This window comes from Hyperolius riggenbachi, chromosome 11, assembly GCF_040937935.1.
Source record: "Hyperolius riggenbachi isolate aHypRig1 chromosome 11, aHypRig1.pri, whole genome shotgun sequence".
Lineage (NCBI taxonomy): Eukaryota > Metazoa > Chordata > Amphibia > Anura > Hyperoliidae > Hyperolius > Hyperolius riggenbachi.
In genome coordinates, this window is record NC_090656.1 from 74,849,526 (window position 1) to 74,921,614 (window position 72,089).

Sequence of the window (72,089 nt, forward strand, 5' to 3'; positions counted from 1 at the left end):
GGGAACACACTTGTCTTTCAGTTTTCTGCGTGCTTTTTTCTGCATATTTTTTCTGCACACCAAGTGTGTTCCTATGCAGGAAAACGCACGCGTTTTTTCACAGCAGTTGATGTAATTGATAGAGAAAACTGAGAAAATGTGAAGAATCATGATGCAGAATGTCAGTGTTTTTTCTGCGCACAAACAACATATTAAGTGTGAACTAGCCCATTGATTAACATGAGTTCTCAGTTTTTCTGTGCAGAAAACGTGCACGAAAACAGTCAAGTGTGTTCCCTGCCTGACAGTTTCCTGTCTGTGAGCCTTGCTGCATTGTGTGAAATAGCTGTTTACAACTGTTTCCAATTGTCAAAAACCATGCAGCAGCTACTTCACCTGCCAACAGTAAAATGTTCACTGGAGTTCCTCTTTAAGTGGCACTGACATGATAGTATACAAACCATAATTAATAAAAACACAGACAACCAGATTGGAGAAATTTGGCCGTAGACTCTATTTATTGCAGTTTAAGAAATTGTTTAATTATTTATTAATTTCTTTTCAAGTAATCCATTGCAACATAAATGGTACATTAACAAACCCAAACAAATGTATCAATCGATATATAATCAAAATACTGTACAGTGTTTAGACTGGTATTAAAAGTCCTCAAAGTCCAAAACAGCTAGTCAACCCACAATCGTGGGCGACTTTAACCGCCAATAAAGTCAATCCGCCTACGACAACGAAATCCTTGAACAAAAAGGGACGGGTGGGTGGGTGCTTCCAGCTTTCCTGACTAGAAACAGAGGCAACGTGGCCAGAGCATCACAGGTTTGAGGCGATCCCTTCTGTGATTGGCTAGCTGATACTTGGCTCCAAATGACAGCTGCCAATCAACTGAGAGAAGCCTCTCACCTCTGCTCAGCAACCAAATCTCCTCACAGAAACCTCGGGACCGCCCCATAAATGTATAAAATACAAATAGAAAGGCCATTCATAAATAACCCCACCCCAAACTGTCTGGCCACCAAATTACCAAGAGGCCTGCGTTCCATGCTCTCACTATGGCCTTACAGTGTCCTCTTTCCCCGGCAATCTGCAGCACAGTCCTGCTTCCTCTGCAGTGGCGTACCTAGGGCATTTGGCACCCGGTGCTGGGTATTAAAAGACCCCCCCCCCCCTAAAAAATTGGGCGTGGCCACAACCTGCGGCTTGCTCCGTGGCAAAAATGTGCGTGGTCATGACCGGATGAGGGCGGAGCTAACTGTGATTTAAAGTATTAGCTAGTATAGTTGCCCCAGTATAGCTAGTAGTTTCCCCCAGTATAGCTGCCCCCAGTGAAGCTAGTATAGTTGCCCCCAGTATAGCTAGTTTAGTTGCCCCCAGTATAGCTAGTATAGTTGCCCCAGTATAGCTAGTATAGTTGCCCCCAGTATAGCTAGTATAGTTGCCCCCAGTATAGCTGGTATAGTTGCCCCCAGTATAGCTGGTATAGTTGCCCCCAGTATAGCTGCCCCCAGTATAGCTAGTATAGCTGCCCCCAGTATAGCTGCCCCCAGTATAGCTAGTATAGTTGCCCCCAGTATAGCTGGTATAGTTGCCCCCAGTATAGCTAGTATAGCTGCCCCCAGTATAGCTAGTTTAGTTGCCCCCAGTATAGCTAGTACAGTTGCCCCCAGTATAGCTGGTACAGTTGCCCCCAGTATAGCTGGTACAGTTGCCCCCAGTATAGCTGGTACAGTTGCCCCCAGTATAGCTGGTATAGTTGCCCCCAGTATAGCTGGTATAGTTGCCCCCAGTATAGCTAGTATGGCTGCCCCCAGTATAGCTAGTATAGTTGCCCCCAGTATAGCTAGTATGGCTGCCCCCAGTATAGCTGGTATAGTTGCCCCCAGTATAGCTGGTATAGCTGCCCCCAGTATAATTGCCCCCAGTATAGCTGGTATAGCTGCCCCCAGTATAGCTGGTATAGCTGCCCCCAGTATAGCTGCCCCCAGTATAGCTAGTATAGCTGCCCCCAGTATAGCTAGTATAGCTGCCCCCAGTATAGCTAGTTTAGTTGCCCCCAGTATAGCTAGTTTAGTTGCCCCCAGTATAGCTAGTACAGTTGCCCCCCCCCCCCCCGTATAGATGTCCCTGGAGGGGGGAAGCAGCGCTAGAAGGAGGGACAGCGGTGGGAAGGGGGGAAATACCCCCCCTCCTCCCTCACCTGGGACCCCTCCTTCTGCCTCTCTATCCCTACATTCAGCAGTGGCAAGTGCGGGCTCGGCGGCGGGGAGACATGCGCAGAATTACTCACCACTTCCACGTTCCAAGCGCTGGCAGCGTCATGTCGTCACAGATCTCCGCCTTCAATGAAGAGATCTGTGACGACATGACGCTGCCGGCGCTTGGAACGCGGAAGTGGTGAGTAATTCTCTGCATGTCTCCTCGCCGCCGAGCCCGCACTTGCCACCGCTGAATGGAGGGGGAGAGAGGCAGAAGGAGGGGTCCCAGGTGAGGGAGGGGGGGGGAATATTTCCCCCCTCCCCATCGCTGCCCCTACTGCCCCTCCTTCTAGCGCTGCTTCCCCCTCCTGCTCTGCTGCTGTGGGGGGGTCGTGGCGACACCCCCCTGGGTGTCTGTCACCCGGTGCGCCACGCCCCCTGCGCTCTACAATAGGAACGCCACTGTTCCTCTGTGTTATTGCTGTGAAAGTGACCATCAGCAGGACAGCCATAACAGCATTGGATGAGGCCAGTAAGTGATAAAAGTGTCATGAGAGTGACACTGACATTATGTTGTACACATATGTTCCAAATCCACTTTTTGCTGCAGTCTCTGCAGTTTCACACAAATTTCATTTTTCATGGTGGGCAGGAAAATATTTTGAATTGCTGAATGGTGAAAAAAAAACAAAATCTCATGGCAGCATGATTGCTATGCAGTTTTCTTGATATGAGCTCAAGGAAAAAAATGCAGCAGGCAAGGCGATTGCAATTAGGGAGAATTGCGCTGCAGACGCATTGCACTAATGGAAACATCCCAAGCGTTTTTTAGTAGTTAAAGGAAACCAGAGATCAATAATAATAAAAGTTGTATACATACCTGAAGCTTTCTCCAGCCCCATCCGCATGGATCGCTCCCACGCCGCCATCCTCTGCTGCCTGCAGCTCCAGTATCGGGTCCCGTTTCTTCCTCCAGTCATGGCCAGTCTGCGCAAGTGAAGTGCGCTCTCTACATATCACTCCAGTGGCCGCTAGAGAGATACGTAGAGAGTGCACTTCCTCTTGCGCAGACTGGCGGCGACTGGCAGAAGTTACGGGCCCGATACCGGAGCTGCAGGCAGCAGAGGACGGCGGCATGGGAGCGATCCGTGCGGATGGGGCTGAAGGAAACCCCAGGTATTTGTTGTCCAATACCATTTGAAATCACATTACAAACTGCTGCTCGTGGAAGAAAGTCAGTTATCACCTCCTGATATGCCAATCTGATCAATCCCTATCCAATCGGAAAATCGGAATTTCATTGGATAGTGATTGCTGCCCGCCCCACCCAGCATTCTCAAGGTGCGTACACACATGCGACTATAGTCGTTTGAAACGATCGTTTAAAAAAAGCAACCAACGATCATTAAGTCTAACGACGGACGAGCTAGATCGTTAAAAACGAACGATCTAGCTTGGCGGATTTTTACCAACGACGATCGTTTGCAAAAGTAGCACATCGTTGGAAACGGTCCTTCGTACTAGGCTTGACATGCACATTTCGCTATTTCTCCATGAAACTTCTCATTTTTATGCGCAAGCACAATATCTGCTTTATGTGATGTAACGTTCGTTCGAACGATCAGATCGTTACACACATTTAAAAACTAACTTTACTTAGGTCGTTCTTTCATCAATTAAAAGTTCGTTCGTCGTTCTCAACGAACGATCGTTGTCGCATGTGTGTACGTAGCATTAGTCAGCAGAAATCTATCAAACATTGATTTAAATGCAAGCATTGTACGTTCTTGATGCACTGTAAACTTGGCCATATTCTTATCGATTTTCCTGTTTGAAGCCCAGGAGATTTGATCACACTGTTTGAATCTGCCAGAAATCTTTTGCCCCAACATTTCTGCTTGGTCAATTTTGACCTGAAATAAATGTAAACCATGTATTGCAGAGGGGGCATGGGAATGCATTCAACATTATTAAACCCACAACACTAAGTATTAACCACTTATTTAAATAAAAAAGACACAAACCACCATTGGCGTTAAACAGGCCGCGGCCATTGTTTATTGGGGGGGGGGGGGAGCGGTAACAAACAACCAACTCTATTGTATAATTCACATAACCATGTAACTTTATTTCCATGTGAACACAGACATTACTTGACCAACACAACCACGATCGATGGTCTGTGGACCCCACACGATCGCCACCACCAGTTAGTTTCTTTCACCATACCCCCCAATAAGAGAAAGCCCGCGACGAATGAAAGCAATAAAATAGGGACAGGTGGGTGGGCAGCAGCACAAGTCTGTCTCGAGAGCTCTTATCAAGTGACACTGACTGCTCTGACAGAACTGGTTTTACTTCACCTCAGCCAACCCCCTGATTGGCTAAGGACTTCTGGAGGGAATGAAGCTCCGTCCAATCAGCTTCAAGCTGTGCCTGATTAGCACACAGCTCAGAACTTTGCTTAACAACAGCATCTCTTCTGAGGTAGAATTACCTCACAGCATCTGAAACACAGAAAAGACTGCCAGTACCAACCTTAACAATATACATGTATACATCTATATATACACTTGTTCAATAGTTTCAGCATACCCATGTTCGCTGCCTCCCTATTTGTAATGCAGCTCATTCAGGAGTTATGGTTGATCCATGCACCATAGTGTTTCAGTGTAACGGTGCTGCTTGAACGATTTTCAGTACATCCTTTCTTGAAATTTATGGAATATTAATGTGCACTGTGTGGTGTGAATCGATTACAATTAGCTTCTGATCAAAGTGTTTGCCTAATTAGGGGAAAATCTGTGAATGCAGCTCATTGCAATGGGACATCGATTACGCACTCCTCCTGCTTCATCCCCACTTGAATATTTATAAAAATGTCCAATGAGACCTTTGTTCAATGAACAGTTTAGAATGTTGGGATAATAATTGATTGGTAGATTTGACCAAAGTGATGAATCAGCCAGTTATTGAACAGAAAAAGGCTACTTTCACACTTGGTGCAATGCGATCGTCCTGTGGCAGAGGAGAGCCTGGGATCATGCAGCAACACTCTGCAGAGTTTGCTGCAGCCTAACATTGATTTAGATACTTGCCATGCATTGCGTTGCACAGTGGGTAGTGTGAATAATCTTATTGAGGTTGACTGTACTACTTGATACAGACCTCTCCTGTCTCACCCCCCTTGCACAGAAATGTTCCAATGTGTCCGATTAGACTTTTGAAAAAATAAAATAAAGGGAAGGAACCCAACTTTAACTCCCCAGTGTAAAAGTAGCCTAGTTTCCACAAGTCCCGAATCATGGGCGGTTTCCGCAGAACCTATCCGAATCCCCATAACCGTGTATGGCACGGCTATAGCAATAGGGACACCAATTCGCATCAGGACGGGTCCATTTTTGGACTTTGGACTTGGCACTCTTGTGGAAATAAAGTAGTGGATACCAAGACATAGGTGTCGTGTGTGTGGGGGGCAATTTCAGTGTTTGCCATGGGCGCTGTTTTCCCTAGATACGCCACTGTATCCATTTGCAGCTACGTCATTTGTTTATTTTAAATAATTTTACTTGCTTCAGGTTCCCTTTAGGCAGGGAACACATTTTCTGTCAGTTTTCTGCGCGCAAATTTCTGCTTGTGTTTTCTGCACATGTAGGTATGTATGCAAGAAGACACACATGTTTTTTAACAGCAGCTAATGTAATTGATAGAGAAAACTGGCAAAATGTGCAGAATTATCATGCAGAATGTCAATTGTTTTTTTCTGTGCGCGAAAAACACATTAAGTGTGAATTAGCCTCATGCAGACACACTGCACAAAAACAGTCAAGTTAGTTCCCTGCCTCACTGTTCCCCATGAAAGACTGAAAACAGGAAGTGAAAAATCTACAGACCACAACTACGAAAACACTAAGCTGCTCCAACTGGCCATGGCCAACTGTCACTAGGCTGATGCCCACTGATCCTGACACCAATATCAGATGAGATATTGACAGGTGGCCAGTGGGAGAGATCTGTGTAGAACTGCCCATACATCACTATATGTATGGGCACCTTTAGATCTGGTTGAACTGACTAGAGAGGCACCTTTAGATCTGGTTGAACTGACTAGACAAGGCCCGGATTTACATCACAGGAGCTTATAGACACAGATGTCCTGGCACCTTAGACCTCGCCCTATGAACCTACATACCCCCACCAAACTGCACCGCAAGTGTGCTGGCTGGCCCAGCGGTCACTTCTCTCTTACGTCCCTTGCGTGTCATAAGTAGCAACAGGTGCCCCTTAGTATTAGGTAGGCAGAGGTACCCTCAGTTAAGTAGCTAGATGTGCCCCTAAGTATACGGTAGCCAAAGGTGCCCCCAAGTATTAGGTAGCTAGAGGTACCCCCCGACTGAAGGGAGATCTCATCAGTGGAATGCCGAGACCTGGGTGAGTAACCTCTTATTTACACTCAACTTGGGACTCTGCATAGGGAAGGAAGGAGGGAGGGAGGGAGGGAGCCGCCTTTCCATCATCAGGTGCCTGTAGGCATGTGCCTACAATGGCTTATAGTAAATCCATCCCTGGAATAGACTTTCAAAGGATAGTTTTAAGCTTGATATTTTTTATTTAATAGTTTAAAGAAACTTCATCTAAAATGTAGCAGCCTTATAGCCTTCAGTTTGTTGAATAAGGCCTGCTATACTTTACTATCATCATTAAAAAAAGTGCTTACTTCATTAGATGTAAGCGAACAACAGGGTTTTAATTTGGAGAGCATAATACAAAACATGCAATCATAAAGCCAATCCACTGAAAATGAATACTGCAGTTTTCACTGAATCAAATCTAACTAGCTTCCATGTGAGAACGCTCACCTCGCATTTCACTTCGTAATGTCATTCACATAAATCAGCACTGGGTGGCAGTGTGCTCAATGCTTCCTTTCTGTCACTTTATTATTACTGCTTTTTTAATTGTAAAGTAATTGCAGCATGTACAACAGCCTTTTACTGCAGTCATTCAGCAGGAAACTCAGGCACAACTCATCTGGCAAATATGTTTTAAAGCAACAGTAGATTTTATTGAAACAAAAAATAAATCCCCGTATTCATTACAACACTTTTTTTGTTGCTGTAGTTTTTTGTTTGCTGACCCTCCGCTGCCACCACAAAAGCTCCAACCTAATCAGTGTCCTCAGCGACCCAAAAACCAATTAAGGTGCCCGTATTTACAAGTATGGGCAGATCAACCAAGATCAGATCCCTATGCGGGGGGGGTCGCCCAGAAGCAGCCTTATCAGTCCGCCGACAGACTGTACACACGCTGCACTGTCTGCTGAAAACCCGCCCAGCGAGAGGTGCCGATGGACCCGTCGTTGCCTTCCATCAGACGTGTGTACGAGCCTTAATGCTGGATCCACACGGTGCGTTCGCGCACTCGATTTCCCGCTCGATTCCCGTCGATTTGTTTATTTTCAACATGTCCGATTTGGATTTCGATGGATCGTTAGGTCGATTCGGCATACTTTGCATGCGAATCGACCTAATGATCCATCGAAATCCAAATCGGACATGTTGGAAATAAACGAATCGATGGGAATTGACGGGAATCGAGCGGGAAATCGAGTGCGCGAACGCACCGTGTGGATCCAGTCTTAGAGTACTTGGGGAGAACAAGGCACTTGGCAGGAGTGATCTGTCAGGATGGATCGATGGCCGAACAGTTGAGAGCGTCAGGGGCATCTGGATTCTCAGAGGTGGTCATTACTGGCCACAGCAGTCGGGTTTCCTCTAGAGTGTGTACCCTTTACGAGTCTTGACCTTGGGTCTGACACAAGGGCTTTGTCACTGGAGTCACAATCTGCAGGTCTGCCATTGAACGTATGAGACTGAGATTTGTCATTGGAGATTTTTGAGGACTCTGGACATCTGTTACTGGAGTCTACCATTGAGGAATATGTAACTGAGAATCTGTTGCTTGGACTCCGTCTCTGGCATCTATCACTTGGGATCAGTCAAAGGTGTGTCTGCCAGTAATGCAGGGCCGGGCCGAGGCATAGGCTGGAGAGGCTCCAGCCTCAGAACGCAGTGTAGGAGGCGGCGCACAATTCATTCAGCTGTCATTCTGATTGTGTTTGAAGCAGAAAGAAATAAGAAAAGGGGATACATAACAGTGACTGCAAGCCAGATAACTAGATATTAAGGTGTTGGGGAGGTTGTGGACCCTGTGGCCCTCTTAGTCTAATAGCAATCAGTGTGTGACGGCTGGGGTGGGAGGGATGGAGGGGCGCACTTTGGTGTCTCAGCCTTGGGTGCTGGAGGACCTTGTCCTGGCTCTGCAGTAATGGGTTTATCAGAGGGGTCTTTCATGGGGGGAAACGGTTCTGTCACCAGGGCCGCCTACAGAAATTTCTGGACCCCATATTGGGAAAGTCTATTGCCCCCTTCCCCCCTTCCCATGCCAAATCACAATCTGCAGAAAGAAAGGCCTGAACATATGAACACCTTTGTACCCGCTTTTCATCTTTCATCTGTAACATTGATGTTGTTGTACAATTGGCCAGCCAGTTTTGGTGCACTTCAATTCACTTGCATATAAAAACACATGAACTTGGGCGTCCGCAGGAAATTTTCCGGAGGGGGGGGGGGGCAAAAAAGGAGGGGAGAGGTGTGTGCCAAAAACGGGCATGGCCATGTACCAGGATGTGGTTACAGGTGGAGCCAAATTTACATGAACATAGCAATGGTGGGACATTAGACTAGGACTATAGTAAGAATTAGATTGCGAGCGCCTCTGACACAGGTGCCCCCCAGTTTAGTGGCAGGTGCCTCTCAGTTCAGGTAGTGACAGGGACCCCCAGTTCAGGTAGTGACAGGGACCCCCAGTTCAAGTAGTGACAGGGACCCCCAGTTCAGGTAGTGACAGGGACCCCCAGTTCAAGTAGTGACAGGATGCATTTTTACAGATGACATACTTAACACTGGTATTTCTCTGCTATTTACAACTAAAAAGGAGTTCCTTTTCAAGAGTACAAAGGCACTGGGAGAGTGACAAAACACCTGAGGGACAATGCATTTCCATGTGCATTATAAGTGTGCATGAGCCCTCAGATCCAAAAACAGCAGTCATCTGTACATACTATACAGAGCACACAACATGCAAACACACATACTCCATACATATGCATACATCACACACAGCAAGCATCCCTCACTCACTGTTAGCTCTCCCTGTCCTGCCGAATTTATCTCTGAACCCCATTATCAGCTTGGCTCAGAGCTGTAAACAAATACAGCAGAGAGAAGCCGACCAGGATTTCTGTGCTTTTTTTCAGCCTGGCCCTAAGTGTCAAAGTTTACATATTGTATCTCTACCAGCAGTCTCAGGATACCCGCAAGCATCCCCCTCAGAACTTGCAACTTTGGTCAGGTGTCTGATGCCTTCATGTGCTTTGCTTCATGGTTGGGCCCCCTTGGCCAGGCTCCAGAACCCCAGGGGCCCCATACACCTATCCCTCATTTGATACCCTATTGGCAGCTCTGTCTGTCACTTATGAGTCTGTGTAACTCAGTGTCTTTGAAAATAATCCTGTAAAAGCTGACAGATTTTAAGACTAGACCATTTCTCCATGGGAGATTCTCAGTATTACTTTTATTATTTAAAAAAGCACTCCCTGAAAAGCTTCCATACTCATTTGCACTCTATTTTGGCAGTTGGACTGGCCATCTGCAGTTCAGTAAGTCCTTTTGTAAATAAAGAAATAACTGAGGAGCCCCCATGAGGAGATGGACTAGTCCAAAACCTCTCAGATTTCCCTGGTTACTTAAAGAGGAACTGTAGTGAAAATAAATTAATGAATAAAATTGCTTATTTTTTATAATATACATTTATAGATTATTTTTTTACAATATACGTTTATAGATGTGTTTGCCCATTGTCAAATCTTTCCTATCTCAGATTTACCTTCTGAAATGTATCACTGGTGGTGACATCTTTAGTTCTGCCACTTGAGCTGTACGGAATTCTTGTAAGGGCCGGAGCCCACTAATGCAGTTGTGCGCAATTGTATGCAGTTCTGTCAACTGCGTTAGTGGGCTCAGGCCCTTACCGAGTGTTCTATACAAAGAGGGAAATATTGCTTGCTTGGCAGTTGGGAAAGCTGATCTTTCCCACAATGCAATGAGGTTCACAGACAGCAAATTGTGGGGACCATGGCCATGACATCACACTGTGGGAGGGGTTTCACCACAACATCAGCCATACAGACCCCCCTGATGATCAATTTGAGAAAAGGTAAATCATTCTTGTGGGAAAGGGGGTATCAGCTACTGACTAGAATGAAGTTCAATCCTTTCTTGGTTTAAGTTCCTCTTTAATTGTTGTATCTAGGGGAGCCATGGCTACTTGTATCTAGAGGAGCCATTGGAGCAATGGTAACACGGCCCTGTGGTCACTCTTTCACTGTAACATGGCCTTATGGTCACTCAGTCTGTGTAACATAACTCTATGGTCATTAAGTATCTGTTAGACCCCTAGAGTCATTCACGTAATGATACAAAATAAAATCCTTAGTAGACTGTGTTAAAGAAACTTTTCAATATCAGACTACTCATCTATCAGCAGACCTCCTGGTGGTGGCAATGATCCCCCTCTGCTCTTGGTCTCTTCAATTCAAAAAGATTTCTAACAGTCATAATTTCCCTGCACAGAGCTGCTGATTACCCCAGTAAAGTATTGACCTTTAGAAGTCTTGTGACGTGGAGGAGACCAAGTAAGGAGGCGTGTCCTTATTCTTGTCAGCTAACCTGCTTTGATGGGATCTCAGGTGTGAAAAGCAGTATTTCTGAGCATTTTTGACAAAAAGTATATTAAGGTTTATATTCCACTGCTATTACATGAATGACTACAGTATAGGTACAAATATTCACTATGGCGCTCCTTTAAATGTGTTTGGATGCCTGGTCATAATTTCCAGAATATGCTTTCATCTTTCCTCTGTGTCGCTAGCATAAGATGTGATGAATATTGTATGATTCTTCCACATCACAGCTCCTTGCTCTATTAAGTCATCAGACATCTTGCGTTTGGCTTTGAAGAAGGGAAGCCAGGTGATGGCCCTCATTGATAATAAATGCGGCGGATTCTTTGATCTGCGCACAGCCTATTGATTTCATCTGTAAAGATGTGTTTTACAGAGATCCGCTGTCTCAGCCCCCCTCCCCTCCTTGTCATTCCCAGCACATACGGCTCACAGCCAGTGGAAGTCGGTTGTCTCCCTGCGCGCTGCTCTCTCCTCACCTACACTACACGTCTGTGATGGCTTCCCTGTGATCCTGCACAAGGAGGCATTCATCCATATTTACAGCGAGCAGCTCTGGAGGGAGGGGAATTTAATCCCAGGTTCATCTCGGATTTTCACACAAGAATCAGGCCACCCTCTTCTGTCAGCTGCTGCCAGAGACTCCTATGGCAGATGAGGCACCTTCTATCCACATCCTCGGACTAATCTACATGGGGGCACCAGAGACTCTGCTGCAGATTAGTGGTAAGCCTGTGCTTTGTTTTCTCAGCTTTCACTCGCATGGTGCGGACTTCCAGGGCCTCGTGTGCATTGTGTGGTGATGTGATGGCTGCTAGGCCTACCGTTCCTGTATGCCATAAGTGACTTCATCATCCGCTTTAGTGGTGTCTGAGATGTCTGTAAGACTGCCTAGCTCTTCAGCTAATGCTACTTATATCAATAATCCCTGAAGACAGTCTATGCTTCTTTTCAGTCTCTGCTTTTATGCATAGACAGTTGTTAGATAAAGCATGGTGGAGTAGAGAGGGTTAATGTAATGTCATATGCTTGTTGCATTACACAGTCACAAACACACCCCTCTCATCACTTAGTCTGGTTTACCCTAAAGACGTCCGATTTACGAATGACAAGTCGCAAGTAAAAAATTCCATTGATCTGGAAACGGTTTCAGTCAACGGATAGTAAAAATATTGACCGTTAGTTACATTATTGCACATATGACATGACAAGCATAGAAAGACAGTCTATAAATTGAAGCCTTGCTGAAAAGTAAACAGAAGCATGATAGATTGTAAGCTTCTGGCAGGGTGTCCTCCCTAGTGTTTCCAGCATTATCTTGCACACCTCTCACAGACTATAATGGACTTGAGCTACTGTTACCAAAGGCATTCAACACTATTGTATGATTTTATTTCTTTGTAAAAGTGAGTAGATTTTAGTGCTACATCTTACCATTGGCGGGGTGCATAACTGGGTGCATAGCAACACCCAACATAATAGTCAAAGTCCTAAGTCAGTTAGCACAACATTCTTAAAAGCTGAAGTGTTTTTTTCATTCTTCGATGCATATGTCAACATCAAGAATTGCTGTTCTTGGTGTTGACACGTGTTGAAGAGTAAAAAAAAAAAACACTTTAGCTTGTTTCTTGTATCTTGTTTCGTGGTTGAGTGAGGCCCTGGTGTGGGCGCAACTTCTGTATCCCTTGCTACCCCACTGGCTGAGGGCACTCAAGAAAAGTCATAGTTGGCGCCATATCCTCTCCCTGTTTCTCTCTCACTCTCCTCACTGTAGAAAAATTAAATACTGCGACAAACCCCTTCCCTCCACCACTTAAAGACCTGTGCTGTCATCTACTGGGGTTGGCTGCTGGGATAAGGTATACTTTGTGTGAAGAGTTAGTGGCAGGGAGTTTACCATATTTTTCGGACTGTAAGATGCTCCGGGCCCCTAAGAAGTAACTAGCTTTAGAGGGCAAAAAACAGGGAGAAAAAATATTTACTAATCCTCAGGGCCGGTTCTAGACTTTTTGCTGTCTGAGGCAAACTTGTAAGGATGTGCCCCCTCCTCAGTCAGGACAACAGTGTCACCTCCTCTCTTCTGCTGTGAAAGTCAAATAAAACACTGCTGCTCTCCTGCCTCCTCCCTCCTCACTTGCTGCCAGACTCCTCACACAGTACAACAAGCTGCTTTTCCCCAATGATGACCTCTTCACCTCGCTCTCCTCTCACTTCTCCTCCTCCTCTGACTGCATGTTGTTACAAAAATGCTGCCCCTCTAATGTCTGTGCCTGATTCAAATGTTTCACCTTGCTTCATGAGAGAACTGGCCCTGCTAATCCTGGTCTGTCCATGTTCCAGGAACATCTTGTGGATCTCCGACCCCCCCCCCCCCATCCCCTCTAATTATTGTGTCTTCCTTGTACCTTTTGTGTTTTTGTGTTCGTTTGTGTCCCCCTTGTATATTTCGTGTCCTCCTCTATCCTTCCTGTGTCCTCCTCTGTCCTTCCTGCATCCCCTTCTGTCCTTCCCGTGTCCTCCCTTGTCCACCTCTGTTATTCCAATGTCCCCCTGTGTCCACCTCTGTCTATCCCATTTTTTCCTATGTTCACCTCTTTCCCCCTCTGTCCTTCCCATGTCCCACTGTGTCCACCTCTGTCCCCCTGTCCTTCTCATATCCCCCCATGTCCTTACTGTGTCCCACTCGGTGTGCTCGCCAGATCACTCACCCTCCATGGGAGTGGCAGCATATGTAGGCCAGCCAGGAGATGATTTGCGGCCAGTCAGGCTGGGAGCGCTGCTATGGAATCAGTCGCCCTCAATGGGAGCGGCAACACGTGGAGGTTGCCAACCGGGAGATTTTTTGCGGCCAATCAGGCTGGGGGTGCTGCCAATCACTGTGACTGCAGCCGAAGGTCTCCAGGGCGGGACCATGGCTCCATCATTGTGGCCAATTGATGCACTCACTGAAACCCATTGATTGGCAGCACCCACCGCCTGACTGGCCACAAACCATCTCCTGGCTGGCCACTTACACACACTGCCGTTCCCATGGAGGGTGAGTGATTCTGGAGCATCGCCCCCAGGCTGACTGGCCATAAATCATCTCCTAGCTGGTCACCTACACACGCTGCCACTTCCATGGAGGGTGAGTGATCCAGAGAGCAGACCGATGCAGCTGAAGGTGTTTGTGTATGTGTGTGTGGGGGGGGGGGGGGGACACCTGGAGTGGTCCCAAGGTATTATTCGGAATATAAGACATAGGGAATTTTTACTCCACTTTTGGGGGGAAAAAGGTGTGTCTTATATTCCGAAACATATGGTTCTTTGTTTCACGCAGGGGCGGACTGACAACTCATGGGCCCCCGGGCAATAGGCGATTATGGGGCTCTGTACCAGTTTTGGGCCACATTCCATGTTATTTTTTACAGATTAAGATATAATAATTTTACTGCCAACAGATATCTTACACTGATAAAAAACCCTGCGCCGAAAAATGGGTGTGGTCACGCAACAGAATGTGGGTGTGGTCATGGGTGGGGCAAAATATACATGACCTTAGCAGTAGTGTAAAAGGTCTGCAGGGGAAGTTTGAACTCTGCCATAGTGTTTCCCCCCAAAATACATGTAATCTGACAGCATTTCACCAAAAATCCATGCAATATGGCAGCCGTTCCTTCAAAATACAGATAATACGGCAGTCGTTCCCCCAAAATAGACGTAATCTGGCAGCAGCCGTTCCCCCAAATACACATAATTTGGCAGCGGTTCCCCAAAATATGCATAATCTGTCAGCGGATCACCCAAAATACATGTAATCTGGAAGCAGCGGTTACCCCAACATACACAATCTGGCAGCGGTTCCCCAAAAATACACTTAATATGGCAGCTGTTCCCCAAAAATAGTTAATCTGGCAGCAGTTCCCCCAAAATAGGTGCCCCCAGTATAGGTAACCAGGTCAAAAAGTATCCCCAGTGGAAGTAACCAGGCCTATACGTGTTGCCTGTCCAGGTATCCAGGTTTATAGGTGTCCCCAGAATAGGTAGCCAGGTCTATGGGTGTCCCCAGAATAGGTAGCCAGGTCTATGGTGTCTCCAGTATAGATAGCGAGGTCTATTGATCTCCCCAGTATATGTAGCCAGGTGTATAGGTGTTGCCAGTATTTGTAGCCAGGTCTATAGGTGTCCCCAGTATATGTAGCCAGGTGTATAGGTGTCCCCCTTCCCTCACCTTGGGGCCCCCCTTCCTGGCTCTCCCCTCTGGATTAATAATGTCTATTAGTCTCAGCGCAGCGGCTGACAGCGGGCAGGGACTTACCGCTGTTCTTCCAGCCGGCGGAGGGAGCGCTGATCTGTGCGCCGCGGTCTTGAGTAGACCAGACTAGCGGCACACAGATCAGCGCTCCCTCCAGTGGATGTAACAGCGGTAAGTCCCTGCCCGCTGTCAGCCACTGCACCTAGACTAATAAACATTATTAATCCAGAGGGGAGAGCCAGGAAGGGGGGCCCCAAGGTGAGGGAAGGGGGGGGGGAGATGTCCGCCCTTCTCCACCGCTTGCCCATCGCTCCCTTTCACTGGCTGCTTCCCCTCCTGCTCAGGGTGCTCTGGCGGGCCCCCCCCCCTGACCACAGGCCCTCGGTCCATGCCCGAATGGTCAGTCCGCCCCTGGTTTCACGCCCATTCTTTTCCCACTAGACCACCCTTGGACGTACTTATCCAACTTCCTTGTTTTTGCTTAAAGGCCAGGCACATGGGAAACTTCGGCGGGCTGTCAGCCAAGTTGATCCACCTGGCAAAATGCTTGTGGGGTGGCAGGGGTCAGGGGCAATTGTACACACACCTAATTATTGGCTGAGGTGGTCATTATTGGCCTCCTCAGCCAACTTTAATCAAGAGTGTGTATGGAACTTTAGACAGCAGTTCTTCTGTAACATATACCTAAAGTGACTTGTTAGATACACTTGTGTATACAAAATACTGATCCTACTTGTCTAATGCCTATGTTCTCTTTTTCACTGTAAGGGTTAAATAGTCCAGGACTATTAATCACAGTGTCTCTGTACTAGTAGATGAAGACTGCAAATAATGCTCCTTGATAAATTAAAGTCATAAAACTTGTGTGTTGCTGTGCAAACTCTGCTGACAGCAGGGAGCAGAAATTAAGTCTAAGTTACCATTAATCTCTCTGTGAGACAGTTAAATCTTCAAACCTAGAAGTTTAACCCTTGCAACCAAAATAAGTGTGGGACTCCAGGAAAAAATCTATAATTATAACCTCAACTGTTTATCTCTTAAAGGGGAACTTCAGCCTAAACAAACATACTGTCATCAAGTTACATTAGTTATGTTAATTAGAATAGATAGGTAATATAATCTATTACCCACCCTGTTTTAAAAGAACAGGCAAATGTTTGTGATTCATGGGGGCTGCCATCTTTGTCATGGGGGCAGCCATCTTTTTGGTTGAAAGGAGGTGACAAGGAGCAGGAGACACAGTTCCAACTATCCTGTGTCCTGATTACCCCTCCCAGCTGCACATGCTAGGCTTCAAATGTCAAATTCAAAATGTAAAAAAAAAAAATTGCACCAAAACAGCAGAACGAGAACCACATAATCAGAAATCCCATCATGCTTTGCACAGCATCAGGGGAAAAAAGCCCGGGCAGTTTTCTTCTGTCCAGCTAAAAATGAGGCTTGTATAAGAGAAACAAAGTTCTGCTGTTGTGAAACTGTTAAAGAAACACAAAGCCTTTTAAGTGCTGCTGAGTCGATTTTTAGTCCGGAGGTTCACTTTAAGCTTATGTTAGGTTCCCTTCAAGAGAAGCCTATAGGCATGAGCGTACCAGGGCAATATAGCGCTGATGGCAAACACTGAAATTGCTCCCACACAACCAATACTAATAGGTAACCAGATGTGCCCCCCAGCATTTTGTAGCCAGTGATGCCCCAGTATTAGGAGAGAGTCCTGTATAGGTATCCAAAGGTATCCTCCCAAGTGTACAGGTAGCCAGAGGTGCCCAGTATAAGTAGCAAACCCCCAGTGTAGGTAGTGAGAGGTGTCCTTAGTCCCCCCCCTTTACCCCTAAGCACCTCTAAGTATAGTTAGCACCACTCCCTCCATTAGGGCATTGGAATGGTGTCAGTGGGCTCTCCATTCCTCAAAGACCTCAGATCAGTAGCAACCAAAGTGTGTGTGTGTGTGTGTGTGTGTGTGTGTGTGTGTGTGTGTGTGTGTGTGTGTGTGTGTGTGTGTGTGTGTGTGTGTGTGTGTGTGTGTGTGTGTGTGTGAGAGAGAGAGAGAGAGAGAGTGCACAGTACCTGTGGGACGTCACTTCCGCATCTGAAGTGCTCCCAGTCCACGGTCACTGTGCGCCCTCTCTCGGGAAGGCACCAGGGTAGGTACGGTGGTGCAACACAAGAGCTGACTGTGGCACCCATGGCAAGGGCCATGCCTACACCCCTCTAGATACGCCACTGCCTATATACAGTTGTCCTGAGCCTAGCAGCACTGCACAACAGAAGTAACAGCACTCCTAATGCTGAATGCTGATAGGTAACATTAGATTCAGGTCCACTGTAGAGAAAAAGCTGACATTTCTGCTACCTTGTGATCTAGTTCTTCATCTAACAGCGGCAGGGTAAATCTACAGTATAAATCTACCACATCCGCACTAATCGCCTTTACAGATGCAGTGTTCCTACCCCCGCCAAACAGTAGGAAAGCACTCCTATCTCAGCAAGGCAGATTCCACTGACGCACATGGAAAGGTTTGCAAGAGATATCAGATAAACTACAGAGTAATTGTGGATACAGTACATCATGCAGCTCATTTCCAGGCATCAGTCTATAAATATCATCTACTAGTTTAGTAATTGACTACCCAGCAAGCTCATAGTAAACCAGAACTCCTAGCAGTGTATAAGGGACAATTGGTCCTCTGGATGTTACAAGTCCTACCCCATAGAGCCACATTAATTCATGCCATGCACTGATGAGGATCAACCAGTCTGAAACAGTCTGTATGCATGTTGGATTATTATGGCTCTGCACAATTAACAAGCTGACACATCATTGCATTCCAGCGGTTATGGAGGCGTGGCTAGCTTACAGGGCCAACATAGGATGATTTGCATATTCAGCAGTGATGCATTGTGGGAGACATAACATGCTCACTCCATCCTGAATTATTGCAAATACCTTCTGTTTTAAGAAGGCAAACTTTTGTTTTGTCTACTTTAGTAATCAAATTGGTCAAATGTTACCTTTTTACATGTAAAATGAGGCTTGTGCAGCTTCCGACAGGCTTGTGCAGCTTCCGACACCACTTCTTTTACTGCTTGGTTGTGGTCATGTGATCAAAATTTCAAGGCAAGAGCCTTGAAATTTTGATCACATGACCACAACCAAGCAGTAAAAGAAGTCAGGCTCTGTTTGAGTTTGTATTACGCAGGATGAAAAACACAGGCTAAATCTCTCTGAGAAGATTACAGCCTATAGCACTATCAGTCTGTGGTGTCGGAAGTGGTCAGTATCTGGGCTCCTGAGCAACTATTTTAAAAGCAATTTAGCTGACATAAGCTAATCAAGGAGTTTATACAAAGACAGGAACATGCTCTTCAACTGAGTGCCTAAACAGATCTATGAAAACATTTTTAATGGGGGTTTAAAATACTTGAAAAGCATGGGGCCATATGTAATGCCAGGTGATAAGAAGATTGCAGGAGGCAAATTCAATTGCCAGCTTCACCTGAGTGATGTCTGACCGAGAAGAGCGCCAAAATAGTAGCTATCGGCCAGAGCGTTTCTGGTGGCTGTGTGAAGATGGTGAGGGGGGTTTTGTGCTGTTGTTCAGCACCAAGGCATTGATAACTTGCTCTACCGGGAGATCTGCTACACCAGCACTCACTGCCATTTCATCCCCAGGCACCCCAACGTCTGTCTGTTTCATGCCATGCTACCCTGGCTTCATCGCTCCATGCGGCTTGAGCTGAACCGCCGACCTGTGTCCGCCACGCTACTCTGCTTCTGACCAGGCGAGTAGCAAAAGGGGTGCAGAGGTAGCAACCACATCGGGGCCCTGGGCCAGAGGGGCCCCGAAGGGCTCTCCCTCAACTACAGTATTAGCTCTCTATTAGTCCTGTGATCATAATAATCACTATAGATACTTTGAATTGTGGTAATCACTAACAAAGTTGTCCCCATCCCCTTCTTGCACCTCTGACACTGTAGTTGCCATTGGCAGGTTTTGTTGCGCCGTATCAATTGTTATGTATAGAGTGCTTGGGGGGCCCCATTGTAAAACTTGCATCTGAGCCCACAGCTCCTTAGCTACGCCACTGCTTCTGACATCTGATACAGAACACTGGAGCCCCGGCAAATCATCTTCATAGCTCCTTTTGGAGCTCCCTGGTCTTCTAGGTGGAGAGAATCCTCCTGGGATTTCAAGGGAGTCTGTACAGTTGTAGTACTAGTATGTTGAGAATCATTGTGTGTCACGTGGTTCGCAATCGTCCACTCGTCGGGAATCATTCATAAGCAATGACATTTATCTGACATATCGTTAGCTTCAGAGTTAACACAAATCAAATCAAATCAAAGATAGCTTTGTTGGCATGACCAAGATTCATTACAGGTATTGCCTTAGCAACGGGAAAAGGGGGACATGGAAGGGGGTGGGGTAGGGGGACAAGGGCTAAGCAGTATGTGGACATTTTTTAGGTTTACAGTTCGGTTATGCTCCACTCAGTCTGTGGCATGATGTGACATAGCGTGCAGCGATTGTCACTGTGGGTTCCTCTTCTCCCAGTAGGATATTTGTTTTTCTCTCATCTTCTAATGTGAGAAAGTCTGGGAATAGTTCCAACAATTTCTTAAAGTAAGTGTCCGTGGTTGCAGAGTTAACGCGTACCTCAGGGGCATAACAATAAGTAATTTAAAGGAAACCTGAGGCAAAAATAAAAAGTATCCATACATATCTGGGCTTTCCAGCCCCCTTCAGGCCTATGGCTCTCTTGCCTTCATCCTAAGCCACCTCGATCCTTCTTTGGCCATCCAGGTATACATATCAGTTGCTGGCTGTTACCGTGTACTGCCCAACCTGGCCATGTTCGCGTGTCACCATTCCGCTCCTGTCGCCGAGAGCGTACTACTGTGCAGGCGCAGAACGCTCCTGGCAACAGGAGCACGAAGGGGGAGCGCACGTGGTCGGGCTATGCATGCACACTGCGCACCGACTGACGGCAACTGATGGGTTTACCAGGATGAACAGCAGAGGATCGAGGCAGCCCAAGAAGACAGCGAGGGAGCCAATGGCCTGAAGGGGGCTGGAGAAAGCACCAGGTATGTATGGATACTTTTTTTGGTCTATTTAAGCCTTAGGGCTCGTTCACATCCAACGAGCTTCCGTGCGCATTTGAAAGCGCATATGACGTGGTAACATGCAAGAATGGCAGAAGGGCATAGACAGCCCTTCTGCCATTCACATCAAAGGTGCTGCGCAGCAGTATGATGCGCTATGATGCGCTTGCGTACTGCCGCATGCATTCTCCCCACAAGCGCAGAGATGACCCAATTCACTGTCAATGGATGGGATCAGCAGCGCAGTGGGTAGCGGCGCAGTTGGCAAGCGATTGTACAGGTTGCGTTCCGGCCATCGGCGCTGCATAGATGTGAATGAGGCCTTATACATACGGTCTTCTAATATTCCAGCATGTGAACAGCTGACCCTAACCATTTGTACATTTGTGGATTTTTTACTCTGCCTGCCGAAAGCCTCCCACTTGTTCATCAAGCCACTGGAGAACAAAAAGCACAGATCTTTTGTGTTCTGCACTATTTTATAGATAGGGCAGAGTTTCCATATGCTGTGTATTGGGGCTGGGCTTTTAAGTGATGAACATTGCCTTAAAGGGAAAGTTCAGGCAAAATAAAAAATCCAAATCCACTTACCTGGGGCTTCCTCCAGCTCGTGGCAGGCAGGAAGTTCCCTCGCCGCCGATCCGCAGGCTCCCGGTCTTCTCCGGTGGCCGACCCGACCTGGCCAGGCCGGCTGCCAGCTCGGGCTCTTCTGCACTTCAATAACGGTTTCTTCTGCGCTCCACGCGGGCGCGCTGACGTCATCCGGGCTGTACTGCGCAGGTGCAGTTGTTCTGCGCCTGCACAGTACAGCCCGGATGACGTCAGCGTGCCTGCGTGGAGCGCACAAGAGACGTCATTGAAGCGCAGAAGAGGCCCGATCAGGAAGCCGGCCAGGTCGGGTCGGCCACCGGAGGAGACCGGGAGCCTGCGGAGCGGCAGCGAGGGAACTTCCTGCCTGCCACGGGCTGGAGGAAGCCCCAGGTAAGTGCATTTGGATTTTTTATTTTGGCCCCATAGTCCCTGGATATTTCCTTTAAAGCTGTATTCCCTTTCCCTTTCCTCAAGGCCTACCAACAGTGCACGTTTTGTGGAAATCCTTAGAGGTAGTTAATCAGCTCTGCTGAGACACTAATTACCCCTCCTGTGAGTGTTTGTGGTTTCCTGCAAAACATGCGCTGTTGCTGGGCCTTGAGAACGGGATTGAGGAATTCAGGTTTACAAAATAGAATTATGTACAGCAGGCAGCCATTCACAGAAAAAGCCAGGATGAATAACATCACAAAGCCTAGATGAGGTTTAGTTATACAGTACATTGCAGTAGATAATGTAACAGGGACACCTGCAGGCTGGAGGCAGAAACACCACACCATACAAGAGGAGGGACCACTTTTCTGTTTTACATGGACCAATTAACACGACCTGTTTGCCTTCGCTGCAGCCTAGTGAAGTATACTCGGGTACTCTGCTGGCTGTTCTGATTGGCTGAGCTTTGCAGAGCCTTCTGAGTCACAGGACTGGCAGTACACTATGACAGATCTTTTAAGGTCAGACTTTTCACATACACCATATGTCACATGTGTATCTGTTTTCAGACTATTTACAATAATCAGATCACACTCACGCTTGTATCTGAAAATAAAACGTTGGAACCAGTATAGATTCTTATCCCACCTCCACATTCTATACCCTGAAGGTAATTATTGTTTCTCATAAGAAACACATATGTTTTCCTGTTTACAGAGCTGCTCTGTCCAAACACTCCATGAATTATTTATTGCGTCTGACCCTCCGCCTCTGCCGAGTGGTTTAGGTGCCTGGGCTGTAATTGAGTTTGTTTGTTGTATGCAGTGAGCGGTAATGACATTTGGAATAGACAGGCAGGATATTCGAATGGTCTGTAATGTAATTGTGCTTTCAAATCAAGGCTTTATCTCATTGTGGAACTCATTATCTCATGCTCAGAGGGAAAGATGGAAAATGAACAGCATGCGTGGAGTCCATTATACCCACCGGGCAGCAGCAGCAGCCGGCTCCCACCAGCAAACATGGAGTACACTCTGTATTTTTCTTTAAAGGGAACCTGAAGTGAGAGGGATATGGAGGCTGCCATGTTTATTTCCATTTAAACAATGCAGATTGCCTGGCAGCCCTGATGACTCTTAGCTCTTCTAATACTCTTAAGACTCGTACAAACGCATGACTAAAGTAGGCTGAGGCCGCCAGTAAGGACTGATAGTCAGGCGTGTGTACAGACCTGACCTCTGCTCTGCAAGCGATCTATACGCCGGATCAACTTGGCCCAAGCAGTGGGCAACTCCTTTGTGCAGGCTGTTCCCCCGTCCACCTCATGACGTCACATACGCACCACTTCTCCCACACACATAGCAACTACACAGCTGACTCCGCGTCTGTACAGGCCAGCCTAGCAATGTCACCAGGGGTGTTGCTAGGATCCTGGGAGATCTGCCTGGGGACCCCAAATTGGCACTAGGCTAATTTGCAGAGTGCATAGCGACAAAAATGTGCATGGCCATGCATCAGGGGAAAGTGGGTGTGGTAATGGGTGGGGCCAAATGTACATGAACAGCAGCAGTGTGACTTGTGGGCCTGTCAAGCAAAACATTTCCTGAACCCCCCTCTCTTTTAATAATAATTATAAAAAAAGCCTTAGTTATCATACAAACGCCTCCCCACAAAATCCATAATTAGACAGCATGCCCCCCCATGTAAAAATATCATAAATAGGTAGCATTTTAAATAAATACACATAAATAGGGAGAGTCCCCTCACTTGGCTTCAGTGTTGTCTTCGGCTGGCCTGGTGATGCTGTGGGCTGGCTGATGGTGATGCTCTGCTGGCCTAGCTGGTGGTGATGCTCTGCTGGGCTGGCTGGTGGTGATGCTCTGCTGGCCTGGCTGGTGGTGATGTTCTGCTGGCCTGGCTGGTGGTGATATTCTGCTGGCCTGGCTGGTGGTGATATTCTGCTGGCCTAGCTGGTGGTGATGTTCTGCTGGCCTGGCTGGTGGTGATGTTCTGCTGGCCTGGCTGGTGGTGATGTTCTGCGGGCCTGGCTGGTGGTGATGTTCTGCGGGCCTGACTGGTGGTGATGTTCTGCTGGCCTGACTGGTGGTGATGTTCTGCTGGCCTGGCTGCTGGTGATGTTCTGCTGGCCTGGCTGCTGGTGATGTTCTGCTGGCCTGGCTGGTGGTGATGATCTGCTGGCCTGGCTGGCGGTGATGCTCTGCTGGCCTGGCTGGCGGTCATGTTCTGCTGGCCTGGCTGGTGGTGATGTTCTGCTGGCCTGGCTGGTGGTGATGTTCTGCTGGCCTGGCTGGTGGTGATGATCTGCTGGCCTGGCTGGTGGTGATGATCTGCTGGCCTGGCTGGTGGTGATGTTCTGCTGGCCTGGCTGGTGGTGATGTTCTGCTGGCCTGGCTGGTGGTGATGCTCTGCTGGCCTGGCTGGTGGTGATGCTCTGCTGGGCTGGCTAGTGGTGATGCTCTGCTGGGCTGGCTGGTGGTGATGTTCTGCTGGCCTGGTAGTTGGTGATGCTCTGCTGGCCTAGTCTGTAGTGATGCTCTCCTGGCCTGGCTGGTGGTGATGCTGAGGCCTGACTGGTGGTGATGGTCTGCTAGCCTGACTGGTGCCAATGCTCTGCTGGCCTGGCCAGTGGAAAAAGAAAGAAAATAAATCCTGGTATAAAACTACTGCACCACCATGAGTAGAATGAATATAAATGCTTTATTGAACACCAACATATTAAAATCAATTCAAATACAAACAACATTCCACAACACAATATGTGTGGATACAATATAATACCTAGTACCTCACCTCCAAATTCCAATGAGTACCCTGTATGCTGTTCAATAGTAACCATCTGGGTTCACACTAGAGCCCAGTATGGAAAACGGACCCAGGTCCATGTGGCTGGATGGTGTACTAGTTAAGGGCTCTGCCTGTGACACAGGAGACCTGGGTTTGAATCTTGGCTCTGCCTGTTCAGTAAGCCAGTAATTCAGTAAGGAGCTCTTTGGGCAAGACTCCCTAACACTGCTACTGCCTACTGAGTGCGCTCTAGTGGCTGCCTCGCAAGCGCTTTGAGTCCGACAGGAGAAAAGCGCCATACAAAAAAAGGTATTATTATGTGGGTAAAGTGCAATTAGCGTCGAGTTAATGAGCGTTGAGCACCGCCCACAAGATGGTGCCACCGTCTCCCTGAAAACATTCAGGGCACTTACATGGGCGCCCCAAAGAAATACATTCAGGGCACCATGGAAACAGAACCAGGGAAGTGCTTCAGAACTAACCCCCTAGCGACGCACCTGGATGTCTCAATTCCCTACAGGCGACATCAAATATGTCAAATATGTATACGTATGTTTAACACACAGCAGGCCAGTACATTACTTCTGTGGCACCCAAAGCACTTCTGTTGCATCGCGTAGCACCACAGTACTGTGGCATGTCGCATAGAAATAAATGGTTACTGGACCAAGCTGTGGTGGGAAAGAGTACTGCAACTCAATGTGACACAGTACATAGGAAAGGGCCTTAAACTTACTAACCAAAGCAGGGTTTTAGAACTTAAAGTGGATCTGCAGAGTCTTCGTCTAGAGCAAACATGTCAAACTCTGGCCCGTGGGCCAAATCTGGCCCTTTGAGTAAACAGATTTGTCCCGCAGGTGTTTTCCCCACTTTGCATTGAGGTTGGCCCAACCTAGATCACCAGACTATATTGGAGGTTAAGCCATAGATCACCAGGGTAGCCATATGGGGAGGGGGACAGCACTAGATACCAGGTAACTGTATAGGAGAGGGAAAAGGGCCACTAGATACCAGGGAACTGTATAGGGGAGGCAGGACCACTAAACATCAGAGAACTGTATAGGGAGGAGGAGGCATTAAAAACCAGGGAACTGTATAGGGGATGGAGGGGGACTCTCAGACACAAGGGAACTTTATAAGGGAGGGAGATGGCCACTAGATATTGAGGTCGGCCCGTGACTTGGTCCCAGAGATCACTTTCAGCCCACTTTGAATTTGAGTTCAACACTCCTGATCTAGAGCCACATCATGTTGCAACTTGCAGCTTGTCTAGAAATTGTAATGGTTTTAAAAAATAAATAAAAAAAAAGTTCTTCAAAATGTTAGTATTCACATACTTTGAGAGAATCTGTAAATTATAGGCATAGGTAGCCAGAGAGGACACCCCCAGCATAGGTAGTAAGAGAGGGGGGGGGGGGGGTCAGAGAAAGTACTCTCCTCTATTTCCTCTGTAATTACTTAATTATAAGTCAGTCTGATATCCTGTCCTGCAGCCACAATATTATCAATTAGCTTCAGTGAATTGTAAATACTGTATGTCTTCAAATGATTTCAGACCAATTTACTTTCTTTCTTTTTTTTTTTTTTACCGTGTTTAATCGTTTAGAGCAAACATTGAACTTTGAGTTTCATCTCACTTGAAAGGTGGGTACACACGTCAGATAAAAGTCTTTGGAAAATGAAAGATCACAGACCAATTTTACCCCCTTCCATGTAGTATGAGAGCCATACTCTACACAGTGTATTCTATGGAGCTGAACTCCCCATCAGATAAAAATCTTTGCAAGATCCTGCACACACAGATGCTGGCGTACATCAAAAAAGGGCATCGGGAAAAAAGGGCGCGTGGTGTAAAGGATAAACAGTATTATCGTTTATTGAAATATTGTGTAGAATTTCGTTTAGAAATAGTGTTTTAAGAATTTATAAATCACTAAATAATGTGTATGAGATCGGCAATTCTTAAAACGTTAATCTTCCGTATTTGTAAACTGAAACTTATATTTACGTTTGTTAAAACCCTCCCTGTACCTATCCCTAACCCCTAGACCCCCTGTTGGTGCCTAAACCTAAGACCCCCCTGTTGGTGCCTAAACCTAAGACCCCCCTGTTGGTGCCTAAACCTAAGACCCCCCTGTTGGTGCCTAAACCTAAGACCCCCCCGTTTGGTGCCTAAACCTAAGACCCCCCTGTTGGTGCCTAAACCTAAGACCCCCCTGTTGGTGCTTAAACCTAAAACCCCCTATGGATAATAATGTTTTACAGACATTAAAGCGGTTTAACACCCAGCATTACAACTTTGCTTTAAAAGATTGCTTACAGCTTACAAACTATTATGCCAGATTTTTTTTTAAGCAGAAATTCACTGAATGGGTTAAACATGACATTTTAGTGTTGGATTCAACTAGGAATCCGCATCCATTCTTATCTTTTAGTTACAAATGTATCTTTATTTGGAATACAAATAGACCTTTGAAAAGCCTGCCGGGGAAGCCCTCTTTGTTCTCTCAAAGCAGTGTTTGTTTGTTACATTGTAGATAGATACATTTGTAACTAAACAAGCAAGCACGGAGGAGGATTTCTAGCTAAATGCAGCACTAAAATGTCATGTTTAATCCATTTAGTGAATTTCTGCTAAAAAAAAAATCTGGCATAATAGTTTATAAGCTGTAAGCAATCTTTTAAAGCAAAGTTGAAATGCTGGGTGTTAGACCACTTTAATAAATAAAAAATGTAAATAAAAAAATGTAATTAATTTTTTTGGGCGAAAAATGTTTTAGAAATGTTTTAGAAATAGTGATTTAGTATCTTTATAAACGTTATTCGTCACAGGCTCATTTTGTAAAGTTAAATCATAGTTATAATCCTTAAAAATCTCCGGGCGCCGTTTGTTAAAACGTTAATAATCTCCGGCGCCTTTTTTTCCCTGTTCGGCGCCCGGTAAACGATATTTATAATAGGAGTGAATGGGGCGCCCTTTTTGTCCACTTGTCTTATGCGCCCAAATCTCCTGCTTCCCAGATGCTGTACACATGCAACAGATCAGTATCTGCAAAAGATCAGTTCCTGCAAAAGATCAGTTGCAGGAACTGATCTTTTGCAGATACTGAACTTTTGCATGTGTACAGCATCTTTGTGTGCAGCATCTTGCAAAGATTTTTATCTGATGGGGAGTTCAGCTCCATAGAATAGACTGTGTAGAGTATGGCTCTCATACTACATGGAAGGAGGTAAAATTGGTACGTGATCTTTCATTTTCCAAAGACTTTTATCTGACGTGTGTACCCACCTTAATACAAATGGCTGCATATCTGAATGGTATACTGACCATAAACTTTTCATTTTCTGTCGTTTCAGCTCTTGCTGGGAGCAGAAAATACCAATCCGCCAGGAAGGAAGGAAAGTGTGCAACCAAACCTTGGACATTGGGCGATTTCTTGCTCCCCAGCCTTCTGGATAGATTACATGTCCATCAAAGTCACATGCACAAGTAAGTTTGGTTCTTTGCATACCTCTAGTCTAGAGTACCCTGTTAAGTTCATGTGCCATCCTGTGTGCTCAGAAGAGGTAACACAGCACACAGCTATCTGTACGCATTGCGTTCTGCTCGCGCTAGTGGCTATGTGTGACGCATTTTTTTTTCAACTCCCGGCGCTTGGGTGGGCATTGCGTTTTTGTGAAAAGCACTTTTCTAAGCGCTTTTCCAGAGCGTTTTTTTTAATTCACTCCCTGACGTAAGTCAGGAAGTGAACTCTTTGACCCGGAAAAGAGTAAATACAATGTATTTATTCTTAAAAACGCTCACGCAAATCGCTGCACAAAGCGATTTTGTGAGCGTTTTGCGTTTTTTCCTATAACTTCCATTGAGGCAAAATCGCCTCAAAAATGGTACATGCAATGCTTTTCTGTGTGGATCGGAAACAAACTGCTCAAATGTGAACTCTTCCATAGAGAATCGTTGCACAAGCACTTTTGCAGGGCGATTTTGAAAAATTGCCAGCGCTTAAAAAAAAATCACAGTGCCTCTAGTGTGAACAGGCCCTAAGTGAAGATTACAAAAGTATCTTAAAGTGAACTTGTAACATAAAAAAATGGGGTACTTAGCTCCGGGAGGGGGAAGCCTCTGGATCCTATTAAGTCTTCCCTCGTCCTCCTCCATCCCACTTGAAGGCGCGTACACACACACTACATCCGGCAACGACGGGTCCGTCAGACCCTCTCGCTGGGCGGTCGTTTACCCGACAGTAGTGCGACACAGTGGCTGGATGGTGTAATGGTTAAGGGCTCTGCCTCTGACACAGAAGACCTGGGTTCGAATCTTGGCTCTGCCTGTTCAGTAAGCCAGCACCTATTCAGTAAGGAAACCTTAGGCAAGTCTCCCTAACACTGCTACTGCCTATAGAGCGCGTCCTAGTGGCTGCAGCTCTGGCACTTTGAGTCCGCCAGGAGAATAGCGCGATATAAATGTTATTTGTCTTGTCTTGTGTGTACGCACCTTTAGTCTCATGGGGCCCCTCTGAACAGCGGGTATGTAAATATTTACCTTCCCCGCTCTTGGCTCAAGTTCATGCAGAAATAGCCAATCCCAGGCACAAGTCGCCGGAGCAGTAGAGCGGACTCGATTGAGATTGGCTATTTACGCCTTAGCCCATCGGGGAGCAGTTACTGCACCTGCGCTGGAGACGGGGAAAGTAAATATTGCAGGCTCTACGGCGCTTGCGCCACAGCATGGCAAATTGTCCCGGGCCTTTGTGGCCTCTCCAGAAATCAGGCCCTGCTCAGAGAGACAGGATTGGGTGTCTGCAATATTTAACGTGGTGAAGAAAACATCACTTTTGAAAAATTCAGACCATGTTGCTACGCAGCCTGCAAACAGAAAACAAGATTGGAAGGATGTGTCAAATTCATTTTCTTTCAGCAAGCCCTGATTCATTTATTGGGGTTTATCCAAGCGTAGCTGCGCTTATCCCTTAACACCCTCGGAAATACAACATACATAAAAAGATAATAGGTACTGTTGAGTCCCTGATAGTGTTTCCCTGATAGTGTTTCCTCTCTCAGCATGGCCTGTATTTAGAGTGAGATGTGATCTGTCCCGGGGAGGAGAAGCTACAAAAACCGCCAGCTGCTGGCTGATCCCTCCGAGTGTTTGGAGCAAGAAAATGTATTTTTTTCCCATGTAATTAGTTGGCTAATTTTATAATAGAATTCATTAATGGCAGCACTTAGCAGCTTGCAGGAAAAACATTACAAGTGTCAGGATTTGCTTTATCTGTGGCTTGTAATATCCAAATGGGCCTACAAATGGAAATAAATTGCTGTACAAGAAAAATAATTGCAGACACATTCTTTGCCAGAGGAGAAGCCCATTGCTCATAAAAGAGCAGGATAAAAATGCTTATGCAAAAAAAAAATATGCTTCAAAACGGCAAACTCTCATTCATGTAACAGCAGCAGAAACCATGTCACTTTTTAATCCTTGGGGTATTCGCACAGACCTCTGGTATATTAAGCATCTGCAGGCAACGCGTGGCAGTTGTACTGGTGAGTTGCATAAAGTGCACACAACAATTTCACTGGTGATTTACATAGTGTATGCACAGCAATTTTACTGGTGGTAAGTTACATAGTGTACACATTGCAATATTACTAGTGAGTTACCATATATACTCGAATATAAGTCAACATCGTGTATAAGTCGACCCCAATAAATGATCCTCTTAAGATGGAATTTTTTAATTTCTCAAGTATAACACCCTGTCAGCTGAGTAACCTCGGAGCAGTGCTTTTTGGCAATGCTAGATTTGGGCGCAGCCGGCGCCGCCATAGACTATAAGGGGAATCAGTCTATAGCGGCGCTCAGTGAGTAACGTCGGCGTTGTCAGAAGAAGGAGCCGAAGTTGCTTAAAAACACAATAATTCGGCCTCCAGCTGGAAGCCAAATTATATCATTCCCCCACTATCCATGGCGGCCTGGAGGGGGAATAGTAATTAATACGGCCTGGACTTGTGCAGCAGCAGGATCAGCCATATACCGGCTGTATCCAGCGCCCAAGTCTACCGGCACAGATTTCATATGTACTCAGTAATCTCCCACCCACCACCAAAAGGAGGGGCCACCTCTGTCTATCCTTCCCCGTGTGGAATCAGATGACAATTTGTCACCTTATAGCAGTTTCACTAGTGAGTTACATGGTGTGTGCACTGCAATTTTACTGGTGAGTTACATATCGTACACACTCTGATATTTTACGGGTGAGTTACATAGGCTACACACTCTGATATTTTACTGGTGAGTTACATAGCCTACACACTCTGATATTTTACTGGTGAGTTACATAGTGTACACACTCTGATATTTTACTGGTGAGTTACATAGCGTGCGCACAGCAATTTTACTGGTGAGTTACATAGCATACACACTGCAATTTTACTGGTGAGTAAGGCCCCATTCACACTTAGAGGCGCAAAACGGCAGCGATTTTTGCTGCGGTTTTGCGGGAGTGATTTTTTTCGCGATTTCACGTGGAAAAATCACTGGACAGTGCAGCGATTTATCCACGATCGCGTTTAGCGCTCCTATAGCACTGAAACGCGATCGCCGGGAAATCGCCTGAAAATGGTGCAGGCTACACGTTTGTGTTTTGCAATCTTGGGTGATTTGCAGCGATTGGTGAGTTATATAGCGTACACACTGCAATTTTACTGGTGAGTTATATAGCGTACACACTGCAATTTTACTGGTGAGTTATATAGCGTACACACTCTGATATTTTACTGGTAAGTTACATAGCGTGCGCACAGCAATTTTACTGGTGAGTTACATAGCGTACACACTGCAATTTTACTGGTGGGTTACATTGGGCTTGATTCACAAAAGAGTGCTAACTGTTAGCGCGGCCGTTTTTCGCGCGAATTTTCGCGTTCGCACGCAATTAAACGTTTTTAACCGCGAATTTTACTGGTGAGTTATGTAGCATACACACAGCAATTTTACTGGTGAGTTACATAACGTGCATACAGCAATTTTACTGGAGAGTTACATAACGTGCGTACAGCAATTTTACTGGTGAGTTACATAACGTGCGCATACATAGCGTACACACTGCAATTTTACTGGTAAGTTACATAACGTGTGCACAGCAATTTTACCGGTGAGTTACATAGGATACACACTGCAATTTTACTGGTGAGTTACATAGGATACACACTGCAATTTTACTGGTGAGTTACATAGGATACACACTGCAATTTTACTGGTGAGTTACATAGGATACACACTGCAATTTTACTGGTGAGTTGCATAGCGTGCGTACAGCAATTTTACTGGTGAGTTACATAGCATACACACTGCAATTTTACTGGTGAGTTACATAGCGTGCAATGTACTAATGAGTTGCATAATGTGCATACGGCAATTTTACTGGTGAGTTGCATAGTGTGCGCACAGCAATTTTACTGGTGAGTTACATTGAGTGCACACAGCAATTTTACGCATACATTTGAAATCGGTGCCGGTAGACTTGGGCGCAGGATACAGCTGGTATATGGCTGATCCTGCTGTTGCACAAGTCTAGGCCGTGTTAATTACTATTCCCCCTCCAGGCCGCCATGGATAGTGGGGGAATGATATAATTTGGCTTCCAGCGATTGCTGGAGGCCGAATTATTGTGTTTTTTAAGCAACTTCGGCTCCGTCTTCTGACGGTGCTGACGTTACTCACTGTAATGTAGATGTGATTCCCATTATAGTCTATGGTGGCGCCGGCTGCGCTCAAATCTAGCAGCGCTGAAAAGCATTGCTCCGCAATTTTACTGGTGAGTTAAATAGCGTGCGCACAGAAATTTTGCTAGTGAGTCACATACTGTGCGCACAGCAATTTTACTGGTGAGTTACATAGTGTGCACACTGAAATTTTGCAGGTGAGTTACATAGTGTGCGCACAGCAATTTTCCTGGTGAGTCACATAGCGTGCACACAGCAATTTTACTGGTGAGTTACACAGCGTGCACACTGCAATTTTACTGGCGAGTTACATAGCGTGTGCACAGCAATTTTACTGGTGAGTTGCATAGTGTGCACACTGCAATTTTACTGGTAAGTTACATAGCGTACACACTGCAATTTTACTGGTGAGTTGCACAATACAAGTGAAGTGAGAACAGCAATTTTGCCACAAGTACATGACTACACCTCTGTGAGTATTATTTGTCCGCATGGCTGCTAATGAGGAATGGATCCTCCCTTCTCATAGTGTTTTACACCTTAGAATCAGTCTGAACCGTCACTACAGCTAAGCAATGTCTGTCTGTATAGACTATAAGGCCTGAAACACACCAGAGGAGTTTTTCTGAGCGTTTTGAGTTTTTAAATCTGCTGCTAATGTTATCCTATGTGTCTGTGCACACTGGAGCAATGAGGTTTTGTAAAAAAACCCATAGCATTACATTGGGAAGAGCTTTTAGAGGTTTCAAAACCTCTTCCCAATGTAATGCTATGGGATTTTTTACAAAACCTCATTGCTCCAGTGTGCACAGACACATAGGATAACATTAGCAGCAGATTTAAAAACTCAAAACGCTCAGAAAAACTCCTCTGGTGTGTTTCAGGCCTTACTGCCAATTAACTTTGAGGCCCAGTGCACATCGAGCGGTTTTTGGAGCGATCCGCCGGCCGCATCCGCCTATAAAAACGATTGTCTAATGTATTGCAATGGGATGGTGCACACCGGCGGTTTGCGGTTTTTGCCAAGCCGCAAACGTGCCTCCTGCTGCGCGTTTGCGGATTTCGGAAGCGTTTCGTCCTCAATGTAAAGTATAGGAAAAACGCAAACCGCTCTGAAAAACGCTACTTCAGAGCGGTTTGCCAGGCATTTTTGTTACAGTAGCTGTTCAGTAACAGCTTTTACTGTAACAATATGTGTAATCTGCTACACAAAAACGCACCCAAAACTGCTAGGTATGTTTAGAAAACCTCTCTAAACATACCTAGAATCGCTCTGAAATCAGCTCCCAAAACCGCTAGCGTATTGCGGATCTGCTAGCGGTTTTGGTGTGCACTGGGCCTTACATGTTGTGGCTGATGCAATATCCTAATTACCTGTTCTTGCCTTGCAGAGATCTACTTAAACCAGAGTAACTCTCTTCCTGAGTATTTTGGTTACGTCCGGAGCAGCCATGATTCTACTTTGCTGGTGTCACCACTGGTTGTAGCAGGAATTGTAATTGGACTGGTTCTTTTCTTGTCCTGTGTCACCATCATCATTGGAAGCCTGAGGAAAGATGGGAGAGAAAGAGACTGGCGTCTTGAAAATCCAAGCTACGGTATATAAACCTATTATTGTAGTCAGCACAGTAGTATAGTGAATAGCACTCTCGCCTTGCAGCGCTGGGTCCCCAGTTCATGTCTGGACCAGGACACTATCTGCACAGAGTTTGTATGTTCTCCCCATGTTTGCATGGGTTTCCTTCCAGAAACATACATATAGGTTAATTCCAATCCACCCCCCTCCCCCACCCCCACCCCTTCAATTGACTGCTAGGTACAAAATGCAATTTTATGACAGATTTGTCAGATTATTTCTAACATGCCCGATCTGATTTCCGATGATTTTCCATTCGATATCCCGTTCACTTTTATGGAAAATCAATTGGAAATCAGATCGGACATGTTGGAAATCGATCTGACAGTAAATCTGTCAGAAAATTGCACAAAATGTACAAAAACGATTGTTTTGCATTAGTAAATAATATCATAATAGCATTCTGCCTGCGGGTGCCACGGGGGCACCCATACATACAAATGCATGTGCACATACACGCGTGCCTGCTTAACGCTACCGATTAAAGTGGTCTGAAAGCCAGCATTTCTACTTTGCTCTAAAAGATTTCTTACAGCTTTGAAGCTACTATCCCAGAAAAAAATTGTAGCTGAACATCATTTAAACAGTTTAACAGCACCTTGTCCTGCCATGGAAAGAATATTCAGCTTGAAATCTGCATCCAGACTGGAGAAAACAGTATCTTTGTTTACATTCCAATGTTTTTACATTTGTGTGCAAACAACTGAAAACACTCTCTGAGAAGCTCTCTGTGCTTCAAGCATACACACAGCTCAGAACAGCTCACTAGAAGATTTTAATATATAATAAAAATCAGCTGGAATAAAATGCAATAGCAGCTTTCAGGGCAAGATAAACTTTGGAAATTGTAATTTGCAGAGAGACAATATTACTGGTGCACAAAAGCAAATATGATAACTGTATGAATAATACAAAGTAGGAAAACACTATGAATGTTATGTCAGAGTTTCAGACCACATTAAGTGGTTAAAGGACCACTGTTGCAAATAATTGTAAAATTTAAAATACAGGCAAATAAAATGTAAATTTCTAAATACATTTTCCCTAAATTGCTGTTGGTAGTAAAAAGCTGACAGATCTCCTCATGGCAGGTTCTCATTATTATGTATTATATTTTATTTTTTTAGATTTTAAGTGCTCTTTTAGGACAGCTGTGGGGGAGGGGGGGGGGGTCATAAAAGGAAAAAGTCGATCCTGATGCTGATGTTTTCTTTTGTCCGTAGATGGAATATCCTATGCACCTTCCTTTGGAGATCTGAGCTCTGTCTGCACTGGGGACATCTCTCCAGCTTTAGATTTCGCCTCATATCTAGGCCTAAATGTTCCCTACCCAGACTTCCCTCCACGGTAAGAGCTTGTATGGGCGTAAACTGAAGAAAATTACCCAATACCCAAAACAGACAGTTTACAGTTTTAATTTTGTACTGCTAGTTACTGCTAGTGCAAGTTAAAACTTCTTCCATCTGGGCAAAATGAACCACTCATAATGCATCATTCCAAGGCAGTGATTGGAACCATACAGATCATTTCTTTTTGCCCTGGTGAGGCAGGAAATGCATCCAGAGCCAATGGCTTTAGTACACCTACAACCCTTAATTACATAGCCCCCAACGGTTGCTTTTTTGCAGCGACAGTCCCTCTTTGGGGACCTAGTCCCTCTGTCCCTCTTCCTCCCTCATTTCTCTCTCTTTTAGGACTGATGTACAGATCTGTGTAAATATATGTATTTTTCTACTGAAAAATGTGTTTCTTTGACTCTAAACTTCATTCCCATCCTTTAAATTGATATACAGTATATTTCTTATCTTCATATGTTAATATGTAGGAAAATGAACCAGGATAGAAAGGATCAGTGTGGTTTAAATTATAAAATAACATTTTTTTCTTATGAATTCTTTATGGTATGCGTGACAAGGGGTGTGTTGGGGCGTGCTCAGGGGTGTGGCTTAAGTGTCCCTCTATCTTATGTCAAAAAGTTGGGAGGTATGTAATTACACAGCGATGGCCAACTTCATTGTGCACGCCACTCCCCCACCCACCCCGTGGCATCACTTATGCGCTGCTCCATTTTCCCTCCACTCCCCGCTGCATAACAACAGTACGTTTCATCAGCTATACAGCCGATTTTTGCGTCTGTACAGCCCGACCCAATGATATCGACCACAGGGATTGGGTCCTGATGCCCGACAAGCGAAATCAGCCAAAGTTGTGTACGCGCCTTAAAGAGACACTGAAGCGAGAATAATTCTTGCTTCAGAGCTCATAGTTAGCAGGGGCACGTATAAAATGCCGCTATCCCGCGGCTAAACGGGGGTCCCTTCACCCCCCGCAAAATCAACGACCAAATTGGTCGTAGACTTTGCTGCTCCTAGAGGAAGGGCTAACGGCTGCAGCCCTGCCTCTAGTCGCATCTATCAGCGGCACATCGCCGCCTCTCCCCCGCCCCTCTCAGCGAAGGTAGACTGAGAGGGGCGGGGGAGAGGCGGAGATACGCGCTCACAGACGCGCGTGGGGCAGGGCTGCGGCGGTTAGCTCTGCCTTAATCCGGAAGAGATCCCCGCTGCACGGAGGGGATTTCGGGGAGTAAGGGACCCCCGTTTAGCCGCGCGATAGCGGCATTTTAGCAGGGGCACACATCCCCCTGCTAACTATGAGCTCTGAAGCGAGATTTATTCTCGCTTCAGAGTCTCTTTAAGACTCATCACAAAACCCTTTTTTGCACTGACCAGGGGTAAATAACCTAAGCCAGCTGTGATTAAATATGATTCATGGTTCCTTGCTGAAATGGCAATCCCTGATCATTGGGTGGGATATATTAAAGCGGATCCGAGATGAAAAACTGACTATAACAAGTAACTTGTCTATATATCTTATCTAAAGTTTAGATAGTTTACACAGCAAATGTAGCTGCAAACAGCTCTGACAGTATATGATTATTTCTTCCTGTGATACAATGACAGCAGCCATGTTGTTTGTAAACATAACACACAGGCAAGCTTATCTGATCTTCAGCACTCAGCCTGTGAAAAAACCTAACCCCCCTCCTCCTCCTCTCTGCCTCTGATATCTCTGGCTAGTAATACCTCCCCCTCCTGCTGCCCAGACTGAGCTCCCATGAGCCCTTGTTACTGTCTGAAAATGCCAAGGCGCTCTGAAAACCTGTGGGCATGGCTTGTTTAGTTTATAGGGAATTAGAGTATTAAAACAAAAACAAAAAAGTATTTGGCTTGAGGAATGCCCTATAAACAATAGGAAAGGAACACAATTATGCAATGAGTAAAAGTTCATCTCGGATCCACTTTAGTCTGTTGGGCCACAAAGAAACTTGTGATCAATGAAATGCCATTAAATGCCATTAATAGGTACGACCGATTGTTTCCAGGGCTGGATTTGTACTATTTACCGCCCAAGGCCACTGTCACCAGGCGCCCCCTTCAGTATAGGTAGCCAGACGACCCCCCTCCCCAGTATAGGTAGCCAGATGACCCCCCTCCAGTATAGGTAGCCAGATGACCCCCCCTCCAGTATAGGTAGCCAGATGACCCCTCCCCCCTTTCCTCTAGTATAGGTAGCGCGTAGCGTAGGGACCCCCCCCCCCCCAGTATAGGTAGCCAAATGACCCCTCCCCCCTTTCCTTCTAGTAGAGGTAGCCAGATGACTCTCTCTTAATCCCTCTTTTTCCCACCGCTGCTTTCAGTATAGGTAGCCAGCTCGCCTTTACACCACAGCAGCCATCAGTGTCACTCATTTCTCTGCTCATCTCCAGTGCAGAAGCTTCCTCTTCCCCTCCGTCTCCAATGCTGCCCACGTCCATAGCCACAAGCCACAATGCAAATGTGCACAGAGAGCAAGGTGGCAGCAGAGTACAGCGGTCAGGTGCTCGCTTGCAAATGCTGCACCAGTTTAGCCTGCTGCTTTGGTGCCCTTGCTCCTGTGGTGCCCTAGGCCATGGCCTAGGTGGCCTTGGCCTAAATCCGGCCCTGATTGTTTCTGAACAATGCGGTGGTTGAAAACGATCGATTGGCCACTGAATTGTATTGTTAATGGGCACCTTTAGGCCTTGCAGGGAAAGCAGAGTTATTTAAGGGTGTCTTATAAAGCGGTAATCAATAGGCTTATGCTTCTGTGGTGTTTAACACACCTGCGTTGCCTTCTTTCCTGTGACAACTTCATGTTGGCACAAGTGGACCACAAGATATTCTTAACGGCCGCATTGCGCTAGCCAACTTGATCAGCCGCTGGATTGTATCATAACAATAACGGGGACCTCTAGATTCACAGAGAAGATTTCTGATCATGTAAATGATCATTATCAAATGATCAAGTTGTATAACACTCGGCCAGCCCGACATTGTAGTTCCTGTTGCTGCTCACTGTGGAATAACATGCGCTTGTCACCTCTCCACAGTACAGAAAAGGCCGCTTGCCAGAGAGCCAAACATCATGCCTGTCCAACTATCAGTAATGCATAGCTCCCAACTTTTCTTCTTTGGGAGGGACAGTCCCTCTTTGGGAACCAAATCCCTCCATCCCTCTTCCTACCTCATGCGTTCCTCTTTAAGAAGTGATGTGCAGATCTATGTAAATACATTTATTTTTCTACTTAAAAATGTGTTTAATTGTCACTAAACTTTATTTTCATTGTTTAACCTCTTGAGGACCGCAGTGTTAAACCCCCCTAAAGACCAGGCCATTTTTCACTAAATTGGCCACTGCAGCTTCAAGGCCTCGCTGCAGGGCCACACAAGTGATCTTGCCCCCCTTTTCTCCCCACCAACAGAGCTTTCTGTTGGTGGGGTCTGATCGCTCCCCCAATGTATATTTTTTTTTTAACAAATACTTTTCTTATTTATTTATTTATTTTTTATTTATTTTTAAAATAAATTTACTTATTTCTCCTCCCCCCATCAGCCTATAAGCTCAACTGGCTGTGATAGGCTCTGGACAGGGACAGCCATGTCACTCGGCTGTCCCCTGTACAGCGCTGCCTTAGATCGCAGCGCTGTACCTAGTAAATAACGGTGATCACCGCTGGGAGACTGAAGGCTCCGCTCCGCCATCCAAGCAGGAATACGCGCGCATCGGCGTGCACAATCTCCTGCAAACCACTCCCCAAGGACCTTACGGCAAGTGGTTAAATTGATATATTTCTGATTTTCAAATGTTAAAATGATGGTATGGTTTGAATGATAAAAATACATCTTTTGATTCTGAATTCATTGGGGTCTACATGACAAGGGGTGTGGTGGGGGTGTGGTTAGTGGTGTAGCAGAGGTGTGTCTTAGTGTCCCTCTTTCTCATCTCAAAAAAATGGGAGGTAAAAAAATGTCAATCTCTATCATGAAGGATTCTTTCGCTTTGACTAAACACTGACATTTGTATGTAGCTTTACCGTTGCCTGGAAAATGCCAGTCTGGTTTTCCCTCCAGTCATCACTGGCAGCCTGTGTGGCAGGTCTGCCCACTCTCTGTCTAGGGCTGACGGAACACATACATCAAGTTAACAGACAGACACCGTCCAGTCACACAGCACACGCACAATAAGACATTGATGAGTGATGTTTGCTAAAACGCTAAACATTTAATTGACGTAACCTCTACTCAATTTACTGGCCACTGAGTTGGCCCCTTTTTTCATGTCTTATGGGTTTTTTAAATTAGATCATGAATAAATACAGCAATAGATTTTTTTTTAGCTCAGTGAATTGCTGCAGGGATCATTACGTAAATCACTCGTGACAGGCGGGATAAACGGCCATCGTGCTAATACGTCCTATTAGGAGAATGAATGGTGTCCCGGTTTGGTCGGTATCACAGCTCTCATCTGCTTTATTTAATGTGAAATGGAGAAGGGAAGATTAGAAGCCGGGATAGCAGACTTCTCGCTGCCCTTCACGGCGAATTTACTTTAAGCGAAGTGGCGGCAAAATGTAATAGATGAGCTGTTTTCATCGTCAGTTAAGATGGTGACATTAACCAAATGTCAGGAAGAATGAATCCTGCGAGGGGCTGGGGACTGCAGGGCCGATAAATGAAGGCAGCAGCTATTACTTTAATGGACTTGTGTCCATAATATAAAAGTACTTTAAGTTAAAGGTAATGTTTGGTGCATGACAGTTTCTAGGCTAAATTGCACCCAGGGTGAGGGTTTAAAAATTGCGCCCCTCCCTTCCCCGTGGACTCACAAACCCTTATGTTAGGTACTCACAATATAATTTTCTGGCAGATTTACCTGCTAGATCGATTTTTTTCCAGCATGTCCGATCTGAATTTCGATCGATTTTACGGTTGATTTCCATAAAGGTGGTAAACGGAACGGAATCGAAAAAAAAACAATTGAAATTCATATCGTACATGTTGGAAAAAATCAATCTGGCAGGTAAAACTGTCCGAAAATTGTATCGTGTGTACCTAGCATTACTCTTTAGGGCCCGTTCTCACCTGAGCGGGAATCGCACGATTCCCGCTCACGGCAAACCGCTAGCGGTTCTGCAAGAACCGCTACAGATTGTAGCGAGTGGCAGTGTTCTCACTGCCACGGTTGCGGTTATCGATAACCGCAACCGCGCTGCATGCAGCGGTTTGCCGGCGACGAGCGTTCCGCGATTAGCGATCGTGATTAGCGTGCACAGCGCGCTAATCGCGATCGCTCCAAAACCGCCACAGTGTCCAGTGATTTTTTTCCGCGCTAATCGCGGAAAAATCACTCCCGCAAAACGCCGGCGGTAATCGCCAGCGTTCTGCGGTTCTAAGTGTGAACGGGCCCTTAGGGACAGTCACACAGACACAGGTCACAAGTAGATCTGCCTACGTACTAGTGAGCAGCCGCTCATCCAGGAGGAAGCAGGGACCAGGAAAACATAGTGCTTCTTTAAGGCCCAGGGGCCCACTACGAGCGGTTTCTCAATTTCAGAAATCACTTGTGGTTCCAGAATCCCAAAGTCCTTCTATTTTTAAACCAGATCCCCAGAGCGATTGTGGTTTGGCCCTGCATCCATTTAATGAGATTGCTACAAAATGCAGCATGCAGCAAACTTTTAGCGATCACAACGCTGCAGTGAAACCACTCTCATAGGGAGCCATTGTTGCAGTGTTCAGCAAGCACTGCAGAAAGTGCAGGCGCCGGCTGATTATGCATGAAGGAAAGGAATCTGCCAAACAGGACACTGTATTTTTGATGTAATATTATGGCGTGAGCATTCGCCTGTGTGACATTTTCCTTTCTGTTTTTGCCTATGACAGTGATATTCTAGGCAGTAGATCAGTGTAACATGGTTTTCTGAATACTCAGTGGAGAGTTTTCCCCATAGAACGGCGCTCTGCGTTTGCACGACGGTATCTATGGAGCATCTGCTGTTGTAATTGTCTGCCTGTCTTATCCAGCAGCATATTTTACTCACACAGCATCATAATTGCTTCTGCAGTTCTCTCAGATCTGAATTTACTGTCCATCTGCTCAGGGATTGGCTGCAGTACGAGCAGCTTAAAGAATATGTGAAGGAAAAGCATGGTGATGAAGAACAGCAAGTCAGCCTGCAAGATTAGGATGGCCTACTGATCTTCACATCTCTAGAGGGCTGCATGTTACATTATAAAAGGAACAAAATATATTTCAGCATGGGTCGGTACGATGAATCTTAAAGGACATCCGAGGTGAAAATAAACTGATGAGAAAAACAATTGCATCTATCATCCTTCTCCTAAAAATTACTTTTTTAGATATCCCACAATTTTATTTTATATTTAAATCTAGTTTTTACTGTTGCATTATCTCTGCTTAATGACACCTTCATTGAAGTATGCTAGAGCTCAAATCTACGAATTATTGACCCTTTTTATGTCTTTCCTGCTCCAGGAAGCCATTTACTAACAGGAAATTATGTTATTGCTGTAATTACTTATCAGTGAGGGTTATGCTATAGTCTTACCCAGTCCCGACCCGGGCAGAAATTGTCATTTGCATAAGTGATGTTTAACTCTTTCAGGTAGAGCAAGAAAAAAAAGGAACACAGCCTCATTATTTGTGTTTGGCACTATACATACACATGTCTATCTCATCTTGTCACATGTCACCTTGGTTGTCCTTTAACAAGCTTCATGTGTCAGGAAGCAAATTCACATCTGTGTACACACCTTCGGATATCAAGAGGAAATAGCTGTGTTGACTCCAGAGGTGTGTGTGTGTGTGTGTGTGTGTGTGTGTGTGTGTGTGTGTGTGTGTGTGTGTGTGTGTGTGTGTACAGTGTGTGTGTGTGTGTGTGTGTGTGTGTGTGTGTGTGTGTGTGTGTGTGTGTGTGTGTGTGTGTGTGTGTGTGTGTGTGTGTGTGTGTGTGTGTGTGTGTGTGTGTGTGTACAGTGTGTGTGTGTGTGTGTGTGTGTGTGTGTGTGTGTGTGTGTGTGTGTGTGTGTGTGTGTGTGTGTGTGTGTGTGTGTGTGTGTGTGTGTGTGTGTGTGTGTGTGTGTGTGTCTGTGTGTGTGTCTGTGTGTGTGTGTGTGTGTGTGTGTGTGTGTGTGTGTGTGTGTGTGTGTGTGTGTGTGTGTGTGTGTGTGTGTAAACAAATTTTATTATACAATATCATATGGCAATAAGTGGTATGACTTTTTATTAAAATTAAAACCATTATTGCAAAAGATCGTAAAATTTGAATTCATGTGTACGTGTACCTATACTCGTAAGATGCACAGTTTTCATGTACATCTTATCTTCAGTACAGTTAGTAAGATGCACTATAGATTTCTTTTTTCCTATGTTACTGTCATTTACAGTAGGCAGTAAAAATCTGACAGGTTTTGAACTGGCCCACCTTCTCGTGGGGATTCTTAGTATTTCTTTCATTTTTTACAAAAGCATTCCCTGTAAAGGATCTAAACACACATGCTAGTCAGCCTCCCTTCTTGCTTGCACACTATTCTTGGCAGCTGGACTGAGAAGATGCCGTCGAGTAAGTGCCTTTGAAAATAAGAAAACTTGAGAATCCCCCATTAGGAAATGGACCAGTCCACAACCTGTTCAATCAGATTTTTAAAACCTATTGACATTTATGTAGGAAAAAATAACTTTATAGTGCACTTTACTATGGAGTACATGCAAATGTACATTTATACATATATGCACACACATGTATTTTACATTTTACTATTTTTTTTGCTAAAGTTGCCCTTTAATAACCAATTATGGGAACAAAATAGCAATTATAAACATAAACATTGACTTCAAATCGATTTTGCCATGGTTAGATGGCAAACCTTGGATTAGAAACATAGTGGTCCTATAGCAAAACAATACATTTGGGCACTGTCATAGTCCATTATGTAACTTATGGCTATAGGTGTGCCCACTGTTTAATTTGTGTGCTGGCAATAATTATTGAGGTATGACAGCCAAGCTTGCCAAGCTTTATTGTAGGTACCCAATGTTATCACCAACTATAGGTACAAGCATCTCTGAGATCATTGTACGTCTTTCACCACTTCTGTAGAGAGAGAAATCGGTCTGTAGAGAGAGAAATGGGTTTTTCGGCTGCCTTGCCAAATGGAGCCTAGTGGCTTTAGCAATATGTTGTGCGTGTCTGTGGGGTGTGTGCTCCCAACCCACAGACTTGTCGCCTAAGAGAAAAACCCCTGCAACAATCCAACATCACTGTGTGCGTCTACTGCACGTTATTCTGTAGCCACGCCCCTACTGAGTGAGGTTCAGTGGCTGCAGCAGCCATTTCTCCCCTCAGGCTGGTAATGAAGGGAGGGGGCAGCAGTGTAAGTACCATGACTCTTCCCAGAAGTGACTTTAAGGGACCAAGCCACTATATTAACCCAAGTGCAGCTTCCAGGAGCTGACTAGAACCCATAAAACCCTAGCATGACAATCGCTGGAACGTCATAAGTATGGATGGCGGGGAGTTGGGGAGAGAAGAGTACGTTTTAGCTTGGGAGGGTCTCCACTAGGAATCTTATAATGCAATTTATTAGAAATATGGCTGTTTGTACAGAAAGTCTATATTCTAAATGATGCCTATCTATGCACCTCCCTCCAGCTATGATGACTGTGTCATACCAGGAGCCACAGACTCATACTTCCCCACTGATGAACCTCCACCCTACTCCCTGGAAGACCCACATCGTCATTGCGATTTGGTACTTAGCAACAACAGCTCTGAAGAGACAGCACTGAGATCACATGACACCGCAGAAAACCTCCAGATCACAGCTTCTTTGTCTTCAGCTGACGGCCATCTTGTTTCTCCAAGCAGAACTATGAGCAAGACGAGTCTACAGCTTTCCACACTATCCCTGGACATCCAGACAGACTCCCCATCTCCGGTCATTCTTGTTTCATAAATAACTACTCAAAGGAGTTGTGTGTGGCAGAAGAACAGGATATCAGGTGAAATCTTCACAAAGTGGACAAAGACAACAAAACAATTGAACGTTTTAGAACATCTGTAAGATAACAATTGCCATGTATTTTGCGGTACTCTCCTCACTTCCTGTCCTGGGGGTCACTGAGGACAGGAAGTGAGGAGAATGCTCTTAATGGGGAGTCGGGACATACTAATAAAAACAGATGCTTTTGCCCTTCCCATATCTATCCAAATTAAAATGTTTCTGAGCACTGTTCCACTTTAAGTTTTGATGTTTTATAATAATGAATGACAGAAGGAAATATAAAAGGGTCCTTTGATGTAGAAAAAAAAATCCTCAACATTTTAATACTGCATTGTAAGGATGTGGACTGCAGGAGAGAGAAACACAGAATGAACAGGGTACATGTAATATGAAATTCCTTTCCACCACTCCTTATCAGGGATGGTCAATGAGATGCTACTAACTGGTGCAATTTATATGTTAGTTTTATGTAAATTTAGGCAGCTTTGGATTGGACTAATCAAAATCATCAGCTACTGCATTTCATTGGTCCAATTTCAGGTTGCGAAGTTTGCATAAATTAACATTGAATTTGCATCAACTCACAATTATTAACATGTCATCTTGACCACCCCTACTCCTTCCACGCTATTAGCTGGCCACTTTGTCTTTCAGCTTTCCGTATCAAGTACCCTGTGTTTCTTGTAGTTTCTCCCCATGTTCTACAGTGCCACTAATCCAAAATAATTCACAAGAACGGACAGCCAAGTACGGTAATATGATTTTATAAACGGTAGCAGGAAAAAGGGCCCCGGCTGAGGGTGGACGAAAAGGGCGCCGCCATAGACTCTAATGCAATTATCGTTAAAATGACGAAAAAAGCAGATGAAAGGGTACCATGATAAATATCGTTAACAACATTAAAACATTACAGTTTTTGAAGTATGTTATCGTTTTAGAAGCTTGCAACATTATAGTTTTTGTCATATTATTTTGTTTGTATGTACAGATTTTACGTTATCAATAGTGTTGTTTCTACGTGTAAAAGGGTATTTCTGCAGAGGGAGTGGTTAGGGTTAGGCACCACCAGGGGGAGTGGTTAGGGTTAGGCACCACCCAGGCGGCGGTTAGTTTTAGGCAACAGCTGGGGGGGTTGGTTAGGGTTAGGCACCACCAGGGGAGTGGTTAGGGTTAGGCATCACCGGGGGGTTAGGGACAGGCACCACTGGGGGGTGGTTATGGTTAGGCAACCACGGGGGAGGGGAGGGTGGTTAGGGTTAGGCACCACCAAGGGAGCTTTCTGTGAGAGAGTAGGGTTGGGTTAAGCTGTATTACGTAACGTTACGATTTTTAACGTTAATATCTTTTTGTTATTGTTTGTAGTCTGTATTTACAACGGTATTTATAGTTAACCAAGTTTAACAGCAATGTTTATTGTTATCAGATTTCGTTATTCACCGTTGCAATTTCGTTATCCAGCCGGGCCCCTTTTTCATAGCGCTCTTTTTTCATGCACGCTTATAAACCGCTAGAAACTGGAACGTTATCTTTACCGCACTTACAAACCTATTTGTGAAATGTAATATCTTCCTGATTACAATAAAATAGAAATATTAACAAAAAAACTCTAGCCCTTATAACTAAGCTTAATATATAAATAAAAATAATTAGCGGTATTCATTAAAATGTTACCTTTATTTAAAATGATTCCTGAAACAAGGAAGTTTTGTATGAAATTCCCATAATGAAGCCAGGAGAGAGCAGCCAATCATTGTAAAGGAATCCGTCTTGTTGTATTGTATAATGCTGTTGGTCTATTTTGTCATTGTGCATCTGAAGCTTTCTTACAGGAGAAGACAGCAGAGAGATGATTTCATCATCATGGCAATACTACTTCAATGTCCAATCAGTAGACCCTCCCTCTCTCTTGCATGACGGGCAGCTCTCTCCCCAGCTGGAGCCGCTGCAGCTAGAAGTTGCCGACCCCAGGAGAAAGGCAGGAAGGGCAGCAGCAGTCTGTGCACGCTCTCATTGACGAGCCCGCCTGCTGAAGTGTGGGTGTGTGTGCCTTCTTTCCGGGGGCGGGGTTATTGAGCCAGTGTAGTATCTGACATTGCTACCAGCATATAGCTGCAGCAGGAGGATAGATGATTAAGGTGGGTAGGGATTGGGACTGCCGTAGCGAAATCAGCTGCAGCAGTGGTGCTGTCAATAAAGGATGAGTGCTGAGGGAGTCGGAGGGACTCATTAGGTATGCATGCCATGGCTCCCACCCGCCTTTGTAGCACATGGCACCTGTAGGCTCGTGCCTACGATGCCTAGTGCTAAATCCAGCCCTGCTTGTAACAATCACTTCCGGCGTAGGGGGAGGGGGGGTGGATGGATGGAGGCAACACTAAGACGATTTCCAATAGATTTCATGCTGAAGTCTATTGGAGATCTGTTTGTAGTGTGTGGGCAGGTGATTCTTCTCTGATCAGATCCATCAGAGAGGGAACTATCGGATGGTTGATCTGGTGGCCATCGTGTAATATATGGCCACCTAAAACCGGATATGCAGATAACAGATATGTGAGCAAAGCAGTCACACAATGCTGGCAACACAGAGGTTTGCTGCACTGCTTTTGATCTCAGTCGGCAGAACTCGTTGTGTTGTAAATTATTGGAATGCTTTGATGTCTCTTCTGCTAGCAGAAAATACTGAAACTGAAAGCAGATGTCCTCTGTTATTGTCTCACACTGCCCTTTAGTGATAAGTGTCCATAAATATACATTACAGCAGTACTACTTAGTAGCATGCAAATGAAACAAAGAAATAAAAAAATATGTGCTAAAGTAAATTAGCCTGGAGCACTTGCAAACCTCTAAATAAGTTGGCTGCTAAAGGGTTAACAAAAAGCTGCTGAGAACGTTTTCATTTGGTGTGTACACAATCCCTTTTACATTTCTGGCTGCACACCTTTCATAAAGCAGTAGAACCAGTCTTTTGTTGTGCTTTAACACAAGTGTTAGTTTTCTGTATGTTTGTGGAACACCGAGGTTATAATTGTTCAGAAAGTGCAATTAGTTTATATGTAGCAATAATGCAATAGATTTTTTTATGATGCCACAGTAATAAAATATGTCTGCCACCACTTACTATGTTATTAAAGGCATGTTTTTTCTTTTATTGAAAGAAAAACGTTTTTACATAAAGAAAAAAGGTAATAAAACGAATTTAAAGCTGAAATAATATTTTGTATGACTTTGTTCATTTACTGTACCAAACTGAATTAGGCAAGGAGTACTGGGAAGAGATAAATTAGCATATCTCTTTAATGTTCGGAGTAGGAAGAGGGTGACCTTTAAGCATGAGAATGTTTGAGCAAAGGTATTTGCGTCCCGCCCCCCTCCATACCTCCAGTCACAAGATCACCACCCTCTCAACAGAGGTGCCTGGCTCTTCTACTGTTCACATATGCTATTGCTCGGTTGTTATTGCCTGATGAAGTGGGATCAAACCTGCGAAACGCGTTGCATATTTGGAGTTCATAAATAAAATATATTGACTGTCTTTACTAGTCGTTGTGTGTCTACTTGGAGAAGGTAAGTCCACCACTACCTCCTCTATTTACCAAGAATTTGTTTTTTTAAGCTCATTTAGCTTCCTTTTATCCTTTTGGCGCCTTTGTTTTCCTGCATAACCCCCTTAACTATGCCCTAACTACAACTCCAGTCTCTTCTACATTTATGCCTTCACCACACCTCCAATTTTGCCCCCACCATACAGTCAAGCATACCCCCTTCATGCTTCCAGTCCTTTCTTTAACAAGTTTCCATTGATGCCCTCCCCACACCTCGAATCATCTCCCCTTCATAACACTAACATGCCCTTTTCACACTTCCAGTCCTGTTTTCAACACATTATTATTATTATTATTATTATTTATTGTATTTACAAAGCGCCAACATATTACGCAGCGCTGGACAATATATACAATGATACAAGGATGACATACATAGGGTTATACACATAGAACAAAGTTATACATACAAATTGTACAAAATACATGATCATGCAATATGGGTTGGTTAGGTAGGCCCAGTAATACAAGTACAGGCTGTCATAGGACAGGAGAACATGATTCTGTAGATTACACTAGGGAGTGGAGGACCCTGCCAGAGGCTTACAATCTAAAGGGAGGGGTGGAAACACTAGGGGGGGGCTGTTAAATATTCCTTAGAGAGTTACTGTGTGGTAGGAGGTGGGTAGGCCATCATAAAGAGGTGGGTTTTGAGGGCTTGCTTGAATGTGTTGAAAGAGGGAGCAAGTCTGATGGGTGGTGGAAGGGCATTCCAGAGGGTGGGGGCAGCTCTTGAGAAATCCTGCAGGCGGGCATGGGAGTGTGAAATACGTGGGGTGGTGAGGCGAAGGTCGTTGGAGGAACAGAGGGGGCGACCTGGTGTATACTTGTGAACAAGCTCCGAGATGTAGGTAGGGCAGGTTTTGTGCACAGATTTATACGCCAGGCATAGAATCTTGAAACTTATCCTGAAACGGATAGGGAGCCAGTGCAGGGATTCACAAAGGGGAGATGTGGATGCAGAGCGGTGCGAAGAATGGATGAGTCTTGCAGCCGCGTTCATCACTGATTGAAGGGGGGCAGTGCGTTTCAGGGGGAGGCCAGAAAGGAGGGAGTTACAGTAATCAAGGCGGGAGATGATGAGGGCATGGGTGAGCAGTTTGGTCGTGTCCAGGGTTAAGAAGGGGCGGATCTTGGAGATATTACGGAGGTGGAAATTGCAGGCTCTGGTGATGTTTTGGATGTGTAGAATGAAGGAGAGGTCAGAGTCCAAGGTGACACCCAGACAGCATGCCTGGGAGGTAGGGAGAATGGTTGTGTTGTCGATTGTGAGGTGGAAATCTGGGATGGGTGCAGCAGCATGGGGTGGAAAGATCAGGAGCTCAGTTTTGTCTAGGTTAAGCTTTAGGAACCTAGCTGACATCCAGGAGGAAATTGCTGAGAGACACGAGGAGACCTTGTTTATGGTGGTGGATGAGAGATCGGAGGTATGGAGGTAAATCTGAGTGTCATCTGCATAAAGGTGATAATTGAAGCCCAGGGAGGAGATAAGCTTGCCAATTGAGGAAGTGTATATGGAGAAAAGAAGGGGGCAAAGAACAGAGCCCTGGGGGACCCCAACTGAGAGGGGGGCAGGGGTTGAGGAGGAGCCATTGAAGGAAGTGGTGAAGGAGCGATTGGATAGGTAGGAGGAGATCCAGGCCAAGGCAAGACCATGGATGCCCATGGAATGTAGTGATTGGAGGAGGAGGGAGTGGTCAACAGTGTCAAATGCTGCAGAGAGGTCAAGGAGGAGCAGGATGGAATAACTGCCTTTGGCCCTGGCAAGGGTAAGGTCGTTGACCACCTTGGCGAGGGCTGTTTCAGTTGAGTGTGCAGGTCGGAATCCAGACTGAAGGGGGTCAAGTAGGGTATTGGTGTTGATGTATTGGGTAATGCGCTGGTGGACTAGGCGTTTGAGGAGTTTAGAAGCATAGGGAAGGAGGGAGATAGGCCGGTAGTTTGAGGGTAGGGATGGGTCGAGTGAGGGTTTTTTCAGCAGGGGAAGTACAGTGGCCTGTTTGAATGCTTTGGGGAAGATGCCTGTGGAAAGGGAGAGATTGAACAAGGAGGTGAGGACTGGGGCCAGGTCAGGGAAGTGGGGACGAAGAGTATTCGCAGGTACCGGATCACAGGGAGAGGATGTGGGGGGGTGGGGGGGGAAGCCACTAGCAGCAGGCTGACTTCATCAATGGTTGCAGGAGCAAAAGAGGCGAGAGGTGGATGAGACAGGGGAGCAGCTGGGAGGGAAGGCGAGGGGACAACCTGAGAGGCATTGGGAAGGGAGGGATGGAGGAGGGAAATTTCATTGCGTATTGTTGCAATTTTAGTGGTGAAGTGGTTGGCAAAGTCATTGGCTGAGAGGGAGGACCTGGGAGGGGGAGGAGTGGGGTTGAGGAGGGAATTGAAGGTAGCAAAAAGCTGTCGAGGGTTGGAAGCTTGGGTTCCAATCAGTGCAGCAAAGTACCTTTGTTTAGCCTCAGAGAGGGCAGTGTGGAAGAGTAACAGTTTGGCCTTGTAATCTAGGAAGTCAGAATTGAGATGTGATTTCCTCCATTTCCGTTCGGCTGCTCGAGTTTCTTTCCTGAGGTTACGTGTGTGGGTGTCGTGCCAGGGTTGGGGGTTGAAGAACACATCCGTTCATGCTCTCACCCCACCTACAATCATGCCTCCATCATAACCCCAAGCATGCATCATTCCCTCTTCCAGTCGTGTCTTCAACACATCTCCATTCATAGTCTCACCACACCTTAAATCATGTCCCCATCATAGCCTCAAGCATTCCCCATTCTCACTTCCAGCCATGTCTTCAACACATCTCCATTCATAGTCACACCACACTTCCAATCATGCCCCAATCATAACCCCAGCATGCCCCATTCCCATTTCCAGTCGAGCCTTCAACACATTTCCATTCAGAGTCTCACCACACCTCCAATCATGCCCCTGTGAGGCCTGATAGATTCTCCACCTTCAACTCAGTCCTTATGCCCCAATCTAACTCTGCAATCTTCTTCATCCTATGCCATGTGGCGCATCCCCGCTTGAACAGGAGACTGGTAATGTCTACCTGACTTTGGTTACACCCAGGCTTTAGTGCACAAGGTATAAAGACTGAGGGCAGAAAAGGCTGAGATATCAAACAGAACCCACAGACAGGAACAGGTGGGAGGTCAGACTAGCCAAGGTCATTGTTAGGCCTGTAGGGATATCTACTCACGAATCACCTCCAATGCCCCAATCTAACTCCACACGCTTCACCCTATGTGGCGCGTCCCCGCTTGAACAGTAGGTGAAGAGACAACACCTGCCCGACTTCGGTTACACCCAGGCCTTTAGGGTGCAAGGTATTGGAGCTGAATGCATGCTGAACAAATAAACTTCCAAGCCAAACAAGGAAACAGAATAACAAAGTCCAGCAACAGTCCAGGGTCATACACGGGTAAGCAGAAATATCACAGTACCGGAGGGCAAGGCAGAGAGTAGTCAAAGAACATTTCCGAAATCAAAACCAGGCACAAGAGTCGTCACGATATTCCAGGCAAGAGGTCAGATCAGGCAGCAGACAAGGGAGGTCCAGTAATCAAAGCCGAGGTCAAAGTCCAGATAATACAATATAAACAGCAGGTAACAGCACAACCAGCAAGCTAGAAGCTATCACAGGCAAGATGCAAGTGTCACAGCAAGGTTTAAATACTGACAGCATCCAATCAGTGGCCGGCCACATGCACACAACAGCCAATCACACGTAAGGAATTAATTTTGTTTAACCCTCCTGGCGGTATGAAAAATTCCGCCAGGAGGCAGCGTAGCAGTTTTTTTTTTTTTTTAAATCATGTAGCGAGCCCAGGGCTCGCTACATGATAGCCACTGCTCAGCGGCATCCCCCCGCCCGCTTCGATCGCCTTTGGCAATCTCCGATCAGGAAATCCCGTTCAAAGAACGGGATTTCCTGTAGGGCTTCCCCCGCCATGGCGACGGGGCGGGATGACGTCATCGACGTCAGCGACGTCGTGACGTCATTGGGAGTCCCGATCCACCCCTCGGCGCTGCCTGGCACTGATTAGCCAGGCAGCGCACGGGGTCTGGGGGGGCGCGCACCGCAACGGATAGCGGCGATTGGGCGCAGGGCGGCGGCGATCGGTGTGCTGGCGCAGCTAGCAAAGTGCTAGCTGCGTCCAGCAAAAAAAAAAAATTATGTAAATCGGCCCAGCAGGGCCTGAGCGGCACCCTCCAGCGGCTTACCCCGTGTCACACACGGGGTTACCGCTAAGGAGGTTAAGTATCTGCTGAAAGAGAGATCAGCTGACATGGGTGGCAATAGATGTCAGCTGAGTAACCCAATAGTAACCAGTGAAACATCCTGACTGTGTGTCAGCTATAGCATAGTGGTTAAGAGCACTGCCTCTGAGGTGAGAGACCAGGGTTCAATCCCAGCCAGGGTCAGCATCATATATTACTATTTTTTCCATAAACCCCTGCCTAAGTGTCAGCTGACTCTACCTCTGTCGCTGCCTCAAACCATACTGCGGCCGAGAGTAGCGATCCCTTACAGTCATACACAGGAGATCACAATCACGTTTAAATAGGTAATCCGAATCGTTGTCAAGGAACAGGCAAAAGGTCAGTCCAGGCAGCAAACAAGGGTGATTAGAAACAGGCAAGAGGTCAAAATCCAGATACCAGTAATCAAACAATAGCAATAATATACAGTACAACAGAGGGCCCACAGCAAATAGGCAAGCTATCGCTATCACGGACAATTAATACTGAGCACAGATAGGCTTTTAAACATCCACTCACCAATCAGTGGCCGGCGACACACTTATTAGCCAATTAGAGCGCAACCCTGCTTAAGTGTCAACTGACTAGAAACATCAGCTGACGCTACGTCTTTCGCCGCCTGAGTGAATAGGATGGACACCTATTAGTGTGCGCCTGTGCCCTGTCATCATTGCAATGCATGTGCATGGCCCTGTTGGGAAGGACACTGGGGTTGCCATGCGCATGTGAAGATCCAGAAGTAGACAGAGTACGCCGAATCTTGGCTGAGATGCCACATTGTGGGACCCTTCAGCTAGGTTACTAACAGCCCCCATCATTACCCCAGCATGCTCCATTCACACTTCTATTAATGTTTTCAACACACGCCACTTTCATGCCCTCAAGAGACATTCACCACAACCTCCAATCATGTCTTTACCTCAAAACCAATTATTGTATAATGGTGTATTGGGCAGCATGGTGGCGTAGTGAATAGCGCACTCTCCTTGCAGTGCTGGTGCCCCGGTTTGAATCCCAACCAGGTCAACATCTCCAAGGAGTTTGTATGTTCCCCCTGTGTCTGCGTAGGTTTCCTCTGGGCACTCCGGTTTCCTCCCACATAAGTTAGTCCTGGACTACAATGGGCATATGACTATGGTAGGGATTAGATTGTGAGCTCCTTTAAGGGACAGTTAATGACAAGACTATATACCCGGAACAACGCTGCAGAAGATGTCGATGCACCTTAAATGCTAAATAATAATAAAGTTCAAAAATATTATGGAGTGATGCACAATTAATAATGGTTGCAGATGACAAATATACCTGCATGCATAACGAGTGCAAACAATGACACAGGAGAAGGTGAGGACTTTTTCCTCTTGAGCTTTCAATCTGGACTCACCACACACTCATGCCTCTGTCACTCCTCCAGTCAGGCTCCTACCACAACTCAATTCATGCCCTTACCACACCTCTAGTCATGCTCTTATACAGTAGGTGTTAGTGGATGAGGCTGTGAGACTCCAATGCTACCTATAGCAAATTAAAGGCTTTTCTGAACAGGTGAGTTTTGAGAGTACTTTCGTTTGAAGGTTTCCAGGCTCGGAGCATGACAGACAGGCTATGACAGAACATCGCAAAATAGAGGTAATACTTGTGAGAAGTCCTGACACTCTCTTGAGAGCATTGAGAGGAGGTGAAAAAGTTATAGGACAAGAGGGTCTCCTGGAAGGAGCCAAGATTCCGGGTGGGTTGGTATTTGGAGATTATTGAGGAAATGTAAGAAGTTCACAACTTATGTAGAAAATTGATTGATAGGATGAGGAGTTTAAAGTAGATCCTTTGGGTAGTAGTTAGTGTAGAGCAGGGGTGCCCATTAGGTAGATCGCGATCTACCGGTAGATCGTAAAGGACTTCCTGGTAGATCCCGACCGCACTACATTTTCCATTATGTATATACAATTATGCTCCTAAAATTGTACATGGGTAGATCATTTTGACTTGCTAATCAAGCCGAAAAAGTGTGGGCACGTCTGGTGTAGAGATTGACAGAGATGGTCTGTGACAGACAATTGGAACTGGAGGGATGCCAGTCTGATATTTGGACCGCAGTGTAGGGTATTCCAGTAGTCAAGATGGGATATAATTAGAGCATTTACACGCCTTTAAATAGCCTCCTGTGAAAGGAAGGGATGAACTCTGGAAATGTTTTTGAGATGGAAGTAGCAGGTCAGGGGCTAAGAAATAGATTTGGCATCATCTCTGTGCATTTTCCCATTATACCTACAGTCATGCCCTAATTACACGTCCAGTCACACATCCAGTCATTCCCCCGTTAGACCTCCAGTCATGCCTTTACCAAACCTCCAGTCACACCCAGCCACATGGCGGGCCATCATAAAACCTCCAGTGAAAGGCTTCTCGCCGAGTGGTTCCCTTTAAAGTCCAAATTATACTTTTTGCTTTTTAAAATACTTTTATTGAAGCTGTATTGAGTTTAAAAGAAGAACGTCTGCTAATTATAATTATATCTTTTAGTCATGCCAATATGATTGAGTTTTTTGGAGACTTGCTGTTTACTCTCAGCACAATTATTCACCCAGTGATGTGATTGGTCGCATGGGCTCGAGACTGTGTGCGGTCATTTGAGATGAGTAGTTCGCTCCTACAAATACTCCAGTTAATCCTCTGCACTACAGTGGGCAGAAATGATGTGATTGGTCACTGGTTTGAGACGGGCTGTGAAGTTGGACTGTTGAATTGGATACAAACACAGACTGTGCACCAAAAACATCAAGGGCGGTATCTACACATCACTTAGTGGGGCTTCATACTTTTGAATATTGTGGTGTGTCTTATTTTTTATCTTAAATGCTTATCATTAATAGAACAACATAGTGCAAACAAAAGTGGTACCCTAAAGGTGATGCCAGGTAAAGGGAAATCCCTAAGTTCCTCCTCATACCAGTTGGTATTGCAGTGATATATTTTCCGGTAAGTGCGCTCAAGGCCAGAGATAACCAGGACGCAGGGCCAGCCTCCTTGTGCCTCACACCAACCCTGTGATTAACATAAACCACACCCACCTTCTTACTACTGGCTTGTGCAGCTAAAGAAGGTACCCAAGCCTAATGCAACCTGAAAGGAGGAGACTGGTGGTGAATTTGGATTAGCGGGATAAGAGTGCAGATTACCAGAGGGCAGTGTAATTTCTAGGTTAAATTGCTTCCACGCCAAGTATAAAAAAACACACCCTCCTTCCCCATGCCAAGTGCCATTGTAACCTCAGGGGTTACAATACCACTCCAGACACTCTCAGCCAGAGATTCCCCCAGTACAGGTGACAATGCCACTTAAAATAACACCCCAGACACCTTAAGCCATTAAACCCCTGCCTAGTGCTACAATGGTCCCCAAGCCCCCTCAACCATGCCAAAGAAAGCCCCAAAATTGTCAAAGCATAGGAGGAGTGGGAGGAAGAGGTACAATAACACATTATCATCCAGGCAGCCAAGGATCCAGGAGACACATAATTCAACTCCTCCATGGGTGCCTGATTCCAACAGCTGCAGCATGAGTCCAGGACGTCATAACGCATTGCGGACAGCCAAGGAAACACAGAACGCCCAGGAGGAGTCAGGTGATCACCAGTGTCTTATGGTCTCCCTGCCAGAGGGAACACCACCACAATACTGATGAGGAAGTGTGTTAAAATCTTAAAATTTGCAAGTACCATTCCTCCCTGTCTTCCTGGTATCACTAGCAAATTATTACCTTTCACATTACTACAGGATGTCTAACCAGTACCATAACAACAGGTGTAATGGGCCCCAATGCAAATTTTTCACTAGGGCCCCCCAGCACTGTATACATAATTCATATGCCCTTGTACACCTTATCCACTGATCTAGAGTCAAGTGACAATGTTGTCTGTTTGTTAACCAGGAAGTGTTAAATAAAGTTTACTCAGAGAGATAAAAAAAAAAGAGCAGTGCGTTCCTGAGAACAACCAAAGCACAGGGGCCCCACCCGTCCCGGATTCGGCGGGACGGTCACGGGTTGGGGGAGGGGTCCCGCTGTCATGAAATACCCCCCTTGTGTCCCGGCAGGCAGAGAGAGAAAAAAAAAGATCGAGGCACCAGCCGCGCGGACAGCCGCTGAAGTGTAATGCGGCGGGGAGCACAGCCGACATCAGTCCTCCCTCCCTCCCTCTCCATCATGGCCCATGACGCGAAACAGGAAGTAGGAAGCCGTTCAACGAACAGTAATGTAAGCTAAACACTCCTGCGCACGATCTCTCTGCATTTCATATAGGGACTCACAGGGGGCCATGATGGAGAGGGAGGGAGGGAGGACTGATGTCGGCTGTGCTCCCCGCCGCATTACACTTCAGCGGCTGTCCGCGCGGCTGGTGCCTCGATCTTTTTTTTTCCTCTTCTGCCCACTGGCACCCTCCAATCGACCCCCACAGAGTGCCACGCACCCTCCAATCCCATAGTTCCCAACTGTCCCTTTTTCGGAGCCCTGTCCCTCTGTCCCCTTTTCACCCTCATTTGTCCCTCTTTCTATATAAATATGTATATTAATATGCCAAAAATGTGATTGACTCTAAACTTTATTTACATCCTTTAAATTGATATATTAATAATTTTAAAATGTTACTATGAAGGAAAATGACCCAGGATAGAAAGGACCACTGTGGTTTGAATTATAAAACAACATATTTTACTTATGAAATCTTTACGGTATGCGTGACTAGGGGCGTGGTGGGGCGTGACAAGGGGCGTGGCTTAAGTGTCCCTTTTTCTCATCTCAAAAAGTTGGGAGGTATGAAAGCATGGTGTATGTGTGCAGTTTATCCTAAATCTGAGATCTGCTGAAACTCACAAGATAAGATTAGAAAGCAGCATCAGGACAGTTATCCCACCTCTTAAAGGGATACTTAAGTCAAAAATAAAAAATGATTTTTACTCACCTGGGGCATCCCTCAGCCCCCTGAAGCTGTATGGTGCCCTCGCAGCCACGCTCCGATCCTCCTGTCCCAGCCGGCAGCTACTTCCGGGTTCGGCGACAGCCGCCGACAGGCTAGGAACGAAGTGATTCGCCGTGTTCCCAGCCGCTATATCACCCTCTATGCTGCTATAGCGTATATGTTATACGCTATAGCAGCATAGAGGGTGATATCGCTGCAATTGTTGGATTGACTTGAGCTGCATCTTAACAGTTGTTTGAACAATAGCAAACAACTTTTTTTGGTTGTTTTAACTTGTTTCAACAACAAAAGTTGTTTGATAATTGTGCATTTAAAAGACTTTTGTTGAGTATGTGTATGAGCCTTTATAATGAGAGAAGCAGCTGATGATGTAAGGAAAGCATTGAAAGTTCTCAGATATCATGATGCAGGCAGAGGAAAGCTATGTGTCATAACTTTATATACGGCATGGTGTCTGTGTGCAGTTTATCCTTCATTAGAGATTTTCTGTAAAGGCAGCCATACACTGGTCGATTGCTACCGGATCGACCAACAGATAGATCCCTCTCTGATCGAATCTGATCAGAGATGGATCTATTGGCTGCCCATTCACTGCACACAGATTTTGAATCGATTTCAGCATGAAAACGATTCACAATCTGTGCAGCTGCCACTGCCGCCTGTCTCTCTGCCCCTGCTCCTCCCGCCAGCAACAACACATTACCTGTTCCGCCGGCGGGAGTCCCCGGGTCTGTGCTGAGACTTTCTCTGGCTGGCCTTCTTCATCTTCACTTTACTTCCTGCCCCATCCTTTGAGAAGGGGAAGTTGAAACATTAGAGCATCCTCTACTGCTTGAACTTCCTCTGGTCACGGGACGGGACAGAAAGTAAAGTGAAGATGAAGAAGGCCAGCCGGAGAAAGTGTTAAAGTGCACCCGGGGACTCGCGCCAGTGAAACAGGTGAGATTATTGCTGCGTTGGTTGTCACCAAATCAAATGCAGCTAATGTAGCAATCCCGACCCGCCGGCGATGAAGCCAAATTTTCCACCTGGACAGACCGACGAAATTGATCGATTTCGCATGGAAATCGATGGATTGGTCCGCGTTTGCGTAATCGATTTCTAAGCAGATTTAATCACAGTGATTAAATATGCTATCGGCGGGAAATCGCGTAAATGTATGGGCACCTTAACTCGCAAGCAGGCATGCTCAGATGTACCAAAATTCGGTTCGGGTACATTCGAATTCGGGACCGCATGTCATTCAAATTCGAATTCGCATTCTACCACAAAATTCGGTTCGAATTCATATTCGGTTCGGGGTTACGCCTCAAAACTTCAAATGAACATTACATAGTTACCTTGCCATCAGTTCCTCTTCGAAGCTCACCATTTTCTTCTGACAATAATCCCCTCCAGTTCTGACAATATTTTGTCAGATCTGAAATATATCAGTTGCTGTCAATAAAATATCAGTTGCTGTCAGTTATAGCTGAGAGGAAAACTGATGTACCAGGTAATGTCCATGCTTCCCTATGGCTCAAGTGGGCGATGTTACAGTTTAACTGTGTGCTGAACAGAAAGCTGTTATGGGTGATGGCCATTTTCAAAATGGAGGACGGAAAATTCCCTTGATCACAGTGAACAAACAGGACGCAGGACAGGAGAAAGACACTGAGGAGTAGACTACATGGGAGGGAAGTATGACTTGTGCATGCTTATTTTGACTTTTAATTTTCAGTACAGGTTTTTAAGGTCAGTTCCCCTTTAAAAAAACAAAACTAAAAACGTGACGTGTGGCACTGGCAGCAGGCAATGCATTGTGTGGACCCTGGCGGTGGGACCACTTACAGCAGGAGGATAAATACAGCAGCAGGAGGATAAATACAGCAGCAACAGGAGGAGGAGTGACGTGTGGCACTGGCAGCAGGCAATGTATTGTGTTGACCCTGGCGGTGGGACCACTGACAGCAGGAGGATAAATACAACAGCAGCAGCTGGAGGAGGAGTAGTGATGTGTGTGTGGCACTGGCAGCAGGCAATGCATTGTGTGGACCCTGGTGGTGGGACCACTGACAGCAGGAGGATAAATACAGCAGCAGGAGGATAAATACAGCAGCAGCAGGTGGAGGAGTGACGTGTGGCACTTGCAGCAGGCAATGCATAGTGTGGACCCTGGCGGTGGGACCACTGACAGCAGCAGGATAAATACAACAGCAGCAGCAGCAGGAGGAGGTGGAGTGACGTGTGGCACTGACAGCAGGCAATCATAGTGTGGACCTTGGCGGTGGGACCACTGACAGCAGGAGGATAAATACAACAGCAGCAGGAGGAGGAGGAGTGACGTGTGGCACTGGCAGCAGGAAATGCATAGTGTGGACCCTGACGGGGGACCACTGACAGCAGCAGGATAAATACAACAGCAGCAGCAGGAGGAGGTGGAGTGACGTGTGGCACTGACAGCAGGCAATGCATAGTGTGGACCCTGGCGGTGGGACCACTGACAGCAGGAGGATAAATACAACAGCAGCAGGAGGAGTGATGTGTGGCCTTTGCAGCAGGCAATGCATAGTGTGGACCCTGGCGGTGGGACCACTGACAACAGCAGGATAAATACAACAGCAGCAGGAGGAGGAGGAGTGACGTGTGGCACTGGCAGCAGGCAATGCATAGTGTGGACCCTGGCGGTGGGACCACTGACAGCAGCAGGATAAATACAACAGCAGCAGCAGGAGGAGGTGGATTGACGTGTGGCACTGGCAGCAGGCAATGCATAGTGTGGACCCTGGAGGTAGGACCACTGACAGCAGCAGGATAAATACAACAGCAGCAGGAGGAGGAGGAGTGACGTGTTGCACTGGCAGCAGGCAATGCATAGTGTGGACCCTGGCGGAGGGAACAATGACAGCAGCAGGATAAATACAACAGCAGCAGCAGGAGGAGGTGGAGTGACGTGTGGCACTGACAGCAGGCAATGCATAGTGTGGACCCTGGCGGTGGGACCACTGACAGCAGCAGGATAAATACAACAGCAGCAGGAGGAGGAGGAGTGACATGTGGCACTGGCAGCAGGCAATGCATAGTGTGGACCCTGGCGGTGGGACCACTGACAGCAGGAGGATAAATACAACAGCAGCAGGAGGAGGAGGAGTGACGTGTGGCACTGGCAGCAGGCAATGCATAGTGTGGACCCTGGCGGTGGGACCACTGACAGCAGCAGGATAAATACAACAGCAGCAGCAGGAGGTTGTGGAGTGACGTGTGGCACTGGCAGCAGGCAATGCATAGTGTGGACCCTGGCAGTGGGACCACTGACAGCAGCAGGATAAATACAACAGCAGCAGCAGGAGGAGGTGGAGTGACGTGTGGCACTGACAGCAGGCAATGCATAGTGTGGATCCTGGCGGTGGGACTACTGACAGCAGCAGGATAAATACAACAGCAGCAGGAGGAGGAGGAGTGATTTGTGGCACTGGCAGCAGGCAATGCATAGTGTGGACCCTGGCGGTGAGACCTCTGACAGCAGCAGGATAAATTGCTCGAAAACAGCATTGCATGTGGTGCCACTTCATGTGACACAGGTCAAGCAAGCATTAATGTAGGTAAATCAATGCAGCAGGCCAGCAGCAGCAGGAGGAGTCAGGTAGAAATACAATAAATACATAAATAAATTCATGGGTAAATCAATGCAGAAGGCCAGCAGCAGCAGGAGGAGTCAGGTAGAAATACAATAAATACATAAATAAATTCATAGGTAAATCAATGCAGCAGGCCAGCAGCAGCAGGAGGAGTCAGGTAGATATACAATAAATACATAAATAAATTCATAGGTAAATCAATGCAGCAGGCCAGCAGCAGCAGGAGGAGTCAGGTAGAAATACAATAAATACATAAATAAATTCATAGGTAAATCAATGCAGCAGGCCAGCAGCAGCAGGAGGAGTCAGGTAGAAATACAATAAATACATAAATAAATTCATAGGTAAATCAATGCAGCAGGCCAGCAGCAGCAGGAGAAGTCAGGTAGAAATACAATAAATACATAAATAAATTCATAGGTAAATCAATGCAGCAGGAGGAGGAGGAGGAGTCACGTATAGCAGGCAGCAGGCAATGTATTGTAATTCCCAGGCAGGCACCTCATGTCCTCCTTTCGCCGACAACAGGTGCCAGGAACGTGCCTTCTATCCAGGCCTGGTTAATTTTCAAAAATGTCAGTCTGTCCACGCCCTCTGTGGACAGACGAGAGCGCTTCTCGGTGACCACGCCACCGGCCGCACTGAAGCACCTCTCAGACAGCACGCTGCAAGGGGGGCAAGACAATACCTTCAGGGCATACTGCGCAAGCTCCCTCCAGATGTGCAAGCGCTCCACCCAGTACTCCATGGGGTCCACAGGCTCTTCGCTGCCGGTGTCAAGCTCACTGAAGGACCCCATGTAGTCGGCCACCATCCGGATCATGCGCTGGCTGTGACTCTCACCGAAGGTGGCTGCTGCCCGCACCTCCTCTCTCGGCTGCTGTACCTTCATGTAGAACGCCTGCGTCAATGACAGCAGGTCTCCTGGGCGCCTGACGCTGCTGCTGGCCGCAGGCACCTGCTGCTGTGCTGCTGGCTGCTGGACAGGGACAGAGGGAGTGGAAGGCGGGGGGAAGGCTTCCTCCAGTCGCCGAACACGGATCTCCTGCAACTCCCTTGCTCGCTGCTCACGGTCTCTGGCAGGCAGAAACTGATCCCACCTCCCCCTCAGCCGTGGGTCCAGGATTATGCTGATGCAGGCGTCCTCCCTCGCTTGCATCCGCTTGACCCTGGGGTCTGTGCGCAGGCAGCGCAGCATGTGTGCGGCCATGGGGAACAGGGTGGACCGTCTAACAGAGACATCAGGGTCAGCGTCCTCCTCCTCTTGCCCCTGAGCCTCTTCCTCCTCTCTCCACCCTCGCACCAATTCTGCTGCGCTCCGATGTTCCCCCCCAGCAGCAACGTCCAGCACCTCCAACTCCTCCTCCTCCTCCAGGGACTCAAATACCTGCGGAGCAGTGGACTGCGCAGGCGGCTGCTGTTCCAGCTGCTTCAGGGCCTCCTCTCCCAAATCCACCAAATCGCCAAGTGCCCTGTCCAGCAGACAAACAAAGGGCACCCACTGGCAGAGGGATGCCCGTTGTTCACTCACCAGGTTGGTTCCCTGCAGGAAGGGAGCCAACACCAAGCAGACCTGCTGCATCTGCCCCCATTGCGCGTTGGTGAGGAGCTGGAGTGTGGTGCTGCTTCTGCTGCCGGCGACAGTGGCATCATAGATGTACCGGTTGACAGCCCTCCTCTGCTCAGCCAGCCGCTCCAACATCGCCAGGGTGGAGTTCCAGCGAGTTGGCACATCTATGATGAGGCGGTGTCGTGGCAGGCCCTCCTGCTGCTGGATGTCTGCTAGTTTTGCTGCGGCAGCTGCTGAGCGGCGGAAAGTGCGCACAATTTTCCGCGCCGCTACAAACAGCTCCTCCATCCCCAGGTAGTTGCGCATGAACTTTTGCACCACCAGGTTCAGGACGTGGGCCAAGCAAGGGACGTGGAGCAAGTCTCCACTGCTGATGGCAGACAGCAGGTTGGCGGCATTGTCGGGCACAATCAATCCCACAGTGAGGCCTCTGGGGGTCAGCCACGTCCTCTCCTGCTCCCTGAGGTACCGGAGCACGTTGGATGCCGTCAAGGAGTTTTTCCCCAGGCTTTTCATCTCCAGCAGCGCTTGGCAGTGGCGGGCCTTCACGCTGCTGGAGAGACGGGATCGCTTGGTGGTGGGAGCTGCTGCTTCTCCCCTGACCCCGCGCGGTGGCACCACGTAGTGGGCGACTGGTGCTGCTGCGCCCGAGGATGGACCTGCTGCTTCCTCGCTCGGGCTTTCCACCAGGCTGACCCAGTGGGCCGTAAAGGACAGATAGCGCTCTGTCCCAAACCCGGCTGCTCCAGGAATCCATGGTTATGTGGATCCGCGCACTGGCAGCGTGATCCAGCACGCGGCCCACGTTCTCCATGGCAGAGCGGTGCAGTGCTGGGATCGCCCTGCGGGAGAAATATTGGCGGGCACGAGGTACTCAATTTGTGGATATCGCGACCTCTGCTGAGACTGAGATTGCAACTGTTGCAAATTGCACGGGTCTGGTCCACTGGGCACTTGGTGAAGTACCGCCAGACTGGGGACTTCAACCTGCTCTTTGAGCTTGAGGGCTGGGGTTTTTGGGTGCCCTTGGAGGATTGTGCCTTTTTGGTTGTAGTTAGAGGTTTTCTGCGGGTGGTGGTAGCGACTGAAGCAGCAGGCTGTGGCTCCTGCCTTCCACGCCCTGTGCTGGCCGCCTTGCTGCTGCCGCGCCTCTGCGCCAGAGACGCCTCCTCCTCCGATGACGAGCTGCCTTCAACCATCTGTGCTGGTGGTACTGGTGGCACATAGGGAGGATCTATCAAGTCATCTTCATCAACCCCAAACAAATCCTGTGAGCCCGACTCAACCAACTCCTCTACCCCAACATCCCCTGCATCACGCCCCTCCTCCTCAGCGCCAACAACAAACTTCTGCACCTCAAACTCCTCCTCCTCCTCCTTGGATGGCCCCATCATCTCCAACTCATACTTCTCAAAAACATCCCTGTACATGGTCACAGTCTCAGGGGAGAAGAGCGTGCTCATTGAGGGCAGGCTGGTCGATGGGGTCACCGTGACCATGGCCTCAAGCGCTGGTGGAGGCCTGCTGCGAACAGGAGTGCTGGTGGCACTAGTCTCGCTGGTGCTGGAGGCCTGGCTGGAAAAGGTGGCTTCCTGCCCCGCCATCATTTCCACCACAGCCTGCACCTGACTCTCCCCAATGGGCCGTGGGCGACGACCCGTCTCAAAGATGGGCGCAACACGCTGCTGTTGCGCCTCTGCTCCCTCCTCCCTGTGGTCAGTGGCTGGCGGCGGACCAGTCCCAGACCTGCTGCTGCTGGCAGTGGCTCCTGCAATGGCGCTGCCTCTCCTGGTGGTGTCTCGCCCTCTACCTCTACCTCTGCCAGTCATTGTGCACTATACAAATACAGTAAAAATAAATAAGTAGAAGAGGGCGGGAAAGGGTGTAAACTTTAATAAAGTCTGTGTTGGTGGTGACTTAGTGGTGACTACTAGTAGGCAGTAGTAGTACGCATGCAGGTAGCTAAGAAACACCTAGCGTACTACGCTACAAGTAAGTCGTGCGGCAGACAGTCGGTGACAATTACAAACGGTCACACACGGTCAGACGCATTTATTCAATAGGCTCGGGCAGGCGACAGACAGTCACAGGTCACTCACAACGGATGCTGCTGGTGGCCTGTATGTATTGTAACTCTTATTTATTACACACACTACGGATGATAATAAAATCACACAGTAAAAGTGAAAAAAAAATATAAGTGAACGGGTACTAGTAGACTAGTAGTATAGTAGTAGACACTAGTAGTAGCACGCACGCAGGTAACTAAGAAACACCTAGCGTACTACGCTACAAGTAAGTCGTGCGGAAGACAGTCGGTGACAATTACAAACGGTCACACACGGTCAGACGCAATCAATCAATAGGCTCGGGCAGGCGACAGACAGTCACAGGTCACTCACAACGGATGCTGCTGGTGGCCTGTATGTGTTGTAACTCTTATTTATTACACACACTACAGATGATAATAAAATCACACAGTAAAAGTGAAAAAAAAAATAAGTGAACGGGTACTAGTAGACTAGTAGTATAGTAGTAGACACTAGTAGCAGCACGCACGCAGGTAACTAAGAAACACCTAGCGTACTACCCTACAAGTAAGTCGTGCGGCAGACAGTCGGTGACAATTACAAAACGGTCACACACGGTCAGACGCAATCAATCAATAGGCTCGGGCAGGCGACAGACAGTCGCAGGTCACTCACAACAACGGATGCTGGTGGTGGCCGGTATGTGTTGTAACTCTTATTTATTACACACACTACAGATGATAATAAAATCACACAGTAAAGGTGAAAAAAAAAAAAGTGAACTGGTACTAGTAGACTAGTAGTATAGTAGTAGACACTAGTAGTAGTACGCACGCACGCAGGTAACTAAGAAACACCTAGCGTACTACGCTACAAGTAAGTCATGCGTCAGACGGTCGGTGACAATTACAACAATCGGTCACACACGGTCAGACGCAATCAATCAATAGGCTCGGGCAGGTGACAGACAGTCACAGGTCAGGTCACTCGCAACGGATGCTGGTGGTGACCTGTCACAGTCAGTAACTAACTAACACAGTACTGAAACTAATAAAGTAACAGACTACAGCAGTAATAATTAACTCAACTAGTACTACTAAGTACACACCTAACTAGAATCCCTAACCTACCTAAGCTAGTAGTAGGCTAAGGCTACCTAGGCTAGCAGGCCTAGCCTGTACACAGACTAACACTAGCCTAGCACAGTATACACTATACACTAGCTGAATAAAAACTAAACTAATCAAAATACTAGCTAACTATATAAGACAACAATAAATGTGTTTAGGAGGTGTTTAGGAAGCAAAACGCTAGGTTTAGCAGTGAAAAGCACTTGCTCAGACACAGCACAGCGCTGGATAATCTCAGTACCAGCAGCAGTCACATAAGTGCGTGGCTCCGCACCATGGCCGCCGCCTTATATAGAGGAGGGGAGGGCCAGGCTCCCCTCCTCTGATTGGTTGCTAGGGTTGACAGGTCCTCGGCAGGGCATAAAGTGTGCCCTCCCGGGGCAAGTTGCAGGCGAGAAGGCGACTGAGGTTGACGTGGGAGCAATCAGGTCAAAGGGGGCTGGATGAAGCCTCGGGTATGTATACATTTTTAAAGTGGTCCCATCTCAGGTACACTTTAACACTAGTATCCATAGACCTGAAGAGGCACCATTGAAAGAGCACCAATAAAAATCTAACACAACCACTTGAGCAGTACCACATGTGAGCCCTGGCCTGAGGTCCAGGGAACCCTGGTGCTGTAGAAACCTCTGCATCCCCTTTTCCTATGCAGCTGTCTCCAATCTAACAATCACAATATGAGTTCTCTGTAATCAGCTAGCAGACATAATTCACAGTAACCACATTACACTTGCTATTGCCAAGCGTAATTGAGTTTTCCTATAATACAATTGTGCTTGTCCTGTATTGTATTTGTATTATTTATAATTCATGAGAGCAGCTTCACTTTCACTTCAGTCTCCAGACTTCCTGGCCAGAGGAGCAAACAGCAGGGGTGACTGGCAGCCGCCTCAGCCAATAGCATGAGCCGGTGTCAGCAGGGACAGCCAATCCGGCGGCGAGGCCGCGCCAGGCACTTCCTCGTGCAGCAGACAGAGGGGAGACATGAAGGGGACAGCGGAGTGGCACAGCCTGTACCAGCGCTATCTCTGCCACTATACGGCTGCCAGCAGGGAGGGCAGGCTGGTGCTGTGCGGCCGGGGGGACGGGGCTTCCGGGAGCCTCTATGCTCAGCTCATCACAGACAACTTGGGGAAGAGGAAGCGGGAGGACAAGGCTGACCTCATCACTCTCATGATCAAAGGCTTCGCTATACTGGAGCTCATCTGTGTCAACTTGTTCCTGTATCCCTGGAGGAAAGAGATCAGGACTCTGAAGGTAACTATGGAGGGAGCTTTGCTCTGCTATTACCTGGATCCATGCACAAATGGGTATTTCTATACAAGATGATTTATGTAGCTATACTAATGATGATGTAGCACACCATATCTTTTAAAGTGACCCTGTAGTGAAAAAAGGGAAAAAGGGGGGGCGGGGGGGGTTTTGGGGTTGGGTACTTACCCCGGGAGGGAGAAGCCTCTGGATCCTAAACAGGTTTGGCCCATCCTCAGCAGAGGCGATCCAATGGTGGGACCTCCTAAAAGTCAGCTGGTTGGTGCTTTGCGCATGTGCTCTACTGGCTTTCTGTGTGTTCTTCAGTCCTTCCCAATAGGGTCCATTCTACTGCGTAGGCAAGAGTTGTTTGTGACTGCGCAGTAGAGTGGACCCAATCAGGCTCCTGTATTTCTGACAGAGCCAAAGCAGAAAGATGCTAGTGCACCTGTGCGGGCAGGCAAGTGTTCTTGGTGGTTCGGGGGTCCCAGCGCTGGATCGGGCTGGCTGAGTAGGACATTAGGTTCCAGAGGCTTCCCTCTCCCCAAGTAAGTATTTTTTTTTTAATTTTTAAAACTCGCAGCTTCTCTTTAAAAAACGACTTGCCCACTGCTCCACACCAATTGGTGTGAGCAGTGCGGCAGCCTTAGGACCGCTTCACGCTGATTGCCGTGAACGGCTGTCTATGGGGCTAGTAGGAGATCGTGCGCACCTCCTGCTTGGGGGGCGGAGCTCCGCCCCACCTTCAGAGTTCGGGAGAATGTTAGACGGCGAAACCGATGTCTAATTACTTTGTACAGCGCTGCGATCTGCAGCAGCGCTGTACTGGGGACAGCCGTGTGACACTGAAGCCCTATCACAGCCGATCGCAGTGATTGGCTGACTAGGGGAGGGAGGGATAGAGCAGAAATAAAAAAAAAAAAAAAAAAATAGTACATTTTATTACAACTTTCATTAAATAAATATTTACAAATAAAAAAATAAACACCTGATCAGACCCCACCAACAGGAAGCTCTGTTGGTGGGGAGAAAGGGGGGGAATCACTCATGTTCTGTGTTGTTTGGCCCTGCAGCTGCAGTGGCCATTTTAGCAATAAATGTCCTGGTCACTAGGGGGGGTTAGCACCGCAGTCCTCAAGTGGCCAACTATCTAAATAAGGCTGCCCATTAATAATGCAATTTTACGGATTGGACGGTGTTTATGGTGGCAATTGACTACAAACCATCGTTTTATCAATCTGTTGTGTGGACGGAGGCGTAGCTAAGTTTTCAGTGTCCGGAAGCAAAGTCAGTTTTCATGGCCCTTTGTGAAATTAGATGTATATAGTAGGGATTATTGTAGTTTGGTTAGAGAAATTAAAGTGGGTTCTACTATTGGGAGAGGTGCAAGAAATCACACTCGGTGGTTCTGGGTGGGAGAAATACTGGTGTGTTTTTTTTGGGGGGGGGGGGGGGGTGGTAGAAGTTCTGCTGGGTGTCATTGGTTGGGAAAATTATGGGAGGGAGAAATTATGCCAGGTGTTTTTGGGTGGGAGACATTATGTTGGGTATTTTTTGTGTGGGAGAAATGATGCAGGGTGTTTTTGGGTGGGAGAAATTATGCTGGGTGGGAGAAATTAGTAAGAGAGCCTCCGGTGGGAGATTTAGGCTTGATATGTATTGAGAAATTTATTGTTAGGTGCTTCCGGAAGATATTAGGCTGGGTGGGAGAAATTATATTTGGCTGTTTTCCACGACTCACTACCGTACTTCCTTCTTCAAGCCGGAAGGAGGAAGAGCAGTAGTGAGTCGTGGAACACGGCAAACACTTCACGTGTTAAGGGAATAGAAAGCAGAAGATCCCGCGGACTTATGGGTAAGTTAACCCCCTGTCACCCGAGGTCACAGCTGATTAATCAGCTCTTCATTAACATTTATATGCTGAGTAGCTACAGACTCGTAGCTACTCAGAAGAGCATCACCGATTATGAGTAGCACTTCCTGCCCGTGGGGGATGGAGGTTAAAGTAAACCTGAGACCCTGCCGCGCACTCACCCCCCTCGCCAGGACTGCAGGAACAAAACGCTCTGAGCCATGGGAGTGCGGGGGGGGTAGCGCACACAGCCGGTCTTTGCCTGCCCTGACTGGAGGACCTTTTAGGGCTAATTGCAGAAGATCCAGGAGGAAGAGGAGCACGGCAATGGAGCGATAAGCCTGGAGAGGGCTGAAGGAAACCCCAGTTATTTATAATTTCCCCCACCTCTTCCCAGGTACACTTTAACTTACCCATGCCGCCGCCTTAGCCAATGCGCTTCACTCGCCCTCCATGTCGCTCCCATGCTTTTCCCTCCAACCTTGAAGAAGGAAGCATGAGTGATGTGGAACGCGAATGGAAGAGTGCATCGGCTAAGGTGGCGGCATGGGTAAGTTAAACCCCCTTTTCCATGGGCAGGAAGTGCTGCTCATAATTTCAATTATGAGCAACCCTAAAGCTAGGTGCTTCTGGGTGAGGTAAAAGAGGCTAGATGTTGATAGCTAGGTCGTATATTTGGTGTGGATACTAGTTATTGTTGGCTGGTTGCTTATAAGTTGGTGGATGCTGAAGGGCTGCCTTCTGATGTGTGAGTGGCTGGTTGGTCGATGGTAGGTGGGTGATTGGTTGTTGATAATGGCTATGCTATCTGTGGTGGGTGGCCGGATGCTAAAGGCTGCTTGCCTGGCTGCTGAGTGAATGGATGCCGATAGGTGGATGGCTGGAGGCTTTGACAGGACCTTTCCAAAAAAGGTTCAAAAGGGGGTCCCAGCACTGGAACAGAGAGGTGAACAGGGAAGCTTCTGGATTATCCAGAGGCTTTCTTGTACTGAGGTAAGTACTCATTTAGTGCACTTTTTCCCTACTGGGACACTTTTTAAGGCTGGACTCGCACTGAATGAAAAACTGATCCTCTAAAGATTATATTTTTTCTCGTTTAACTGATCCGTTTCTGTCCGTTTTTGTGTTACTGCGTTCCTCTGCTGCCGCTGTCCACTCAGCTCCCTGCAGGATAGAAACGCCGATATACTGATTTCCAGAACCCCATGTGAAGCATCAGGCTATAATTGGTTTGAAGAAGACCAATGGGAATCCTCCCTAAGCACCAGGGAGGATTTTCATTGGTCCACTACTCAGTGCCCCAATGAGAATCCTCCTTGGGGAGGGATGATTCCCATTGGTTTATTGCAAACCAGTTTTTACTGGCAGTGTGAAAGGTGCCAAACAGGTAACTGAACTAGCATGTGACATGATGCGATAAACGTGGATACATGTAGTACCAAACCTAGTTGGAACTTGCCTGTTTTCACTTTCAATTTTTCCAATGCAAGTAGTAAAAACACTGCTTTGTTCTACTGAAAACTAAAAGTAAATTCTCCCACGTATGTTTACCTGGACCCCTAGCTCGATACCCCCGTGCCTCGCTTTCCACTGTGGGTTCTACTGTAAATAAGTCACCACCATTATAAACATGCATTACTTGTATGAGAAGATATTACAGGTATTTATTTTATAGAGTGTATGCATGTTTTCTTGCAGTCTGGCCACCGTTCTTATGTTTGTATCACAGCTATTGTAAATTGAAATAAAACAAAAACAGGTATTTACCTAAGGAGAGGGAAGGCTCTGTGTCCTATAGAGCCTTCCTGTTCCACTCATGGTCCCCTTGTTCCAGCGATGTCACCCGGTTTCAATCTGCCACCACGGTAGGCTTCGGAAGTCTTCAGGAGCCTGAGTGCTCCCAAAGACGGGTAGCTCTGTACATGTGAGATACTGTGCAGGTGCAATTCTGAAGCCTCCCACGGAGGCACAGAGCAGTATTCGACCGAACGGCTAGAACTAGGGGAACAGGAGAGGAATAGGAAGGTTCTATGGGAACTAGAACCTTTCCTCTCCATAGGGATCTGTGTTTTTTTTTTTTTTTTTTTTTTTTTATGTACGGTTGACATTTATACTAAAGTTATTTCAGCAATAGCTAGTAAAAGTAATACATTTTATTTGGGGAGCAAAAAAAAAAGCAAGTTCAATAACCAGCTAATTTCTAAACTTGAGGCTTAAACTGTGGCCCATTGTGAAACTTTTCCAATTTCCTCATTCTTTATGTTACAAGGCTGCATTCTGTGCTTTCTAATTTCTGTTTCATGCAAAGTGTTTAGTGTACTGGCAGAAATATTTATGTAAACAAATAGTTATGTCATTTCTTGTAATGTTGCGTAAAATCATTGTCATGTGGCTCCCTGCCCCCTTTTTTTTTGCCTCATGTTGCCAAAATACGACTTTATTTTTATTTTGGGAAGTGTGGTTAAGCCTAAAAATATCGTTGTGGAAAGCAGTGATGTCCTCAGTGAAACTTGCAGTTGTGGCTTGTCACGTGACTTCCCATGACCGCATCTACAGAAAATTGTCAGCTACAGTCAGCTGATAGAAGCAACACTTTTAAAAACGCACCTATCTTTTAGGGCTGGTTCAGATGAACGGTTGAGAAAGCATTTTGTTTCCCTTCATTTGAACACTTTCCTATGTATTTCTTGTATTGCCCACTCTTTTTTTGACAAGCATTTTAAGTAGTTTATGTAATCAGTTGCATTTAAAATCTTGTGAGTACAATATCAATTGTGTTGTCCAGACGCTGCAACTGTGAGACCATTATCTTCCGCATCGATTCACAAAATTACGGCAAACGCCGTGACAGTCGCCTGGATGAATGCTCCCATTCATTCCAGTAAAGAAATGACCCTAAGGCCTCTATCACAGTTTAGACTGAAGCTGTCAGCTGCTTCACGCCTGCTGATGTGTCACGGTTGGTTACCTGTCCAGAAGAGGTGGCCATGTCCATGTACTGATGCTGGCCGGCATCCTGGCGGGCCTCTATGCGTGGGGGTCTGGCAGTACTTGCACAGGTATGTTGCGTAGCGTAAACTATAGCGCTGTAAGGAGTTGTGCACACTCACGCATGAGCTCACTGGTCATCCCTGTCTCTACTTCAGGGGTTCCAGTTGGTAAGTTGCAAGGGTTGCTGCCCTCAGCTCAGCAGTCTCCTCTACCCCAGATACGTAACCATCACAGCTGGGTGGTTGGTAGCGCTCAGCACAGCCAGGGCAGAGGCAGCCACCGTATTGAGTCACATCTGAGCAAAACTGCAGCCACACTCAGATATGACATGATACCATTTTTTACTACCAAGGACTGCATTATGTGTCAAAAACTAAAAAACAGTGGAGTGGAGTGGCACTCACAAAAAGTGGGGGCTGGTGTGCCCAAGCCCAAAAGACCCTCGTACTCCAGGGTCCACGATCCAGAAAAAAGATGAAGGCTGGCACCACCTATAAGTATTTATGCTCTTTTTATTGCATTTTCTTGCTCATGCCCATGCCCAGGGCTACAGGGCTTGAGAACGGGCGCGAGCAAGAAACAGCAGTCTATCGCCATTAGCCCAGCAAAGCTTTGACATCTTGCTAATGTAATAAAACGAGCATAAATACTTATTGGTGGTGCCAGCCTTCGTCTTTTTTTCCTATGTGTCAAAAACTGACGTGTGAGGTTACGAACGCTGCCATTCGACTGCATTTAATTGCAGCCCCCAGTTTCTAGCTCTGACTGGAGCCAGTGGAGCAGAAGACAAAGGAGCAGCGTATGCTCTGTCCAATTACTGTTCAAGGCAAAACCTTTTGGCGATGTCTACCTAAAAATAGATAATAAAAAAAAAAAAAGTTCTAGCTCTTCGGTTTTATGTATTTTG

General features: G+C 46.6%; 2 protein-coding genes across 2 annotated transcripts in view; both read left to right on the forward strand.

Moving 5' to 3' along the window:
- Positions 1-11,261: 11,261 nt before the first annotated feature.
- On the forward strand, positions 11,262-44,130 carry BEAN1 (brain expressed associated with NEDD4 1). Its single transcript, XM_068259986.1, has 5 exons — positions 11,262-11,718; positions 27,516-27,648; positions 33,275-33,481; positions 34,743-34,866; positions 43,550-44,130. Exons 2-5 carry the CDS (start codon positions 27,624-27,626, stop codon positions 43,851-43,853), a joined length of 660 nt encoding a protein of 219 aa, XP_068116087.1. The 5' UTR covers positions 11,262-11,718; positions 27,516-27,623; the 3' UTR covers positions 43,854-44,130.
- Positions 44,131-66,060: 21,930 nt separating this feature from the next.
- The window catches only part of LOC137539147 (uncharacterized), an 18,207-nt gene continuing 12,178 nt past the window's right edge, over positions 66,061-72,089 (forward strand). The window contains exon 1 of the mRNA XM_068261648.1: positions 66,061-66,345. Within this exon, the coding sequence (XP_068117749.1) occupies positions 66,073-66,345 (273 nt within the window). The 5' untranslated portion in view covers positions 66,061-66,072. The remainder of the gene's footprint in view (positions 66,346-72,089) is intronic.

Coding starts and splice junctions, on each gene's coding strand:
- BEAN1 (XM_068259986.1), top strand. CDS start 27,624: ATGTCCATCAAAGTCACATGCACAA. Junction 27,649..33,274: donor CATCAAAGTCACATGCACAA/GTAAGTTTGGTT, acceptor CTTGCCTTGCAG/AGATCTACTTAAACCAGAGT. Junction 34,867..43,549: donor TACCCAGACTTCCCTCCACG/GTAAGAGCTTGT, acceptor ACCTCCCTCCAG/CTATGATGACTGTGTCATAC.